Raw genomic sequence first — 72,089 nt, forward strand, 5'->3', positions numbered from 1 at the left:
AGAAGCCCTCATCATCTGGGTTCATGGACTTTCTGGAACCTCTTGTTAGTTACACTGTCTTGAATATTTTTTTTTTTTTTTGCAGACCTGCTTGCTGTAATTTTGGGTATAAAACAATGTGTTCCCGTTCATTTGGAAACAGAAAACCCTTAACATCAGCTTTAGAGATCTGGCCTTTGTCCCAGCATGAGTCTCCACTGGGCCCTCTGCAGTCAGGTGCCATGTGGAACCTTAGAATGGCATCCTTGTCCTTCAAGGAGAGGGTCAGGCTTCCCCAGCCCCCAAGCCAGCCTGTAAGACACAAAGTGAATATTTTGGACTGGACAGGAAAGAAAAAACAAGCTTTAATATATCAGAAATACCTTCTCACGCCTCAGCCAAATGGTAACTTCAAAACCTGCCTCTGTTTCTCCGAGAAGGGTGTCTGGATGTCAGAGAGGTGTCATGACACCCCTGGCCACAAGGAGGCCCCTAGGTGAGGGCAAGCAGGGCTTTGAGAATCTGGGGTTCTGGGCTGCAAAATGATTAGCAGGATGGTTAGCCGCCCCGAATCGGAAGGCTTTTATTTTAATGTATGTTGTAACGACAGCTTCAAACAGAGGAGCGTCAGCCGCACAAACAGCATGATCTTATAAAAATTTCATCTTTATCTATTTTGGGGAGAGATGGCCCTGTCGGCTAATTGAAGCATCTGTCATGCTGACACTAAATGAGCATCTTGGTCCTTTTGCGTGCCGTGGCATGTTTCCTTGCACTGCCACACTGAAGCTGTGCTGCTCGCTGGGAGACAAAGGGGGATAACAGAATGCTGCAGTGAGGGAAAGGGCTCTCGCTTGCATTTCCCCTGGGGCTCGCTGGCTCCTCACATCTTTCAGCCCCAGCAAGAGGAAGATTGTTTAGAGAGCATCAGCAAGGTGAACGCCCACAGCCAGCCCTCCCTGTGCCTGGGAAACACTAGTACCCACTGTTGAGACCCGGTTCCATCAGTACCCTGTTCTGGACGAATCTCTCCTCTCATCTTCTCTTATTAATCTGGGAGCATGTTTTACAATATCTCACCCAACTCGCTCTCTGTCTTAGACCTTGTCCCTGAAAACACGGTGTCCGCAAAACCTCATTTCACTGATGCTCGGGCCTGCCACAGCTGCCCTGCAAAGTCAGCCTCCTTCAAGAATTGGATAGTTTGGGTACAAGAGTTTCATCAAGACTCCCAGCCTTAGCATTCTGGCTCCTCTGTGTGCCCGTGGGCAAAGTACGCAGCCTCTCTGTGCTTCAGCTCCGTGTTATTTCCCAGGGTACCCAGCGCCTTTCAGTTCTGATGCTTACAGCTGACTACGTCTCTCCACAGCAACTTTGGAGCCAGGCAGTGCATGTGATGACCAGGATGAGGGTGGTGGTGATGACAGTGGTGGTGATGGTGGTAGTGATGATGTTGGTGGTGATGATGTTGGTGGTGATGTTGGTGGTGATGATGTTGGTGGTGATGATGGTAGTGGTGATGTTGGTGGTGGTGATATTGGTGGTGATGTTGGTGGTGGTGTTGATGATGTTGATGGTGATGATGCTGGTAGTGATGATGTTGGTGGTGATGATGTTGGTGGTGATAATGTTGGTGGTGGTGGTGGTGATGATATTGGTGGTGATGTTGGTGGTGATGATGTTGGTGGTGATGATGGTGGTAGTGTTGATGATGTTGATGGTGATGATGCTGGTAGTGATGATGTTGGTAGTGATGGTGGTGGTGGTGGTGATGTTGGTGGTGGTGATGATGGTAGTGGTGATGTTGTTGGTGATGAGGATGACAGCAATGAGGAGGTAAAGATGGTTATGGTAATAGTGACGGTGATAACGTTGATGGCATGATGGCAGTGACAGTAACGATGCTTGTGATGGTAATGATGACATGGTAATAACAGATATGACAGTAGTGATGGTGACGATGATGGTAGTGGGGACAGCACTGCTAATGTGATAACCAGGAACTTCACTAGGTGTCTGCACTTTTTAAAGTGCATCCTCTTATCCTCCCAAAAGTCTTGACACAGGAACACAGCATTAGTGAGGAAACTGAGGCTTACATTAATTGACATTGGTCCAAGTTCACACGCCTGGCAGGGGTGCAGTGGTGTGCTGTGCACATCGTCACCCTGTGATGCCTGGGCCCACGGCCCTTCCTACTACTGCCTACAGAGATCCTGTGTGCTAACCAGGAGCCTCCCAGCACCAAACGAGAGTAGCTTCAGATCCAAGGGCAGCCCAGGCACACACTTCTCCACCAGCTCAGCAAGTTACTGGGATGCACAAAGCCCACAGCCCTGAATAATACCCAGGTCTGTGCTCAGTGGCAAGGGGTCTGTTTCGAGAAGGGAGGGTGGTGTGGAGAGTGGTTTTGATATGTTGTTGGCACCAGGCCTGGGGTTGCTGGTGCCTCATCACATGAACTTAGAGACTCTTGAGGGAAGTCATTTGCATAGCCACTCACCAGGGAGCTTTAAGTAATGGGTTTCTGCTAGCCCATTTCACCACACCTTTCCTGATGGCTCTGGTTAACCCTTCACTGACCTGTGAGCCAGTCGTCAGTTGGAAACTGAGAATATTTCGTTTAAGTCCTTAAGTTACTATTTTAAATAATTAAGTTACACAAATGTTTCTCAGCTCTGTGCAGCCTGTTATGAAATACCCAAGGTTCTGTTTGCTAAAAGGAATTGAATGTAAATTTCCCTGAACCGTAAACTGTGAAAACAGCCTCCATGGATCTCGGATCCATTGGAGAGTGGAAGATGGATACGGCCTGTTCTCATGGTGACCTGTGGGCAGCAGGGTTTTCATAAGACAAGTTGTGCTCTCTAGAGTTCTGAGCCACCACGCTAGGCCTGTGACCCTAGAGCTCCTTTAGCATGGATAAGGACACCATGGAATGAAGTAGCAGAAACAGCTCGCACCCAGTGCCAGGAGGTCTCAGCACAGCACCAGAGCTGGACCCCAGAACTCTCTGTGTCACAGCTTTGAAAGCCAGGACCCAAGAAGAGGGATGGTCCTAGCCTTCCCCCAGAAGCATGAGATATTGTCATACATGTGCATTCATACATGCGTGTGGGAATCCTTATGTATGTGCATACACACATGTGTGTGCGTGTACACCTGTGTGTTCATGTACACATGTGTGTTTGTGTTTCATGCCAACACAATAAATGTACACATGCAGGTACACATGCTCACTCACAGAAACACACATATTTACACACGTAGCTCTACTACTGTAGTGAATCTCTGCATCACATTCACTACAAGAGCCTGGGACCAAGGACATGGCAGCCCCGCATGGGGCTGAAGGAGGTAGGAAAATGTATCAGGGGAGGGGAGGGATAATTTCATGAGGGACAGCCCATGCATCCTTCTGAATAGAAGCATTTCAGCCGTCAAAGAGAATAGAAAGACTGTGTGAGCAACAGCGTCACCACATTTGACCTTTCCTGACAGTCAGGAAGGAAATCACATGACTAATAGTGCAGCAGGGGGGGCCACTGTGCTCTGAGAGAGTACCTGGCAGTACCTGGCTTCTAGAACCTGCTTCCTCCCCCAAGACCTCTAAGCAAACGTCCTCAGAGTGGTGCACGCCTTCAGTCCCAGCACTCAGGAGAAGCAGGGGGTTTTTTGAAAGCCAGCCTGACCTACATACCAAGTTTCAGGCCAGCCAGGGCTACATAATGAGACCTTGTACCCCAGTTACCCACACGTAGCCCAGGTCCCGCACTACAGTGGAAGCATGTGACTTGCCTCCCTGACCCAGAAGCCAGAGCTGCAGCTCGGATTCAGGCAACTCCCTGGAGCTTCAGAGAGTGCACAGCGGGCCTGTGACGCAGCACCCAGTGTGCAAGCCCGCCTCCATCTTCAGAGTGACCCACCTTGCCCTCTTCTCTATGGTCCCTTTTCCTCCTGGACTCCAACTCCGGTGCCTCTTCCTAAGAGCTCTGTGATCAGACTGGCCACCCGGTCGTCCCCAAAATGATCCCCATCTCAAGACACTCATCAGATCACATCAGCCATGTAACTCACACGTTGGTGGGCCTCAAGGTTGGGCTACGGACACAGAAAGTCTGACATCGCCAGTTTCTGCACACTGGCTGCAACTGTCCCCAGGTGCCTGCTAACGACAGGGACAGGCCAGCAGATGGTTCGCTTCCCACACCACGAATGGCCCTTCCAGATGCACACAGGTTGTGTCTTGGTCCCGGTTTCCTCTAGTCAGAACCAGAGCAATACAGTGCTGTTTGCAAATTCACTACAGCTGGCAGAACGGACTACGGGGATGGCCCGGACGGTGAGCCCACAGGGCCAAGTCGGATGAGCGGAGCCTGGGGTGGAGAATAGGCTGGCGAGAAATGGAGGGCGGCCGCTGATGGCGCCTGCTTTCTCGGGGGATGATGAGAATGTTCTGAAATGGATGGTGGTGACAGACACACAACTCTGTAAATGTTCCGCAGCCAATGGGGTGTGCGTTTTGAATGTACAGACGGTATGAGAGGTGAATTATGTCTCAATAAGGCTGCTATAATGAAAAAGAGGGCACATATTGCTCCTGTCCTCCACCCTGCTTGTCTCTGTGAGGGGGTGACTTCTACTTTTCCTGTTTTCCAACATCATCCTCTCCTGAGGGGGTGGTGGGGTCCACCCGCACAGCCCCTCCTCCCTCTGTTCCCACCTCACACCTCCAAACCTGTCTCTCACAAACAGTGTCCTGGAGGGCTCCTTGGTTTCAATGAATGTTTGTCCTAAGCATGGAGACCAGCTGTGCGGCTGTGGGCCTGGAAAAGGAAAGCAGCTGAGGACCTGAGATGTCTCAGGCCCAAGTCACCAGCCAGCAGGTGGAAGAGCAGTGACAGTCACACTGCATCCCCCGGAAGAGTCTGAGGCCGTTGTAACACAACTGTAGCATGCAACCAGCAGAGCAGAAGCTCCTGAGCAACCTGTCCACGGTGCAGGCGAGGCCTCTGCTCTGCTGTGGGCCCCACCCTTCTCCGCTGCCCTTCAGGTGAGGCGTCTGGTGAAACTCGCCCCTCTCTCCACTCCCTTTAGAGCCTCTTAGTTCCCAATTCCTTTCCAAAGGAATGAAGGGGGCCACCGGGCTGTAGGATTTCTTACTGGGCGCACCAGTCGCCTTTGGGTGAGCACAACGCCTCACAAGAGGAGCAAATGGAAAGGGTCTCCCCCAACAGGTCTCCAAGGGTCTCCAAGATGGCCTAATAGCAGGACAGAGGAAGAGGTGACCTGAAACCTGGCCAGGGCCACCTTTCAAAGAACAAGTCAAACGTGGACTGAAAGCTATGGATGGGTGGGGCTCTGGGGAAAGGCCAGGGCGGAAGGAAACCCTGAGAGCCGTTGCCCCATCTCTGGTTTCTTCCTTCCCTCATTCGCTCATTGATTTTGGCTCCTGAGGAGGCTGCAGAAGGGTGGTGTAGTGAGGCCAGAGGTGGGGTTTCAACATTCCATGGGGGCAGCTACAGGGTCCAGGGCACCTGGCAGCCAGCTCCTCAACACACACACACACACACACACACACACACACACACACACACACACACCTGAGTTCTGAGACCACAGAAGCTTGGCTCCACACCAGCCTCAAACCAGATCTGACACAGCACCGGGGAGATTGAGGAGGGGCAGGAAGTGCAGGAAGCCAATAGAGGGAAAGGAGAGTGGCACGTGTCCCTCGTGCACACAGAGTCAGGGCCAGGGTGACGTCTCCCTGTGACAGTGCCAGTAAGAACATACTTGCTTTGCTTACATTCCATCCCAAACATGCCCACCAGGTTCTGTCAGGGTAATGACAGCATCAAGCTATGGCCCACACAGCTCCTGGAAATGGCCTCTATAGGGTTCTGAGTTGGGGTATTGGAAAAGGACACCCCTCCCACTCTTACTGTCCCTGAACATGGATTTAGTGAGCTGTGACGGGCAGAGAACTGTGTGCAGTGCACATGTGAGCAGCTATGTCTGAATTGTCACAATGAGCCCCAGCTGTCAGTCATGGCCACCTGGAAGCTCAGTGGGGAGAGGCGGGGCTGGATGGCAACAGGTCCCTCATCCCTATTGGTGAGTAACCAGGGAATACTGAGCTTGAGGACCAGAAATCCTGGGTACATGGACAGTGGCCTAAGTGGGGCTTAACTCACCACCATAGCAAGCAGCCCAGGAGGACACACCTTATCCACTGTCACCAACTAGTGGACAGCCCTACCCAGAATCAACAGCCCAGAGGACACCATGTGTGGAAGAATATCTTGTGTGGATGTAGCAGCTGTCAATAAAAACCTGATTGGCCAATTAGAAGGTTGGGATGCGGAAGGTGGGACTTCCTGGTTGGAAGAAAAGAACTATGGGAAGGGAAAGGGGGAAAAAAGACTTTTCCTGAGGAGACACAGAGAGAAACAGATGTGTTTGTGGACCTGGTTAGGTGAGGCAAGGTGGACAGGTTAACTTAAGTGAGATAGTTGAGAGTCTGCCCAGGTAAGGACTAAGTTTTGAAATTTTTTTAAAGGTCTTGGTGTCTTTATGTATATGGTTTAAAGGCCACCTGGGGCTTACATGTTTTTCTTCACCAGGACATATAAAGTCGACAATGGGCACTCAACAGGGATGACACATTTTCCATACCCTTAAATCCATGGATGGATATTAGAAGACTGGCTGACCCTACACAGGTTTCCAGGGGGACTGATCTGATCCATGCCTCCTGGTGGCCGCCAAGCCACTCCACTCCCCCCTGCAGGCAAGAGCGTACATCCTGAGCCAGATTCAACAGGTTTCACAAAAGGTAAAATTTCTGCTTTTTCTTTACTAAGAAGGTTAAAGAACTGAATATAAAACATTATAGTTAGATATAAGCACGTTAAAAGGCTAATGAGATGGGAGAGACGACACAGACTTGTTGGAGACTGTCTGACGCCATCCTCGGTTCTGAGATAGAAACAAAGGAAGATTAGAAATTACGACAGTGGTCACCTTCATTGTCCTCTTTAACTTTAAGAACTGGACTTGCCCACTGTGTCGTCTCAGGGACAAAGCATTAGAAAAGACACTGGAACAACACAAGGAACAAGAAAAAAATAAAAATCAGAAGCAAGGCATAAAACAAGAGATCCTAGAACTTACAGAACAAAATGAACAACACAGATAGGTATGAAATATGGGCACAGACCATAAGAGAAGAGCTTAGAATATCAAGTAAAAAAATGCGCAGGCAGAGACAAACGATAAAAACAAACCCATGTTGTTAAACAAACACCAGCTCATGTAACAGTCAGTACAAAACACACACAGAGACACCAGCTCACCTAACAGTCAGTGCACAACACAAACACAGACACCAGCTCACCTAACAGTCAGTGCACAACACACACACAGACACCAGCTCACCTAACAGTCAGTTCACAACAGAGACCAACAGATGCTTCTCACCCACAGATTATCAAGAAATTGGATGGTAACCTGTGGAAATGGTAGATTTGGAACATTTAAGGAAAGTGTCACCAATTTTGGAATGCATTCACCGCTTGCAAAACAAATGCTGACTTTGATCGATTAAAAGTAGAGGAATCCCAGAGGACCGCATATGGTGAAGGCAGTCTCAGCACCTGGGCCATCTTTACATTGACGTTCATGGTGGAAAGAAGAGACTAAAGAGATAAAATAAAAGACTCAGAGGCATCAGTGTTTCCAAGAATCAGCTGCCTTGTGATGGCCAATATGCTGACACAGAGATACAGACCTCAGCGTTATGTCACCTAGCAGCCTTAGATGCCTGAGACAACATTGAGGAAACAGGGAAACAAAACTTGAGCCATTCTCTCAGGTCAGGCAAGGTCCAAAAGAAATGTTCACTGACTTTTTGCACAGATTGGCCTCAGCTGTGGATAGAACTCTTATCAGGTCCACTAGCCAGAAAGCCACTGATAGAACCTTTAGCTTTTGAAAATGCTAACACTGAGGATGTAGAAAGGCCACTAAGAGCAAGATCAGCTTCGATAGATGAGTGGATCAGAAATATGGTTGACATCTGGCCTCACTCACCTGATGGGGCCTTCATAGGGGGAGCGACCACTACAGGCTGTTAGATAATTCAAACTCTCAAATGTCTTAACTGTGGTGAACAAGGTTGTTTCAAATGATAAGGAAAACCAAACTGATTTCAAAAGGGAGCCTGTGCCTCCTAGAATATGCAAAAAAAAATGTGACAAAGACCAATATTGGAGCAGTGAAAGTAAATCAGTAACAGACAAAGGGGGTGACCCTTTATCAAAAAAAAAATGCCCCTGGTGGGGGGGGGCTAATGTAAACCCTCATATAAAACAGGGAAAAACTCTTCCACAAGACAATTAAGCACCAATGCTCTGGGGGGAAAAAATATGTTAAAAAACCAGATATCAAGGTCAGAACAAGTTCTATAGATAGAGCAAAAAAAACCTAAGAGGACCCGAAAACCACATATTTTCGCAGACCTCTATAGATGATCAGAGGCCAAACTAACAGTAATTATAAATAATATTAAATTTGAAGGCACTATTATCTCTCCAGACCCCGACCTCCAGATTGGCCACTTCAAGACGCAGATATCTAGTTTTAAGAAGGTGGAACTTTATCTCAGATAAATGTACAGGGCTAGGAGATCAAACAGGAAAATTGAAGCCATGTGTGGCTGATATAATCATAAATTTGGGGGCAAAGAGATCTGTTATAACAATGGAAAACACAAATTAACATCCTTCCAATTTCAGAGACAAGTCAAAAAGCAGGTGATAACTACTGATACATTAAATTTAAAATGTTATCAATGATAGTTACAGGCTGTCCATAAACAAAGAGCTAACACTTCTACTACATGTTGGGGTGTAGGCTTTGATTTTTTAAAAACCTTTATTTGGGCTTCCTTAATGTCTGTACCCCCCTTCCAACACACTGACCCTAGGTAGGAGAGAGAGAAGGTTAGTAGGGACAGGGGATGTAGACCTTTATAGACTCGGTTCCTTGGGGCCAACTCCACTCTTCCTCATGAGGATTTCAGCAGTCCAGCTAAACAGCAGGAGGCAGCAGCAACAGCAGCAGTGGAGCAAACCAGCAGCAGCCTCTTCAAAGTGTTCGCCAGAGCATTTCTCTCTAGGAGCATCTTAAAATCCTCTCCCTCTCCCCCTCCCCCTCCCCCTCCCCTTTTCCCTCCCCTCCCCATCCCCTTCCCTCTCCCCTCCCCCTCTCCCTCCCCCTCTCTCCTGAATAAGGTTTTTTTTTTTTAGCTGGGAAAGACCACGCACCCAACAGGAAGCAGTTTCCAGCTGATAAAGATCATGCATGCGCCCTCTCACGAGGCTATTGTCAGCTGTGGATAAACTAAGGCAGTTTCACATCCCACACTTGGAATCAAAACAAAAAATATATTTGCAGCCGGGCGTGGTGGCGCACACCTTTAATCCCAGCACTCGGGAGGCAGAGGCAGGCAGATCGCTGTGAGTTCAAGGCCAGCCTGGTCTACAAAGCGAATCCAGGACAGCCAAGGCTACACAGAGAGACCCTGTCTCAAAAAACCAAAAAAAAAAAAAAAAAAAAAAAAATATATATATATATATATATATATATATATATATATATATATATATTTGCATAACATAACCAAACCTCCCCTACATTGGAGAGCCACTGCTGATAAAATACCTACAGCCTTATCACTAAGATGGTTGACTGACCAAACTATCTGTATTGAGCAATGGATTATGACCAAAGAAAAATTACGGGCACTAGAACATGCCAGGCCTTGGAATTTTCCTGTATTTGCCATCAAAAAGAAATCTGGCAAATGGAGGATGTTAACAGATCTCAGAGCATTTAATAAAATTATTCAGCCAATGGGATCTCTACAGTCTGTAATCCCATTGCCTTCCTTGATACCCAAGGAATGGCCTACTATAGTAATTGTATTAAAGGATTGATTTTTTTTTCACAATTCCTATACAGGAACATGATAAGGAAAAGTTTGTTTTCTCAATACCTGCCTTTAATAAAGGCTGCCCAATAAAAAAGATATCATTGGAAGGTTTTACCACAAGAAATGTTAAACAGTCCCACCTTGTGCCAATATTTTGTGCAACAGCCATTGGTGATAATTCATAAGCAATTTCCTCAATCCATAATTTGCCATTATATGAGTGGTATCTAATTGGATGATTCAGATACAGATATATTTTTCAAAATACTTGACAAATAAATAGAACTTTGCTTTGCTGAGGATTTCATATTGTGCCTGAAAAAAAATACAAAGAAGAAGTTCTACTAATTATCTAGGATACAAAATAAATCTACAGAAAATTAGACCACAAAAAGTACAAATTAGGGGAAACAAATTAAAGATAATGATTTTCAGAAATTGCTAGGAAATACTAACTGTCTAAGGCCTACAATTTGTTTAGCTACTGAAGATCCAAGTAATTTATTTCAAACCTTACAAGGTGATAAGGACTTAAATAGCCCAAGACAGTTACCAGCTGAGGCTGAAAATGAGTTGGCTCTGGTAGAAAAGAAAATACAAGATAGAAAACCTTGATGCAAAGACAGCCTGCGTTTTGGTTATCTTGCCTTCTACTAACTCTCCCACAGGAATTCTTATGCAGAAGGAGAGTATATCTTGGAATGGATATTTTTAGTACACAATAAAAGTAAGAAATTAAAAACCTATACAGAAAAGATTTCTGAATTGACCCTAATGGGGAAAAGTGAGGCTTCAGCAATTAGCTGGAACAGATCCAGGTGAGATTGTGGTTCCTTTCACTTAATGCTGAGATCGCCTTGTTATAGAGAGACAATGGACACTGGCAAAGGGGTTGCAGTGAGTTTTGGGGAGAAATTAACACAAATTCCCAAAAAGCAAGCAACTTCAGTTCATAAAAAGAACTAATTGGATTCTCCCTCATATAATGAAAGGACTCCAATTGCTGGAGCTGCTAAGTCAGAAAATATAAGTAAGGTGGTTGAAAGTCCTTATGATTCAGTTCAAAAAATCAGAATTATATGCAATTCTGATGTTGTAATCAGATTTTCAAGAATCTCTTAAGGTAGTAACTGACTCTCAATACACAGAAGGAATTGTTTTGGGTATAGAAGTTGCTGCTCTAGTTCAGGATTATTCTGGCTTAATTTCACTATTCAATGACAACAGATGATCAGAAATAGAAACCATCCATCATCTATGTAACCCCTATCCGATCTCATACAGGTCTACCGGGCCCTCCAGCATGAGGTTATGAGGAAACTGATCAACTATTGATAGGAGTTTGTATTAAAGGCTTCAGAATTTCATTTTTAAAAAGACCATGTTAGCAGCCAAGGTTTAAAGAAAGAATTTCCTAACATCACTTGGCAACAAGCCAAGGAAATTGTAAGGACATGTCTTTACTTGTTCCTTATATAACTAAACTCTGTTACCTGCAGGAAATAACCCTAAACATAGCTAAATAAATGAAATTAGGCTTAATGGATGTATTTCATTTCACAGTTTGGTAAACTGAAATATGCGCACCACACTATAGGCACATATTCAGGATTTCAGCGGGCAACTGCTTTAAGTTCTGAAAAGGCTGGTTCTGTTATTACATATTTTAAAAGAAGTTGTGGCGGTTATGCGCATTACCTACACAAATTAAGACTGACAAAACTCCATCATATGTCTCTAATAAAATGAAACTAATATTTACATATTACAAGATACTACAGATTTACCACACAATCCTACAGGACAAGGGGTTGCTGAAAGATCCAATCATGCTTTGAAAGAGATGCTTAGCAAACAGAGAGGGATATTAAAGACCCTCCAGAGGTAGATTACATAACGCTTTATTAACCTTAAATGTTTTGAATGTTAAAGGACAAAGACAACAGCAGCTGAGAGACATTGGATTATGGGGAAAAAACTGCTGAACTAAATCAGCCTGTTTATATTAAGGATGTCCCAACCTCAGAATGGAAAGTAGGAATTGTGTTACACTGGGGGAGTGGTTTGCATTTGTTTCCACAGGAAAAGAAAAAGTGTATATTCCATCCAAATTGATAAAAATCAGATTTGACATGGGAGGGGGAGACTCCCCTGAAGATCTTGGACACACATAAGAAAAAAGAAATCAAGAAGACCAAATAGGACGGGTAGCATAATTTGCTGATCTCTCAACATGAGAACAGCTCTGAGACTGCACTGGGGCATGAAAATGTCTCCAGCCAGAGCTTCAGCTACACACACGGCAAATAAATCTTGTGGCCAGAAAATCCTCAAGCCTTATCGTGATTTTAAATGGCATAGATTAAAATAAATTGGTGTACAATCCAGACTGGCTTAAGACAGACAGATGTCTTCACCTGTTTATGCAAAGAACAACAAAACAAAAACACAAACAACCTTAACTGATTCTGTGCGTCCTGCACATGCCATTTCTTTATAAATAGAAGTCTATACATTACTTGTGAAGGAGTATATGTTTTTAGAGAAAAAGAACTAGGTGCCCGTGACACTGGGGCAGACCTGACAGGACTGATCATGGAGGATGCTGAGACACTGACACAAGACATCCTAGCAGCCTACGTCGCCCTGTCTCAGGCTGGTTCGGTTGCTGTTCATCAGCACTTGCTTCCTGGACAGCTCCCAAGAAAGCTGCTGATTCCAAACTGGTCCAGCCTTTCAGGCTGTCCCAAACAGAGCTTCCGTTTAAGCCTAAAATTTCTCAACATTTATAGAGACTAGACCATTAATGTTATTATTGCTAGTTTAATTAACCATTTCCCCGATTGCCTTCAGGCCCCTCAAAAAAGGTATCCTATGCCCTAAATCATCAGGAAGCGATCTTAAGAATGACATTCCATTCCCTTAGGCTGGGGTGGGATAGGTTTTTTTGTTATTTTGTTGGCTATGGATGTTTGTCATCATAAGGGAGTTAGTTACAGATAATTAAATAGTCGTGATCAGGGGAAGAAAGCAAGGTTTAGGAACTTAAACTCAGGGATTTCTCTTTCCTTTTTTTCTCTATCCTTCTTTCCTTTTTAGGTAGGAGGATGGGGGTTGAGAAGAAGAACGGGGACTATAGACATAATACAGAAATAATACGATATAAGTGTAAATTATTGAATCTACTTTTCAGCTTAGAGCTATTGCCGTTCTCAAATAGGATTGATTTTACTTAGGTTAATATGGACTGTTGTATATTGATACAGATTTAAGATTATATTTGGTTATAACATGCTAATTTCATGTAATTCTTAAAGGTGTAATGTTAAGTAATTCTTAAAGCTGTAATGTTAATTTCTACTCATCATGAGAGCTGCTATGATGGATGTTTAGGGTAATCCGGAAATGCAGGTTAGTTTCCGTTTTGGTGATCTGTCCATTGGTGAGAATGGGGTATCGAAGACTCCCACTGTTAATGCATGGGGATCAATATGTGAGTTAAGCTCCAATAGTGTTTCTTTTACAAATGTGAGTACTCTTGTATTTGAGGCATAGGTGTTCAGGATTGAGATGTCCTCTTGATGGATTTTTCCTTTGATGAGAATGAGGTGTCCTTTCCTCTTCTGATTAATTTTGGTTGAAAGTCTACTTTATTAGATATTAGGATGGCTACTCAAGCTTGCTTCTTGGGTCTGTTTGCTTGGAAAACCTTTTTCCAGCCCTTTACTTAGAGGTGATGTCTATCTTTGTTGCTGAGGTGTGTCTTTCTTTTTTTTTAATCTTTATTTATTATGTATACAATGTTGTGTCTACATGTACAAGTGCACATCAGAAGAGGGCATCAGATCTCATTATAGATGAACCACCACGTGGTTGCTGGGAATTGAACTCGGGACCTCTGGAAGAGCAGTCAGTGCTCTTAACCGCCGAGCCATCTCTCCAGCCCAAAGTGTGTTTCTTGAATGCATCAGAATGTTGGATCCTGTTTACACATCTATTCTGTTAGCTGGTGTCTTTTTGTTTGGAGAGTGGAGTCCATCGATGTTGATAGATGTTAGTGACCAGTGATTGTTAGTTCCTTTTTATTTATTTTGTGTGTGTGTGTGTGTGTGTGTGTGTGTGTGTGTGTGTGTGTGTATGTGTGTGGTGTTGGTGGTGACAGTGTGTTTTTACGCTTGTCTTCCTCTGGTTTTGCTGTTGTGAAGTCATCTGTATCCAGTGTTCTCGTGTGTGTAGTTGACCTTGTTGGGTTGGAGTTTTCCTTCTAGTCTCTCCTGTAGGGTTGGGTTGGTGCATACATATTGTTTAAATTTGGTTTTGTTGTGGAACAGCTTGCTTTCTCCCTCTACAGCGTTTGAAAGTTTTGCTGGGTCTGACACTCTGGGTTTGCATCTCTTAGTGTCTGCATGATGTCTACCTAGGCCCTTCTAGCTGTCACAGTCTAAGCTGAGAAGCAGCTGAGACTCCTAGCAGCAGGTGCCATGGCATCTGAAGAGGGCAGCCTCTAACTAGACAAGACTCTTAGTGGAGGGAGGCGAACACACACCCATTCACACACACACACACACCCATTCACATACATACACACCCATTTATAAACACACACTCACACCCATTCACACACACACACACACACACACACCCATCACACACATACACACCCATTTATAAACACACTCACACCCATTCACACACACACACACACACACCCATTCACACACACACACACACCCATTCACACACACACACCCATTCACACACATACACACCCATTTATAAACACACTCACACCCATTCACACACACACACACACCCATTCACACACACACACCCATTCACACACATACACACCCATTTATAAACACACACTCACACCCATTCTCACACACACACACACACACACACACACACACACACACACACAAAACTTCAATCCAAAACTTACCCTGCCTATAAGATGTGCAGGGATAAAGATAGAGCAAATAGAGCAGAGATGGAGGGAATCTCCAACCAATGCCTGGCCCAACCCGAGACCCACCCCATGGAAGAGAGCCAACCCCTGACACTTACTTACTCCACTGTGCTTGCAGACACTAGCCTATCAGAATTGTTCTCTAAGAGGCTCCACCCAACAGCAGTTTGAAACAGATGCTGAGACTCAGAAACAAACACTGGGAGTCTAGTGGGAAAGTGGGGGCAAGGATAAAGGGACCTAGAGGTGACAGGAGCTCCACAATAAGACAGGGCCAGCCAACCAGGGCCCAGGGGGGGCGGCCTGTGGAGTCTGACGCACCAATCAGGGACCGTGCATGGACTGGACCTAGGTCCTCCACATAGATGTAGCCAATGGGCAGCTCAGGCCTCATGTGGTCTCACTAGTAAGGGGAGCAGGGGCTGGCTCTGACATGATCTCTGTTGTCTGCTTTTGGATCATTTCCCCCCTGATGGGACTAACTCACAAGGCCACAGGGGAAGAGGACAAACCCAGTCCTGATGTGACTTGATGAGCTGGGGTTGGTGGGTAGGGGTCTCCCCTTGACTGAGGAATAGGGGAGAGGGAGAGGAAAGGGGGGATAGGACTAGGAGAAGAGGAAGGAGGGGGCTATGACCAGGATGTAAAGTGAATAAATAAATGGATTAATAAAAAATTACTTTTTAAAAAAGAAATGCATATTAGCAGTCAGACAATCAAACTCGTGGTCATGTTAGATACTAGTTTTGTCAATTACAAAAAAAAAAATGTTTCCTAGATGGATACATTTAAAAAATAGCTAAAAACAAACAATTCAGATAAGATAGATAGATGACCTTCAAAAACCTTAGAGATCTACAGAATATGACATTTTAAGATATTTTATTAACTAAAGGCAGCACCCCTGTTCTACTTCAAAGAGCATCAAAGACTTTATATGTGACAAATAAGCCACTGGGTGAGAAAATGGTCTTGTGTCGATTACAGGCAGAATACTGTCCACACAGGACAAACTGGATGTGGGAAAGTCAACTGCTGAGCTTTGCAATGACAAGGTAGTCAAGCCCTTTATAATTCCTGCTTGACAGAAAAACCTGGTCCAATATTCTGAGCCAGAATGCTGAAGATGATGCTCCAAAGTTATGGAGAAATTGGGGGACTGTCCAGGCAGCCAAATATCTCTGTCATTTCTGTACTTTTGGAATCTGCTTGCCTGCACTTCCTACATAGTCGGGTAATATTTATTCCTCCTCAAGTCTCTGATGTGGTTGAAGACTAGACAGTTACAGTTTTGCAGTTAAGCTTAGTCGCTTAGGAGATAAGATGGTTTTGAGGTTGACGGGTACAAAACATAATAGGGATTGATTTAGGTTCACAACTTTAGACTCACCAAGATAGGAGAGATGATGTTTTTTCTTCAAGGTTGCCAAAAACAGTAAGCAAAACACTACAAATGTAACTTTTATACATGGGGTTTTTTAACTGTTTCATAATTATTCTTATTCATTAACTTATTCATAATTATTATATATGTTTATTATATATGTGTGCATATGGCGTCCTTAATGGAACTAAAAAGGAGAATTGTAGAGCAATATCTTGTGTGGATATAGCCGCAGCTGTCAATAAAAATCTGATTAGCTAATTAGCTGGGCAGAAGGACAGGAAGTGGAAGGTTGGACTTCCTGATAGGGAGAAAGGGAACTGTGGGATGGGAAAAGAAAAAACACTTTTCAAGAGGAGACGCCTGGGAGGAGATCTGGCCACGTGACTGGGTGAGGCAAGGTAGACAGGTTAATTTAGGTGAGGTAGTTGAGGGTCTGCCCAGCTAAGGACTAAGTTTTTAAAAAGTCTATATGGGTTAGGGTTAGGCCACCCTGAGACCTAGGTGTTTTCTTCACCGGGAGATATAAGCCTCCAACTTCAACATCCCTGTCCACTGTCACCGGCCCAGAGGACATCGCTATCTACAACCATCAGCCTGGGAGGCAGATTGCTGCAACTGAGACTCCTGGGAAGTCAAGACTGTTACCTCAGTAATAATCCAGGAAGCCAGACAAGACAGTCAGCAACAGCGGCCCACACACGATCTCAGTCTTGACTCCCTGCTGACAGCTCCCTTCCTCTGTCAAGACCATCCAGGAATCTAAATACACTCCCCAACTAATACCCGAGGGTGCCCTACTTCCACTGAGCCACCTTCTGCGCCCCAGCCTGACAGCCTGTCAGACACACCTGGAGCCTCACCGCCCAGCTGCCTGCTCTCCTGTCATGGGACTCTCCGCCAACCCCGGGACAGCGCAATGCCTGCAGCAGCTCTAAGTGTGAGACCTCTGCCATCCTCCCAGGGGACTTTTTCTTTTATCCACTCACTAAACACTGTGACTGCTCTAGGCAAAGCAGAGCTGCCTGCTCCTCCGTGCTCTGCTCACGAGGGACAACACAGCACAGTCTTGAGCAGTGGGTGAGCAGTGGGAGGCCCCAGCCTGGTCTCCCTTTCCCCTTCAGGTCACTACACCTCAGGCTCCTGGGAGCCATGTGAGTAGGTTATGGGTTAGAAAGTCAGGGAGAAAAGCCATCTTTTCCCAGGTCTTGCCAGGATGGGGGAACTGTCTCCCTGTACTAAGGGTATATGGGAAGAAAAAAACCTCAGTTGAAAAAAAGTCCTCTAGGCAAGGTTTTAAGCCATTTTCCTGACTAACGATTGATGTAGGAGGCCCCAGCCTACAGTGGGTGGTGCCAGTCCCTAGCAGGGAGTCCTAGGTTGGCTAAGAACACAGGCCAAGTGAGGGAAAGCAGCCTAGTATACAGCTTAGGCTTCAGTTCCGGGGGGGCCCCCCTGGCTCCACCCCGACTTCCTGTCCTGACTCCCTCAGTGACAGACTGTGACCTGGAAGTGTAAGTGAAATAGTCCCTGCCCCGCCCCCCTACAAAGCTGCTTTTGATCACGGTGTTCATCATAACAAGAACATCACCTAAGACAGTCCCTTGGGGCCCACAGTGTCTCCAAAAGAATGGGGAGGGTAGTTTTTAATCCCAAACCCTGGTGTGTGCAGTGTGCTTGGCAGCCTGCACACCCAGCCACAGCAACGCCCTCTCCAGAGCCCTGTTACAAAAACCACAGCTTCGTTCGTTTCTCTGCCATGTTCCTCCTACGCAGAGCTCACACCTCCACTGCTATCCCTCATCCCGAAACTTCTGAGAACCCCAATCTCAGAGGAAGGCTCTGAGTAAACGAACTGGTTGCTGGTGGCTTTGCCTCTCAGTTCTCAAGAGGAAAGGAAGGTTGAGGGGCAGCCAGGCTGTCAGGGAACCTGCAGGCACGCCAACTCTGTGGCCTGCTTTCAGTACAAATGTGGCCCAGGTTAGAAACAGAAAGACAGACAGGGGGGGTGTGGGGGTGTGGATCTATGGCCCAGCTGGAAGGGCAGCGGCCATGGCAGGCAAAAGGGTTTGAAAGGGGCTTTAGGTGTGGCACTGGAGTGGTGCATGGGTGAGGGTAGCCTAACATGTCACAGAAATGAAACTTGGCTAAAATGGATCTCTAGAAAAAGTAAGCAGGAGAGAGGGGCGGGGGAAAGAGGGAGGGAGAGAGAGAGAAGGAAGGAAGGAAGGAAGGGAGGGAGGAAGGAAGGAAACAGAGGGAGGAAGGAAGGGAGAGGGAAGGAAGGGGGAGGGAAGGAAGGGGGAGGGAAGGAAGGGGGAGGGATGGGAGGGAAGATGAGGAGGGGGTAACCAGCTAAGATCTTGGGGTAAGAAGCCTGGAGGCATGTCTCAGAGCTGGGGACTACTGACTCTTTTAGATTCCACCACTAACGCTCTGGGGTCTCCCCACCGCCCTCAGGGCGGCCTCCATCTGACTCAAGGCCACTGCTCACTCTGAGGCCGGCTCTTCTGAGGACACCAGCAGCCACAGTGTCTGCCCCCTTGCAACTCTGTCAGGGTCCAGATACGACGTGTCCCCTCCCACCAAAACACGTGACTTGGAAGGTTCGGATGGCCGAGCAGTGGTGCTCCCTGGTGAAGTCATAATTTGATGGTACCAATTTGATGGTGAGATGCTGATAGGACATTGTTGAAGGAAGTCAGTCGCATGCCCTGGAAAGATGAATCTTGGCCCCAGCCTCTTTCTATGGCTGTCTCTGCTCACTGGCCATCATGAGGTGAGCTCCTCTACCCCATCGTGTGTCCTCCACAGTGACACTCTCACTACCTACACCCATGGGTATCAAAGCTAGGGAGCACATGGTGGCCAAAGGCCAGTCGTAAGAATTCCTTAATTATCAATATATTATTATTATACTCCTTAATAATTATTATTATCACAATCTCCACCCACAGCGGTATTCGTGTAGCACTGAGGAGGCTGAACCTATGGCATATTTGTTTCTGGGAAGGAAGAGGACCCTGGGAACTCATTCTCCATTCTTCACCACTGGCCAGTCCATATTTGATGTATGGCCAATGCGAAGCTTTGGCCAAGTGGCCCTTGATGGTGTCCAGGAAGCGGCTGCCCTGCAACCTCACAACAGCACTTCTCTGGTCACAGGATGCGACCTCTCCCACGGACCCACTCCATTTCTGAAAGGGAGTTCAAGGAAGGAACTGACTGGCCAGGCCCAAGCACATGCCATCCATCATGGCTGCTGGCCTCAGGACCTGTTCTTCCCAAGAGTCAAGGATGACCCCCTGCTCCACATCCCAGGAGACCCCGGAGGGCAGGAGCCAGATCCGCTGTTCTCTGCAGTTGCTCGGGTCCCACAGTCTGATTGTGATGGGATAAAAATGGCCACAGAGCTCAGATCTTCAGAAGCAGGTCTCAGTCGCCCATCATGTTATTTGTGTTTAGAAGTTTTTATTCACATAGATTGATCATACCTACTGATGACCTCACTATAACATATTCGTACACACATATGTAATGTGTTTCAGTCACAGCCATCCCCGTCCTCACCCTCTTCCTCCTCCTCCCACCCTCACTCAGCCTTTCTCCTCCCAACTAATGGTGCTTCTGTTTTCAAGATTTCTTCTTCTTCTTCTTCTTCTTCTTCTTCTTCTTCTTCTTCTTCTTCTTCTTCTTCTTCTTCTTCCTCCTCCTCCTCCTCCTCCTCCTCCTCCTCCTCCTCCTCATCCTCCTCCTCTTCCTCCTTCTCCTCTTCCTCCTCCCCCTCCTCCTCCCTCTCCTCCTCCTCCCTGCCCCCCCTCCCTCCCTTGGCCCAATGGGTTTCACTAGGATTACTTACAGGAGCATGCATGATTATGCTCCTATATTATGTGCAGGACTGTGCACATAAGTCAGTGGTCTCTAATTCTTCCATTACTGGGCCTCTGCCATGCTACTTGTAGGAATAAACCCCACCTCAGAGCCAGAGTTCCAGCCTCGGCATCTGGTTTCAACGGATGCTCTTGCCGTCCCTCAGCAGGCATCACTTTCCCAAGGAGGAGACCGGCAAGCAAGCACTGGTGGACAGGATGGTGTGCTACCCAGGCAGAGCTGCAGACCCCGTGCTCGGGGGGCCAGCCAGCCAGGAGTCATCTTCGGGTGACTGCGAGTGGGTCCTTGGCAGAAGTATTTGGGAACGTGATGAGAGTGCTCCATCTTCAGGGCACCGAACGAAGAGTAAATGTTCCGAAAAGAGGAATGAAATCAGCTCCTCCACCCTGCTCGCGGCGAAGGCTGATGGATGCCGCCCTTCAGAACCAACAGAGAGTTTATTTAGAGACTTGGGGGAAAGGGAGGGGCCGGGGGCAGTGTGAACAAATATTCCCCCAGCTGGTTCCCCTTACACTGAGATCTGTAAATAATATTCTGTAATAATGAAAGTTATGAACCAACAGTTCTTATGGAGAAGAGAAAATATTGGCAAATAAAACCGCTTGGTGCCCAGACTATAAACTACCATTTCCTCCTGAGATGGGAGAATAGAAATACTCACCTCACCCAGCTAGGGGAGCAGGGGCAGAGGCCAGGCTGGGCAGGAGCAGGGCAGAGGCAGGGGGCCCACTCACTCAGGCCCCCTACCTGGGCGCCCATCCACTTGTCAGCTGAGCACCCCCACCCCCGACATGCACACTGGTGCTTAATTGCTCATAAAAGTGATTTGCTGAGCATTTAGGGTTTTTAATAAACTGGGGGTGGGGGTGCAGGAAAAGATGACATCTGGGAGAATGCTGGCTTTTACCTTTTGAGTTATTAAAAAAAAAGAAACCTCGGAAAATAATGAAAGTCAGACATGGAACGGGGGTGGGGGGTGGGGAGGTGACTCGGAGAAGGGGAACGCAGTGTGCGCCTGTGACGAGACGACAGCCCCTCTGCTGGGTGAGCAGGCTTTTGTCTCCGTGTTCCGGCCACACACACACTTCCATATGCATTCTCCGAGACCTCTGTCGACGAATGAGCTCTTGTGGGTGTCTGGATTACGTCCTCTCCATCTAGGGACAAAGAGGCTGATGACCCAAGCCTTTCAGTCTGCCTTTGAAATACGCGGGGACGGGAAGGTCCAATCCAGAGGCTGAGAGGTTCTGTAGGCAGAAAGCCGGCTGTCCTGCGTGTGACTTCCTCCCTGCATTAACAGCCTTGGTGTACAGGAGATGCTCTGGACGCTCAGCTTCACAGACCCCCATGAGGCAGCTGGTGCCCTCAGAGACAGGTCACATTTGTAACTTATAACGTGTAGCAATAGTTGAAGACAGAGGCCATGGGCTTTAGAGAGAGTGGGCAGGAATATATGGAAAGGCTTGGCAGGAAAAAGAGGGGGGGCGGGGAGGGGGAAGTATATTTTGATTTCAAAAAAACAGAGAAATGTATTTTTAAATTTTTCCAATATGCCGGGGCAGGGAACGGGGTGTGCTGTGCCCTAGGGGTAGAATTCTATGTACAGAGCCCTGAGTTGTATCCCCAGTACCTCCAAAAGAAATTTCCAATAAATTGCAGAATTCTGGGTCGAGAATGGACAGTCAGCCAGCACTGTGCTCAACTCCCAGTCTTGGGATCAAGTTGCATCTAATCTGCTCTGCTTCTGTGTACCAAACGCCCAGCCCTCCTCTGCCTCCCTGTCCATGCAGGCTCCCCGGAGGAGGGCGAAGCCAGCCCAAACATGTCACTGAAAACAAGCCCACCACCGCACAGCCCCCCAAGCGCAATCGCTTCTCCACCCTCACACAGGGCTGTGGAGCCCACGCTGAGCAGCCACTGGGCACAAGTGTCAGCTCCTAAATCAAAGACATACATCACCAGCCGCCAAATTAACACATTTTACGGAGCTGTAAATGATTTTATGATAAATAGGAACCCAGGGTTATGAATCACGTTATGCAATTGCTCCAGTCCCCCTCTGCCCCGATCCCCGTTGCTTTCAATTGAGCAGCGATACAGGGGGCGTGGAGTGACATTTAGTTACATTAGATTGCAAGCAGGCCTTCCTCCTCACTGTCTCCCCCACGTGAAATGAGGATTAATGCCCCTTCAGCAGCCAGAGGGCCTTGCTTGGCCATGGACAAGGACTCGGCACCCTGGGTCTCTGTGGGTTAATTCGGGAGGCTCTGGTCCATCCCGGAGAGCCGCTGTCTGGGCCACGTCCTGGCATCAGTGTGCTACTCAGGATGCTCGTTAGCCAATGTGCACACAGGCGGGAGGCAAACAAGGCCCAGGCAGTGCGGAGTGGGAGAGCAGCTGGCACGCGGATGCAGTGACTCTCTGGGCTGCGGTCACAAGGGCACCTTGCAGACGGAGTACAGCTCTTTTAGATGGGAACTCAGGGGCCACTCTGAAGCAAGTGTCTCCTCCTCAGGAGGAGGTTGTGGAGACATTAGGAGAGAGCTGGCAGGGGGATGCCAGTGGCCGGTGTAGGCCAGGAGACTTACAGTCGACTCCACTTCAAGTCTGAACTCTCAGCTTCCTGGTCAGGTGTAGGAGTCTGCTCTGTGAGCTCCCTCCACTACAGGCTGAGCCCAGCTGGCCACGTCTCCCGCTCTGTGGTGAGATGAAGGTCTTCTTCTCTTTAGTCATGTGTTTTCACAGTGAACAGGGTCCCCATCCAGCTGAGCCCTCCTCTACAGAGAACGCTGAGCTGGTTCTCCCTCTCAATGTATGTGCTTCCATTCCACCCAACGGATCTGCGCGGTCCCTGTAATAAACCGCCCAGCACTCCACCCAGCCATGGAGGCCATTGTCCCAGACACTGTGCCACAGGCTGTCTGTCTGAGCTGTCCCCAGCCAGACCCCGAGTCCCAGAACCTTGATGATGGAGTGCTTATGGGTAGCACGGCAGGGCCTGGCTTGACGGCCAGCAACAGTCATTTTTGTTTTTTTAAGCATCCACCCTGGGTTTGCACCACTTTGACGCTCTGTCAGACTAAACAGGAACTATGCATAACGCTCTCTAGACTCAAGGCTCAGGAGAGTGTTTGTCTGGGGAAATCCCCTTGTGGGAAGCACCATTTCTTTTTTTTTTTTATACTTGTAAGAAGAGCCAGGAGCCACGCTGGGGTTATGTGGACCTGGGCCACACTCTCCCAATGTGTATGAAGTGAAGCTATCACTTGAGTAAAAGAGACCTAAGACATTCATTTCCCTCCTAGAGTTTCATCTCCAAGCAACGTGAGGATGCAGGAAGCCCATGGCGGACCCCATGAACTCTATGACTGCCCAGAGGTGTCCTGAGGTAGAAGGCGGGTGACATCAGTGGGTGCGGAGGCTGAGTGAGGAAATGCGCTGGTGTTGGAAGAGGCCCCAAAGCACAGCAAAACATCACATCCAAATTGCCCAAGTACGCCTTTTTAAAATCGAGATCCAAAGAATGAGTTTTTACGTTGACAGAGGACCAGGGGGGAAATGTATCTGTATGGCTCCCGCTCCGCGCTGCAACTAACCTTTAAAATTCACCACTTGTTGATGTTCAGTTTAGCATCAAAGCAGGGAATTCTACAGTCATCCAAGACAGCCTTCACAATCCCCTGTTCCTCGGGTCTTCGTGGAACCACACTGTCTTCATAGATTTCAAACAAGACAGCACTTGTGACAGACTGACTATCAAAGCTGCTCTGAGAATCCAGCCATCCCCTCACAGGCGGAGCAGCGAGGGGGGCTGCTGGGAGGTAAGGCAGTATCAGGCTCCCGCTGTGCAATGGGGTCCAGAAAGCGACTTCCCAAAATACGTTACTGCTCCTCCCTAGCATCAAAGCAGACGGGGGGGGGGGGGGGAGGGGAGGGGGACCCTGGGGGAGGAAGGGCTTAGCAAGGAAAGGACCGGAGGATGCAGGAGAGAAAAGAGGAGTCGGGGAGCAAGACAGGAGGATGGGGAAGAGCTCTAGGGAGGCCTCATAACAAATGCCTGGCTCTCGCTCCTGTCCTGCATTGGGCAGGGGACAAATGCATCCATCCTGAGACTGTGGGACTCTCTGTGTGGTGTCAGGCATCCGGAGCCCCAGGGCATCATGGACCATGCTTACAGGGATATGTAGGCTACAGGAACACAGCATCATTCCCTGCAAGGAAAAGAGCATCTGCAGGCTTTGCCATCCACACTGGTCAGGAACAACCCCTCCCCCACCCCCCACCCTCCCATCCTCCCACCCCGCGCCGCCGAAGACACTTGAGGACCACTTGTTAATCCAAAAATGTGAGGAGAAAGCCCACTGACACAAACCATCGTGGCCAAATTAATTAAAGCCAGCAACTGAAGCAAGCTCTCTGGTTTGTGTACACAGGCAGGGATCAAGAGGTGAGCCCTGAACGTGGTAAAGATAAGGTTTTTATAGTTTGGGAACAGGGGGTTTCCAGATGAGGGATTGACAGGCAAACAGGCAGGGTTACAGCAGCGAGGTGGTCATAGTAACAGGTCGTCATAATAATCTTTTGAAGCGAAGGTAAAGGCTGTAAGACGGTCCTAACAGCCTCCGGAATCGAGGGCACAGTTGCAAAGAGGCCATAAAAGGCATGGCTGCCCCTCCCTGGAGCAGGCAGTGCAGAACCTTCTGGAGTTAGGGTTACAGGTGGCCTAGCCCAGTCCTGGAGAAACAGAATTAATCATAAACATACAAGTTTGCCTTTACTATAAGATGGCTTTCACACCCAAGATGGAGACAGGCTGTTTTATCACGTGCTGTCCTCTCCTACCGACTGTTGAGCAGATGGTAGAACCAAAGCCGACCAAGGCCCCTCCCTGATGTGAGACCACGACACCAGCTCTTGCCTTTGACCTTTTAAGTGTTGGTACCTGCCACACTGTCCTGTCACTCCCTCAGCCATCTTGGACAGGCGAGACCTAGAGAAGCAACCAATGAGGGTAGTCTGGCCAGGTGCTCTCAAAAGAGTGCCAAAGCGCGCATAAGCACGTCAGCAATGGTCTTGTCAATTGATATCGGAGAGTCCAGCCCACTGTGGGTGGCACATCCCTAGGCCTGAACAGCCCACTGTGGGTGGCACATCCCTAGGCCTGAACAGCCCACTGTGAGTGGCACATCCCTAGGCCTGAACTGTAAAGGGAGGCCAGCTGAGTACAAGTGGTCTGTGAGATAGCCAGTGAGCAGCTCCCTCCTCGGTGGGTCATGCTGGACTTCTTCGCTCTGACATGAGTCCGTTGGTCAGCGGCAACGCTGTGTGGAACAGCAGTCGGGCCTGCCCCGACTTCCCCCAACAACAGGCTGTGATCTGCAGTTGTAAACTGAAATAAACCAAGTTGCTTTTGTCCAGGGTTTTAATCATAGCTGTTAGCGTTCAGACCAGTCCACTAGGCCCCCTCTCCGGGACCCTAGCTTATGTCATCACCTGCCACCAACCGGGTACGCCAGGTGTGTGCGGTTGAATAGAAGGGCATGAGTGCCACCCCAGTCCTTTCTCTGTGGTGCCCCTCTTCTCTGCCCTCGTGGCTCTGCTCCTGTCTGACTGCCCCTGCCCCTTCTGCAGCTCCTCACACCTTTCCCTGCCCTCAATAAGCCTCCTTATACCAGATCTGTTACGTGGCGTACTTTCTCACCGCGGCGTGGGCCCACCATAAGCACCTCTCCCTCTCTCATTACATTTCATAGCAACAGCAACAGAACTGGAACACAGAGTCTCACTGTGTGGCCCGGGACAGCCTCAGATTTGCAGCTGTCCAGCTGGGATTAAGGCAGGAGCCACATGATCCTTAGCAAAGGTTTCAATTAGTGTGGCCGACCCTGGGTAGTTAGTTCCCCCATTTGGTATCTTCCTCTGCGTGGGAGTTTTCTATTCCAGGACCTTTCCCTTCCTTCTTCATCTATCTACCTCTCATTGGCTAGACAAAGCCAACATCGTCTCTGCAAGGCAGGCTGGGAAATGTAGTTCCTTTATGCACGTGCCTATAGGTCAGAGAAACACAAGGGTCCGTCTAACCTGACCCCAGGCAACTCAAAGCCTAGGACCTCCAGCAGGTTCAGAGTTCACCCCCAGCATGTCCCAATAGTGACCTATGATGTAATGCATGTTATCGAACACGTGCATATACGCAGTGTGCCATGGGCCCACAGGGTCAAGGTCAAATCCTGTTTGAAAAGCAGAGATCCAGAGATGAGCAGCACCACCCAGTGGCCAAGACATGAAGCCCTGAGCAGATGCCACACACCAGGCCACATTCCCTATGGTGCCCGACACACCTTCCAGGAGGGCAGGACACACCCAGAACACGCCTCTGTCTTCACCACCTCACGTGCTTTCAGCAGCCCTCCCATTTGCGTGCCTTTTGTCCTTGGCCTCCCTAGAAGGAACACCCTGCTCAGATTCCCTGGCTCCTCCAAGTACAGACACAGACTGCATGTCTGATTCCCAGAGGCGATGCCTGTGCCCCACATCTGTCTATTGCGACCACCGCTGCCTCCGAGTTCTTCCGAAGCATCCTGGCCTTCAGTTAACACGGCCTGAAACCGTACTGTCCTGCGTGACTTTGCTTCTGCAGAACGGGGACACGCACTCGTGCTCGGAACTCACCTGCTCCTGGGGTCCTCAGAGACTGCTGAGCGAATAAATAGGTAATAACCAGGAACTTGGCCAGGTCAGTATTTGAAATCTGTTAACCATCTTTACAGAGCGTTGTGAAGTCAGCGGGGAGGACGGGGGTATGCTACCGGCTCTCCACAGAGAACAGAGGTCTTCAGGAAGAAAGGGCACAGCTTGGCCACACTTCCATGACCTGGGTTTCCCAGGCGTGGCAAAGCAGCTCACTGTTTACCCCGCCCTGCGTGCCCCCTTCCCCCATGGGGACCGTGGAAGTATCTTTCACCTTTAGTGATAAACCCTAGGAACAGAGAGACCTAGCCCAGCCACCCTTGAGCTCACAGGCTGGGGGCGGAGCGGACCACTCAAGCCTGGCCTGTGGCTTCCTGGCTAGGCAGGAAGCAGAGTCCTTTCTGGCTGTGGCTCCCAAGGGACTGTATACACTGTTCTGCTCTCCCATTCTCCACACCTGAAAAGGGCACCACAGTGCCACACCTGCAGGTGTGTCCCTCTCTCACTACCCAGATGGCAGGGGTCTCTACTACAGCAGCAGCAGCTACCCAGCAGGCAGAAGCATCAGCCCTTTTATGACCAGCCAAGGTTTACAGTAAACACAGGCCTGAGGACGGCCAGGCAGCCGCTTGTCACCACTTAAGGAGAGAACCAAGGGTCTGGATCCAGGCTGCGCCATCTCTCCACCTTCAGTTCCACTGAGCTCAAGCAGGGCTCCCACAGAGAAGGGCATCCAAGTTGCCTCTGGATTTCCCTTTCCAAACATCCCCACTCCATTCCAGCCTGGAAAACTTCCCAGCCTGGGGGAGCTGGCAGACATCTTGACATGGCTGGCTTGACTGCAACCCAGACCCCTCCTCCCTCGGGCAGGAGGACCCCAGGAAATCAGGCTGTGAGTCTGTCCTGGTGGCGGCTGGAGGCTTGAGCAGGACCCGGTGTTGACTCCATAGCCGTTTACTGAGTGACAGCGCGGGCCTGTCCTCTCCTCACAATGTGCTCAAAGAAGCCGTGGATGCAGCCTTTGCGTCTCAGGTCTGGGCTTGGCCTTGTGTGATGACCTGCTGCCGAGGCGTGATGTCTCTACCGTCACACATGGGCCACTGGTCGCCAAAGCAAGAGGTCAAGCTTCATAGGAACTCACCAGCTGCAGGAGCCCTGCCGCCCCGGCACTCCGGCCATGGGGAAGGAGCGCAGTTGTGCCATGTACATCTTACAGACGGTGAAGCCGGGTGTTGCAGAGGGTAGGCAGTTTGCTGTGATCACCAGCCGATGAAGGAGAGCGCAGCCCGCAGCCCTGCTCCCCACTAACTCTTTTCCATTCGTGCTGGACTCTTGGGTCCCCGGTTCTGCCCTGAGCATTGATTTGATGTTCTCTGAGCCGTTCTCAATATGAGAGCACAAAGCTGCCTTCCAGAACATCCCAGGGAAGTGACCTGCTTTGGGGAAATAACAGTGTATAGCCTCAGAGTGGCAACGGTGTGTGAGGGCTGGATACATAACCCCCCAGGGTCACCAAGGATGCAGAACACGCTGACACTCTACCAAATCTGGGCCCGAGGACAGCTGCTTGGCACCGGCTCCCAGCCTGCTTGTTTCTTTTTCTTCAGTTTCTTCTACATCCCCCAGACACCAGCAGATGCTGTGTAACTGTGAAGTTCAGCCAAGGGCCTAAAGAGGTTTTTTTTCTCTGCTACCCAAGACTTGAGCCTGTGGAACAAACAGCAGCCCAGCTTTGTGCGTATTAGGCAAGTGCTCTACCGCTGGGCCGCACTCCAAGACTCTGTTTCTTTGAGATAGAGTCTCACTCTATTATAGCCCAGGCTGACTCTGAAGTTATGACCGCCTGCATTACTCAAGTGCTCAGCTTACATGGGTGTGCCCGCGTCCATGTCCCGATCTCTAAGATGCAACCTTTCAACTCAGAACCCCTCTGTGCTGTCCTTGGAGGTTTGCAGCCTGGGATGACCGGCAGTGACTGGGTGAGATCAGGCTAAACGGAAGCACAGGTGCCTACAGACCTGCTGGGCCTGGGCAGTTTCTCAACTAAGAGCTGAGGACAGCTTTTCTCCCTGTGTTGACTCTGCAGCTCTCAGGCTCTATCTGTCTGCCACCTACCTCTTCAAGGGCCCTCCGGCCGCCAATAACTTGTTAAGTGGCTGCAACGGTGAGCTACACTTGATGGGCCACGCAGTCAAAGGGCCTTCCAGGACCGTACACCTCTGCAACATATTGATCTGTGTTCCACAGTTCAGAAAACCGATCTGGGTCCTACGAGCCAGGCTGGAGCGCTACAGAGCCGGGGGTCAGCATTCAGCAAAGCCTGTGTCCACATGAGAATTAGTCATTGATCTCTTGAGATAGGTTCCCGAGAAGAGCCTTCAAGGAGACGGGTTAAATACACAGAGACAAGGTCTGGATTGGCCCAGGTCACAGCCAAGGAGCGAACAGAGAAGGATCTGACTCTGCTGCCCACCTTAGTTGGGTGAGGGCTGAGCCGCCTGCTTCGTCCATAGCTGAAGTTCCGGGGCTGGGCTCACCAGAGAACACCAGAAGCAAGATTCTGACTCCAGTGCCCAAGCCGACAGAGCAGGCTGCACCTCCCGGCCAATCCTCACTCAGTCACCAAGCTGGACAGCGACTCCTGCGCAAGTGCTTCTGTACCTGAAGCCCCAGAGCCCGACCTTGATTGGGCCCGAAGTCTTTGATAAGGGGGATACAAAGGTCAAAGGTTGCATGAAAAAGGAGGAAGATGACTGTGACCCAAGAAGCTGCAAGGACCTTGTGCAACCACTGTGAGCTGCAGTGTGACAAGGACAGATTTCCACACACACAACCCTCAGAAGGACCCAGCCCTACAGACATGCTGTGGTATAGGGTTCCCAGCGCCCCCCCCCTCCCTTACTCCCCGCACCGGGGTGTGAGTCTCCATCACAGCAACTGCAGGAATCAAACCTGTCACCCAACCGCCTGGGCCTGCCGTCAGTCTAGCTGAACACACAAGGTCCAGTGTAAGGACCCCTGCCTAGAAGACTAAAGTGAGGAGTGACAGGGGAAAGCACCAGGCGCTTCTGGAGTCCTTGCACATGACTACACACGTGTGCACAGCTGCACACAAATGAACACAGACTCGCTTCTGCTCATCCTCAGAGCATAGCAGAGAGAAAGGCAGCCCAGAAGGAGTAGTCCTTCACAAGGACTGAAGTCGCCCATCCCGGCGCAGTGGGAGGCACTCTCGTCCACCTCCTCTGCTCTGCTGCGTTCCAGTCACACACTCCCACCAGCCCTCAGAATAAGTCAGTCTTCCCTGTCCATGAGTGCCCGGGGCCAAATGTGTCTCCAGGAAGGAGGCAGCAGCCACTGGGTCAAAATTGGATGCAGCTGGAGACCTGCCTCCTTTGTAGGAGGGTCAAGGGCACCAGCTACGCGCAGGTTGTCCCCTCCCTGGCCACTCGGGCCTCCCAAGCACTCAGTGGGCCACTGGTCTCCCTGCTCCCCTCTACATGGACACGGTATCTTCTGGGCCATGAGGCTTCACCCTTTCCAGTCTTCCCTCCTCAGCCCCTAGCACCCTTGAGGCACCCTTGAGGCAGATGGCATCTGCTTTCCCAAAACCAAGGTGCTCCATGCCATTCTCTGCAATCTGTTTTCCAGGTGTCCCAGAGCAGAGCCGTGCTGCTCTAGGAAGGAAGCCACCACTCGCCACCCTCATCTGCTGCCTGCCCCCCTGCCCTCTCCACATGGGACACAGCCAACCAGATCAGCTCACCCTACGAAAGGGAACATGGACAGACAGTAGGGTGGGATGCGGAGGTGGACCCACCCAGCCCACTAACCCAAGACCAGAGCTCTGCATAAACTTGAGACAGACTCCACAGCAGGAGAGGCCCCCTTTGGGTCCTTAAAAGTCTCACCATCCACTCATCTCACAGGCTATAGTGTGAGGACTTTGGAGCCAGAAAAACCCAAGTTCGAGACCCAGTGTCTCCACTGACGTACTGTGCTCTCTCGGCTGCCCTACTATGAGGAGGCTCCCAGGATCTTGCTGACACTGAGCGAGGACCCTCCCTCCTGGCTTGTCAAATGGGAGCACAGCTCACAGTAAGAAGTGAGAGATATCCCTGGCTGAGTTTTTCTTAGGAAGCCAGGAGTGACATGAAGCCCCAGAGGTGACAGTCCCTCCCTGTCTGTCCACAGCACCCACGTAAGATACTTGGAATAATTCTCTACGCTGGAATCAAAGGCCCCAACTTCCTCTGCAAGCCTGAGACAAGGAGGCAGGAGCAAGGGAATAGATCCTTCCTCTGTAGACTCAAACCACCTGGATACTCCACACCACCCTCCATCCCCTCACCCACCCCCTGAAGGAAAGATAAACATGTTTTTTGTTTAGATCACAAGTAGGGGATGAGAAAAAGACTAGTGAGAGACCTGGTGATGTTTATCCCCTTAGAAGCTGAGCCACCGTGTGGGGGAGATTGGTTGTTAACCAGCTGAAAAACATCCTTGAACAAATTCTGAGAGGAGGTATAAATGTGAGCCAAAAAACAGGAGGCGGGGCCTTTGGAGACTTGGGATAGTTCTGGCTGTTCATCGCTCCACTTCGAGATGCTCCTAGAGAGAACTGCTCGAGGGAAGGCTTTGGGGACCCCGGCTCTGTCTGAGGTTCCCAGTTCTGGTTGCTCCAGGTTCCGGCAGAAGAAATCCTGCTGATTACGCTAGGAGAATTGTTCCTCAGAACCGATATCCTTACAGTTTCATTATTGTATTCTTTAATCTCCTTTTCCTATTGTTTAGGTTAGTCGGGTTATAAGTGAGGTACTCTCGGTTAATAAGTTCGTAATAAAATATAATTGCTAAGAAAATTGAGCCAACAACCACCCACCTACCCCACCCCAGCCCACCTGACACCCTGGAGCCAGAGAGACTGAACTGCACTCCAAGCTCCAAGGAGGCAGCAATGGACCCAGGAAACACAGGGTCTGCCCAGGGCTCCCAGTACCTACCAAGATCCAGGCCGGCATCTTGCTTGCTTCCCTGGAGGTTAGGCTGGGCTCCAGCTTTGCTGAGGCATCCTGCTAAACCCACAGCCCACGCCTCTTGCATCCCGCAGTAGAAACTTTGCCCGATCCGCAGGCTGAGTCCCACACGCCTAACTCCACGTGGATCACTAATCTAATCATAGGGAAGCTGATGCTGCGCGGCTCTTATTAGCAGTAATGGTATTTAAAATAATAGAGTACGCTCATGGTGTGTGATGCAGTTTTTAAGTACTTCTGTCATGTCGGCTTCCGGGAGCATCTGTCATTCCCTGCGGCCATCACTGATGCTGACAATTAATGTAACAGTCAACTGGAAGTGCAGGGACAAACAACCCTGCCACCTCAGGAGCCGTGCGAACAGGAAGCTTCCTCTTGGCGAACAGCAGAGCCGACACCTGGCTGATCCTCTGGAGGGCCCTATGAGCCCTGTTTTGCTTGTTTTTCTAGGGCCCTGGATGAAGTGGTTCTCCAAACCCGGGCCCATTGTTCCCTTGGTGGAGAATGGGAGCAGAAGAGGCGGGGCTAGACACACACGCACAGTGAAGGGTGTTCCTGCAGTGTGGGCTGTCATGGCTGTTCACACGTCCTGGCCAAAGGAAACCCACGGAAAAGCCTAGAGTGGAACGCAGTGAGGAAGGTCACTCTGCAAGAAAATTCCAGTGCTGTGGGTTCAACTATGCTGCCCCCTCCAAAAACAGACACTGTGGTCCAAGCCTCCCCAAGGACCAAGAGCTTACTTGATGAAGGGTCTGGCAGAGGTGACTGGTAAGGCTGAGGCAGGCCAGAGTGACTGAGTGAGAAGCAAAGACCAACAGCCAGATGCACATAGAGAGACACCACATGGAGACTAAGGGGGATGACAGAGTAATGTTCTAGAAGGAATGCTTGCAGCCTCCAGGAGCCCAGAGAGAGGCATGGTGAGGGACTATCCTCACGGGCCTTGAAATGAAGCAACCTCTCTCTCCTCAACCTTGAGTTTCCACAGCCTGAACTGTGAGAAATTGGAAGTCTGCCATTCAAACTGTCCAGGCTGTGGGCTTTTGGCAATGGAGTACCAGAAGACGAGGCAAGCAGGGCACGTGTCAGCTGCAGAGAGGAAAAGGACGAGCCCCATTGGCATGGCCAAAGTCTAAGGCAGGCTAGGTCTGCAAGATGTGCTGAGGGCCGCCTGTCAGTGGGTCTGCAGGGCATGTGGGCTTGCCTGTGGGAGAGGAACCCACACACGCTCTGCCTGTCCTTCACAAGTTTTTCTGAGCTTTTAAAAAAATGATTTATTTATTTATTATGTATACAGTGCTCTGCCTGCATGTACACCTACAGGCCAGAAGATGACACCAGATCACGTTATAGATGGTTGTGAGCCACCATGTGGTTGCTGGGAATCGAACTCAGGATCTCTGGATGAACAGTCAGTGCTCTTAGCCTCTGAGCCATCTCTCCAGGTCCAGTTTTTCTGAACTTTAGGTAAAAAATTCTGAGTCAAGAGATCAGGGTCACAGATCCAGCTGTAATTGGCTTATTGTTTTATCGTTTGGTCATTTATAATATTCTTTCCCCCTCTCTCCTCTTTCTTCTTCTTCTTCTTCTTCTTCTTCTCCTTCTTCTCCTTCTTCTCCTTCTTCTCCTTCTTCTTCTTCTTCTTCTGCTTCTTCTTCTTCTTCTTCTTCTTCTTCTTCTTCTTCTTCTTCCTCTTCCTTCTTCTCCTTCTCCTCTTCCTCCTTCTTCCTCCTTCTCCTCCCCATCCCCCCTCTCTCTCCACAGAGGTGAGGACCAAACCTAAGGCCTTGCACTTGCTAGGCAAATGCTTTATCATGAGCTAAACCCCCGACTTCCAGATACAATTCTAAATGTACGTTCAAAGCATAGGTCTTTAAGTACCTGCAGCCTGGGGATTCGACTGAGTACAAACTCTACTGAGTTCATAGATTCAGATTGGGAGAGTTTTGTCCTAGGGAGGGCCTGGCAGCAAGTCTAGAGTCATCGGGAGAGCTACATGGCTCAAGGGTTTCCATGTCCCCTTCCTGTCCTTGGTTCATACTTACCCTGCATTGCATGCCTTTCCTCACTATAATAGACTCTGTCCTTCCAGAACCCGTATTTTACCACGGGAACAGAGAAGTAGCTAATACAATTGGCTTTGGGGATGTGTGCTTGACACTCACCCCAGGGGGCTGCGGCTTCTAAAGACCCTTCTTCAAATGCACAGTGAACAGTCAGGACACCAACCTCATCTCGTGAACAGCACCCACCTCCTGGAGGGGGGGTCACTCAGAGGATAGGGGGCCACCTGGGGGTGGGATGGGGTCCCCAGGGGGTGGAAGCAACCCGGGAGTGGGGGTGGGGTCACCCGGGGGTGGGCGTCACCCAGGGGTGGGGTGGGGTCACTGCAGGGGTCACCCTGGGGGTACAGGGGCTCTACCTTGACTCCTCCACCAGCCATGGCCCCACGGAAATGAGAAACTCTGAGCTGGGTGGATATAGACACCTTTGTCTCTTTCCTCTCCTTTTCACTTCCCTGCACACACTAGCATCATCCATTTTGTCTTTTTCACTTTTTATTTATATTTTAGCATTTCCCCCTTTGCATCCGGGTTCCTGTTGCACAGGACACAAGCCAGGCGCAGCTGCGAATATCTAAAATGCCATTAACATAGATTGGGGCTAATTACTTGGGCCCCCTGAGCCATCCGGGGTGCCAAACTCCAACACAACACACCCTTTGGGGAAACTCCAGCAGAAGGCTTGCTGGGGAGTGGCCAGATTCCCTGTCCTTGTGTCCCACTGCTGTCTTGGGAACAAACTGTCTCTGTCCCTCCAGCAGCACATGGTAAAAGTGTGCAACTCAGAAGTCTGTCATCGGCAGGTGCTCTGCTGGGCTGGGTCCTCCTGTGTGGACGGCTGACGTTCTCAGAGCTGCCCTCTGCAAACACCGGTCAGCTGCCAGACTAAGGCCACATCTGAGTCTAGGGACAGTGTTCCACCAGTAGTGGCTGGCTGGGGAAGGATGCCCTGGCTCCCCAGGTCTTAAAGCTAGCTAGCTGGAGTTCTGAAGGCTGGGGAGGCTCTGTGGCGCAGGAACCCAGGACTGAGCTCCTGGAAACACGGAAGGCCTTCGAGAGGCAGCTGGGGGCTGGGATGCCTGCGGGACTCAGCCAAGCCTGGGACAGATGGGGAGGATGGAAGCTGACTGGCGGCCTGAGCTGTCCTGGGTAGGTTCCTGTGACTCTGGACTTAAGTAGAGAGGGAGGAGATGGGGTTTGATAGCTGCACACTGCCACATGACAGCTTATGTCATCGTGTGGGGATCCGAGCACTACACCTGACAGTGAGGCTGCACTTCAGACGCTCAGTCTCGAGAATGACTGTTCGGCATCTGGTATACATCAAGCACCAGATAAATGCTCTCTCTGCCCGTCGTGACTTCAGACCCCACCGAGGCCAGCACAAACGACTCAGTGGTGCTCTAAATTTATAGATGCTATAATGGGCATTGATCTTCATGCCAATCAGGAAATGGCAGATGCCAGTGTGTGTGTGTGTGTGTGTGTGTGTGTGTGTGTGTGTGTGTGTGTGTGTATGTGTGTGTATGTGTGTGGGAGGTGTCTGTCTGTCTGTCTGTGTCTGTGTGTCTGTGTGTCTGTGTATGTCTGTGTGTGTATGTGTCTGTGTGTATGTGTGTGTGTTTCTGTGGGGGGGGGTTCTGTGTGTGTATGTGTGTGTTTGTGTAGGGGGGGTCTGTGTGTGTATGTGTGTGTTTGTGGGGGGGTCTGTGTGTGTATGTGTGTGTCTACGTGTATGTCTGTGTACCTATGTGTCTGTGTTTATGTCTGTGTATGTCTACGTGAGTCTGTATGTGTCTATGTGTGTGTCTGTGTGTGTCTCTGTGTGTCCATGTGTGTGTGTGCCTTCATGAGCTCCAAAGCCAGACTTCCTGAACCCCGAACAACCCCACATCTGGGCTCTTCCTCCCCTGTCCTCCTACGGTGAGTGATGGAAAGTCAGGGAACCAGTCAAGACTGCTGAGGCAGAGGGATTATGGGCAGCTGTGTGCAGCTCCCGGGAGATGTCGCTAAGAGCTTCTCACGGAAGACCGCCCCAGAGCTCTGTGACACAGCCATGTGATCAGAGGTTGGGAACATGAATATCCCATGTCTAACCTGGGTCATGGCACTGGGGCCTTGGGATCCTTCATACTACATTATAATATTGTATGGTGTTCTAGAATATTCCTAATGTGCATCATCAATTTCCTATTCCAACTGCCAGAGAAAAACTTTTCGCGCCAGTTAAAAGTGAGGCCTGAGCCATGAGGGCCATGAGGGCCATGAGGCCGTTTCCCAGAGAAGAACCATCTTGGTTGGTTCCTGCATCTAAATCATGCTGGTGGCTGTGGCATCACCAGACTTGCTCCATACCAGGAAGTCTTCTTTCTAATGCTGCCTGGAGCACTAACCTCTCGGCTTCAACAGTGAAAGTAGAAGTTGCTTTCTTAGCCCTCTTCCCAGCAGGCTTGGCACCCTGCAAAGCCCAGCGTCCCAGCCCCCGCCCCCCCTCTCTGCATATGTGCTGTCCTCTCCCTGCTGCCAGCTCACAACTTTCATCCCAAAACACTAGTGCTGGCCACACGAATCTCAGCATCTGCCACAGCACCGCCATCTCCCTCTGCAGAAAGTGTCCACACTGGTGGCTTTCCCTAGCCACACAGCAAGAGGCTGTTGGAGTGTGCTAAGTGAGTGTACTAATTGTACTGGGAACAGCTCGCTGACTTGACCTAAGTTGTCCCTCTGCTCTTCTGAAAATATACTGAGAACCCTCAGGACCATGTGTCGACGCATCAAAGTCTGGAGAGAGGATGAGGAGAAGTCTTTCCCTAGCTTGCCAAGTCTCCTCTGGACATTATTTTAAATATTAGATAGATAGATAGATAGATAGATAGATAGATGCATACATACATGCATACATACATACATACATACATACATACTAGATAGACAGGCAGCCAGTCATAGTGCATGTATGTGGAGGTCGAGGACAGCTTTGTGGCATGGTTCTCTCCTTCTACCATGTGAGTCCTGAGGACTGAACTCCAGTCATCAGACCTGGCAGCGAGAGCCTTCACCTGCCGAGGCGTCTCACCAGCTCCCCAACACACTCTTAAGTTATTCTTCTGCCATCTATGCGAAATCTTCCACACAGCTGCTGTGTGTTGGAACCAGCTGGCACTGTCTACGGCGTTTGCTTATCTTAGCTGTGATGTTTGTGCTTCCATTTGTTCTGTTAATTGTGTCCTTTCCTAACAAGTCCATTGGTGAGCAGACAGCCCACCATCAGAAGTGAGAAGAGGCACACGTGTTTGCAAACATAGGCAGTTACATGACTGTGAATTTTAATTTTAAAAATGACGCCCTAAGAGCAGCAATGCTGCCCCTCCCCCGATATTTCCAGAGCTTGAGAGAGCAGCCCAGGCCTACTCCGCCAGGAAGAGCATCATGGCTGTTAAAGACATGGTGATGCTCCTGAACAGCCCACGTAAGTGGAACTGATTCTTCATGCATCTTCCATTATCAGGGGACTGAATGAGGACACGAGGGTCAGCAGACCACCCACGGAGAAGCCCCCAGCATCTCTGAGACGGTGGCAGTGTTCCAGCTTTGTTTTCAGAGGCAGAAAACAGGGGTGTCAAGGTGTCACTGCAGACAAGCTGCCTGGGACACCACAAGATATGAGTTCAAGACTATGGCTGTAAGGCAGCTTGGTGTTTGGGAGGATGCCAAGTACGGACAGCCTCTATTCCTAGGCACCGTGACCTTTTTTTTTTTTAAATAAATCTCCAACCCTAACAATACTCAGTGCCTGCCTGGGAAGGTCCAGGATTCCCAGAGAATACTGACTCCTCCCTCCTGAGAGTGGTCTTGTGGAGGCAGAAGATGGATCTGGGATTACGAGGGATTCCAACTTTTTCCCTTCCTGGGCCCTCCTAGAGACCTCAAAGTGAAGGTGATTTGACGTGTGCAGTAGACAAAGCCAGTGGTAGGCAGCTCCATTTTGGCTCGAAGCGTGTTTCTTTCCGGTTGAATATTTACTGTTCTATTTATTATTTAAGACGCACGGGGAGAGCTGATTTTGGCTTCCCAGATGAAGATCTGCTGCATGACTTTTCTTTCTGATGTGGAGACTGTCTTGGCTCAGACTCTGAGATTCAGAGGACAGAGAGACCACAGCCTCCCCACACCCTCCAGACAACTCCCTTTTTCTTCTCTATTCTCTGTGTAGCCGCCTCAAAGGTAGGTCAGGGCACAAGAGGGCCAGGGCTCTCTCTACAGTGTGCCCAGGCAGCCATGCTGGCTTAGTCTTCCCACTCCCTTCAACCCTCCAAGTCATAAGAGAAAAGAGGCGCACCCCTGCCCAAGGAGCCCAGGAGACCCTGGAGCACTGGAGTCTCCTCTCAAACTGATTAATTGACCTTTTAAGACATAACTGGGAAGTAAATTGCCTAATAAAATAAATGATCCTGCAGTCAATGGTGCCTGAGACTTACCAAACCCCAAAAAGAGCTAATGAAGCTACAAAGAAATGACTAAGGAAGGAAAGGGGTTTAAATGAGGGATCGGTCAGACACCCAGGCTCCTCACACTCCACTGGGGCTCCTCGGCACAGGGAGCATCCAGACAATCACAGACAGGAAGTCCCAGCAGGACCACCCACCAGGCTGCCTCCCCCACTGGCAAAGCACAATTGGCAGTGACAGCTTCTGGGTCCTGAGCTCCCCCTGGTCCTCAGCAGCCCCAGGACTGACTTAAAAGGCAGCTGGGTCCAGGGGAAGCCTGGCGTTCCTATCTGGAGCACCTCCAGCCCTGGACCACTGGGTGAAGGTTTGCAGGAGCCAAGGAGAGGCGTGGCTCTGCAGGAAGGACAGATGGACAGGTATAATGGTGTACCCCAGGGGGAGGGGCAGATCAAGGCCATGTCCACATGTGAAAAGAAGACCCGAGGAAGAGGCAGCCGTGCTCCAAGGAGCACCTGGAAGCCCTGGGACGTCGTACCTAACTCACACCTTCAGAGAGAGAGTGCGACAACATCGCATGTGAGGGTTCAGAGTTGCCGCTGACGTCAGGTGGAGGCATCTTTAGCTACCCTAAGCCTGCTCTACCACCGGGACCCAGAGGCGGACACTAACCCATGCACAGAGACAACAGAGCTCAGCGGGGTGTGGGGACACAGCGCCCTGCTGCACGTGCTTTTCACACATTGCTTCGTGGAGGAACTCTGTCCATTACTCTGAAGAAAGGAGACAGTGTGGGCCCCACATCTGGACTCTGCAGGACTCCACCCACCCACCTGCCCATCAGAGCCGGCCACCGCTGATGCTGTGGCAAATGATCTAAGTATCAGTGCACCATAGCTGTATGTCCTCCCAGAAAGCTCTCAAACCCAACACATGGCTCACCCAACATGACCCCTCCTATGTTGATGCTTTCATTAGAATAAAGGCTCTTAGGGATTTGCCAGTTTTTGTCAACTTGGCACAAGCCGGAGTCGTCTAGGATGAGGAAACCTCAGTCGGGGAAACGCCTCCCTCAGAGGGGTCCTGAGATTTATAAGATATAAGACTAAGCCACGGGGATCAAGCCGGTAAGCAGCATCCCTCCTCATCCCTCATCCCTCATCCCTCATCCCTCCTCATCCCTCATCCCTCCTCATCCCTCATCCCTCATCCCTCATCCCTCCTCATCCCTCATCCCTCATCCCTCCTCATCCCTCATCCCTCATCCCTCATCCCTCATCCCTCCTCATCCCTCATCCCTCATCCCTCATCCCTCCTCATCCCTCATCCCTCCTCATCCCTCATCCCTCATCCCTCATCCCTCATCCCTCATCCCTCCTCATCCCTCATCCCTCATCCCTCATCCCTCATCCCTCATCCCTCCTCATCCCTCATCCCTCCATGGTGTCCCTTCCCTGTTTGAGCCACTGCCTTGCCAACCTCAACTGTTAGGATGTATGAACCAAATTAACCCTTCCCTCCCCAGGTTGCTTTTGGCCGCACCATTTATCACAGCAGAAGAAAGGCCAACCTAGAGCAGGAGAGCACACTTCTTTCACCTTGTCAGTTCTTGCTGAGGCTTTAAAAATAATTTTTTTTAAATTTATGATTGTGTGACTGTTGTCTGTATCTGTACCACATGCTTGCGGAGCCCATGAAGACCATGAGAAAGTGTGGAACTCCACTGGTGGCAGGTCTGCTGCCCAACCTGGGTCCTCTTCATGAATAGCAAGTGCTCTTAAGCACTGAGCCATCCCCCACCCCACCCCGAACCCCTTGCTGTGCCTGGTATTCACCTGGTCACCCCTGTCCCCCAGGAGGAGATGCACAGCAACTCAGTGGGTACAACAGCAATGAATCTCTCAGCGGTGGGTAGGTGATGACGACGCCCACAGAGCCCTGAGGCCCCGAAGCCCCACTTGTCCCAGCCCGTTTTCACTGTCTCGTTTTATGGGCAGAGCTTGGATGGAGCGAGCAGAAAGTGTTTTACCTCGAGTCCCATCAAAGGCTGTAATGAGAAAGCCATACATCTTGTAAATAGGCCATAAGACAAGTCTTTAAAACAAATGAGGTAATAACTTAATCACACGTAAGGCGGACGCGTGAGGACAGGGCTGGCTGTGGCCGAGGCCGCTCCCCGGAACCCAGAAGCCACTGATGCGTGGTTCCAGAGACTTCTGCACCCCTCCCCCCAGGAGAAGAAGCATAACATCTGAGTCACAACCCAACACAGACTCAAACACCTGTCCTGCCCTGACCCTTCTGGAAAACTCCAGGACCAGCATGCTCTCTTCCTTAGGAGGAACCACAGCACTCTAGGATGTGAGGACATAGTCTGAGACCATGGCTACACCCTCTGCAGCCCCGCAGCTTCTGATACCGTCATCCAAAGTGGCTACTTCTCACACAGCCCCTCGCAAGCCCCTCGGCTCACCTCCGCTCTCCACCCCTGCCCACTCCGCATGCTCACAGCCCACAGCGTATCTGGAGAAACATTTACACTCCTCACCCACTCCCAAGCCACGGACAGAAGCATTGTTCTACTTTAGAGACGGACAGAGGCTGGACAGAGAAAGCGGCGTTGCCAGAACACGGCCCACTGTGCTTCTGTCACCTGTGCAGTCCGGGTCCGAGGCTACGGGGCACAGGTGCGGCCTCTGGCCCTGAGCTCTCGCAAGCTGCCTGGGGGGGGAGGTGGAATTTTCTTTTTAATTGTTTCGAAAGAAGGTTTAGCACAGATAATTGAATTGGGAGGAGAAGCAACGGATAAGGAGGACAGAATCAGGCTGGTTGAGTACAGGCTGTGAGAACTGAGTAGGACTCTCCAAGGCCAGGAGTAAACGTCTGGAGTAGGGGCTTTGAGTCCGTCCTCCCTCAAGGACAATGCCCTGAGCATCCACGAGGCACCACCCCTGTTCATCCATGGCATCTCCAGCCCGGAAAGGGTCTCAGGATCTCCGGGAACAGTATCAGCCCTGAGTCCGTAACTCACACTCAGTAGGCAGTTGATTTTTCTTCAGAGGCGTTGGGGTAACTGAAGGCTTAATGAATCAGGCCTTCAGAATTGCTGTTGTTCCTTTAATTTGTAGTTTACAAGGTTCTTGTAAATTAAAAATGGGAAAAGAAATCCCTTCCCGTCCCGCATGTACCTCCTCCGGGCAGGAACAATTTGGTTGTTTTGATTTTCTTTTCCCTAAAGCCCTTATCTCTTTGAAAAATTATTCCTTAATGTTTATGGAGTGGCTGGGAAGACTGGCGAATTGAGCGGTTGCTCCGTATCTTGTCCTCCTTCTCCTTCGAGTTCACTGTGGGCTGTTATTGTTCCCTGGGCGGAGAGTAAAGGTAGAAGTGCTCACCTCTAATTTACTGTTTGCAATAAGCAGGGCTTTATCCACAGCCCCCCGGATAAATTATTTTTATTGCCAGCCTCCCACCGCCACGAGCAACGGCCATGAAAGCATCCATGTCTGGAGAGTGTAATCACACGGGCTTCAGGGGATGAGGGAGCTGGGAACTGCCAGGTGCGCAGGGGAGGGGTTCTGGGTGACTGTGAGGGGCTTGATCTTCCGGGGCCTCAGGAAAGGGAGAGAGGCCCAAGAGGGCTTAGCAAGGAAGTGACCAGGAGGTAAGGCTCACACAAGGACAAGGCCGGGCAGCCAACTTTATCCCATCAGCTTTGGTGGGGATGAGGGTAAAGGAGAGATACGTGTCGGGATGCTGCAAGGCCTGGGGACCTCACTCGGGCAAGAGAGCTTAAGCACTCTGCAAGTTTGGGGGTCTACATAGTCTACATATTGCAACAGCCTCTCTCTCTCTCTCTCTCTCTGAGCCTCTCCATCTTTCTGTCCCTTTCTCACCTTCCCTTTGCCTTTCTCTCCCTCTCTATATTTCCCTCTCTTGTCTCTGTGTCTCTGTCTGTCTGTCTGTCTGTCTGTCTCTCTCTCTCTCTCTCTCTCTCTCTCTCTCTCCCTCCTTCTTTCCTGGTCCCTGCACCCACTTCCCTTTCTCTGTATTGTTTGTATCACTTCCTTTCTCTCTCCCTCACTCTGTCTCTCCCCCCTCTTTCCTCTCTCCCCTCTCTTCTCTTCTATCTTCTCTTCTCTTCTCTTCTCTTCTCTTCTCTCTCTCTCTCTCTCTCTCTCTCTCTCTCTCTCTCTCTCTCTCTCTCTCTCTCTGTCTTCCTGTCTCCTCAGAGAAGACATGTGAAGTCTCTGGTGTGTGACCTGGGACCAGCATTGAGAACACACCCTCTTGCTGAACCAAGGGAATCATGGAATCACTCCTTCAGGTGCATGACAGGAAACTGTTCAGTCCTGCTGGGGATGTTGGGGGATTTCATCACCTTTATTCGGAGCCATCACTGGCTGAGAACCTGTGGCTGGGTCCCGTCAGTATCACTCCCGGGAGCACACATTGCTGGATACTGAGGGACCCATCCTAGCATCTCAGATAGTTTTAATTAGCTTTTTCATCCTAGCAGACACATAGGTTGTTACTCTGACACCTCTCACAGCGCACGCTTGGGAACTGGTCCAGGAGTGCTCCACCACCATCACCCTCCCCTGGAGAAATAGGTTTTCAGTGAGCTGCTGGAGTACACAGGGCCGCTGACATGACAGACGCCCCTGCAGATGAGTGCCTGCCCCCAAAGAGCAGCTCCTGCATGCCGAGGAGGGCTCACCAGACAACATCACAGACACCCCTGCAGATAAGTGCCCACCCCCAGAGACGACTCCTCCACACCGAGGAGGACTCACCAGACATCACAGACACCCCTGCAGATAAGTGCCCACCCACAGAGAGCAGCTCCGGCACACCGAGGAGGGCTCACCAGAGCACCCATCCTTCTCCCTGCTCCCCAGGAAGCTCTACATCTGGGGCACCTCTGTGTGTTTTCTCCTAGCAACCTGCACCCTCCACTAACAAAATGCAGTGTGTCAGCCCCTGGAACTTAAGGGTGCATGCTCCTCAGAGCCCAGCACACGTTGCTCTCGCAGAGGACCTGAGTTTGCTTCCCAGCACCCATATCTGGCAGCTCACAACCACTTCTAAGTCCAGCTTCAGGGGATCTAGTGCCCTCTTCTGGCCTCTGAGGGCCCTGAATTCATGTGCGTATGCCCACACAGAGACACATAGTTAAAAAGATAAAATACGCTTTTTAAAAAAATCCATCCATGTCACCTTGAAGCATACAGCTAAACAACATGGTGTCAACAGGTCACAGAGGCACCTGCTGCTTGTCTTTGCTGCTGTAAGTGTTCCTAGGAGGCAGACATGCTAAGCCAATGTAGCTGCAGCCATCAACAGGAGAGTGAGAAAGAAAATGTGGAGGCAGGGGGATCAGAAATTCAAGGTCATCTTGAGCTGCGTAATAAATTTGAAGCCATCTGAGACTGTACGAGATCCTTTCTCAAAACAACAAAAAAGTGTGTGAATGTCACACACAAACACACACACGAATATCACTCAGCCACAGAAAGAATAACATCCCATCATCTGCAGCAAAATGGGTTGTTGGGGCTTTTAAAATTAAATCTCAAAGACCTGTCACAGTTCTGGGGGTTGGGGGAGCCAGAGAAATCTTAAAAGCGCATTCATGACGTATCACACGAGCAAAAGAAAGAGAATTGAACTCTTCAAAAAGAGTCTGCATGGAAAAACAAAATCTGTGTGTGTGTGTGTGTGTGTGTGTGTGTGTGTGTGTGTGTGTGTAATGGGCAAAGACAAAGATGTGCCCTGCCAATCTTAGCCGTGGGTTTGGAGCATCTGGAGCAGGGTTAGGGTGCTAGCACAGCTGACTACAGAAGAGCATTAAATGTCCTCCCCAGGTGCACATGAAGGGGAAGAAAGAGCCTTGCTCTGCTGCTTGTGACCACTTCCCAGCAGGCTCACTGCTCTCACTGCTACTTCCCAGCAGGCTCTCTGCTCTCAATGCTACTTCCCAGCAGGCTCACTGCTCTCACTGCTACTTCCCAGCAGGCTCTCTGCTCTCAATGCTACTTCCCAGCAGGCTCACTGCTCTCACTGCTACTTCCCAGCAGGCTCACTGCTCTCACTGCTACTTCCCAGCAGGCTCTCTGCTCTCACTGCTACTTCCCAGCAGGCTCTCTGCTCTCACTGCTACTTCCCAGCAGGCTCTCTGCTCTCACTGCTACTTCCCAGCAGGCTCACTGCTCTCACTGCTACTTCCCAGCAGGCTCTCTGCTCTCACTGCTACTTCCCAGCAGGCTCTCTGCTCTCACTGCTACTTCCCAGCAGGCTCTCTGCTCTCACTGCTACTTCCCAGCAGGCTCTCTGCTCTCACTGCTACTTCCCAGCAGGCTCACTGCTCTCACTGCTACTTCCCAGCAGGCTCTCTGCTCTCACTGCTACTTCCCAGCAGGCTCTCTGCTCTCACTGCTACTTCCCAGCAGGCTCTCTGCTCTCAATGCTACTTCCCAGCAGGCTCACTGCTCTCACTGCTACTTCCCAGCAGGCTCTCTGCTCTCACTGCTACTTCCCAGCAGGCTCTCTGCTCTCACTGCTACTTCCCAGCAGGCTCACTGCTCTCACTGCTACTTCCCAGCAGGCTCTCACTGCTCTGCAGGTGCTGTTGTGGGGTGGCTAGCACAGGGGCTTTGGGGTCAGCTGTCTCAGATCCAGGCTCTGATGCTGAAAGCTTTGGGAGACACAGAGTCCTACCCCTCTCTGCCTGGACTTCATCATTTGCATGTCACCTGATACAAAGGTTCCAAGGATTAAATAGCACTTACGGGGTAAAAAGCCTTGATGCCCAAATTTTGTAAATGGGTGATGTAATTAGCCTCAGTTTTTACCTTTGTAAACAGAAAAAAAAACAGGCCATCAGTTGGGTGCTTCCAGAGGCTACACTGCCAGGTGGGCCCTCAGACACTCAGAGACCCCATGCCAGCAGCTGCCCGTCAGGTACTGTCGATAAGTGGCTTGTCACAAAGCTGCCCCAAGGACTTCAACCTTGACTGTCCTCCACCTAGCCTTGCTTGCTCCTGTAGCTCCACAGGGTGCTCTGGAAATCTGAGCTAAAATCACCCCTGCAGATGGAGTGAACTACAGGGGCTTAGACCCTTGTGGGGGTAGGGAGCAGCAAATCCCACCTGGGTTCCTATGCCCCCCACAGGCAAACCACATGGTAAATAGCCGGTCACAAAATTAAGTGATCATCTGTGCCTGCCAAAATAATGCAAGACTAAGGTCTCATTAATTATCCTAACCAGGCTGGGCCCAGCCAGAGGAAGAGAGGCAGAGCTTTGGTGGCAATCTAAATGTGACGTGCTCCCGTAATTAGCTCATCCATAATTGAACACCCCGATCCCATCCAGTTGGCTCTCATTAGTCAAAATCACATCTGTCATAACTCCACAGGTTGCTTTCAACAAATTGGGCTTTTTTTTCTCAATGCCTTGTTTTTATTTTATTTTATTTTTAAATGTGTCCTGTTCAATATATCAAGAACAAGGACAATTTTTATAAGATAAATGGAGCTTGGTCATGATCTCTTGAGCGATATTGTAATGTTCCTGGTCCAGTGACAATTCAAAGGGGGCATTCTGTGCTGGGGGCTCACCACAGGCTGCGAAGGCCCTTGCAGTCTTGTCCCTGAGGCTCTGCTTCTGGTCCTCCAATGACGGTGTGCAGGGCCCACGACCCACCAAAGCCTTACTCCATGCGTGCGATCACTCAAATAAGGCCATGGGCTGTATATGCCCCCAACACAGAACCACAAACATGTCTAAACACTATTGGTGGAAAAAAAGTTACAATTTTTTTTTCTTGTAACTTGATTAGCTGGCAAGCAAGAGTTTTCTAGACAGTGACATCTGTCAGAGACCGAGGGGTTAGACACACTTGTGAGAGATGCAGAAAGGAGAAGGCAGAGTGGAACAGCCTTGCACCAAGGAGCCTTCTTGGGTGCTATCTCCATTTGCCTCACCATGTGCAAGGTTGTTGGCAAGCCTGGTTGGGTGGCCCAGTTGTGGTCTCTATGCTGGCTGTATGCTATGGTTCGGCCAGTAACATGCTCTTCTATCGCTGCTGGCTTGTGAGCATCTTTGAGAGAAATGTCCACTCCCTTCCCGAATCCCTGGGTTCTCACTCAGCAGCACGAGGAGCCCCGGGCCTGCCTCACCACCTACTACCACAGAACCCTAAGAGTGACCTTTCTCATTAAAGGCCGGCCATCCCCTCCCCGGGGTCCCAGCAGCCTCCGGTCACACCAGACCGGTGTCATTTGCAGAGGATCACCTTCACACACCACACCACAGCCAGAAGGAGTTACCGTGGCTACTCAGTGCTGGGACAAAGGCAACTCAAGGGAGAAAGGGTTTCTTTAGGCTTTCAGTCCGAGTGTACACTCCCTCATGGGAGGGAAAACGTGGGGCAGGAGCCTGAGGCAGCTGATCACATCGTATCCACAGTCAGGAGGCAGAAAGATGGATTGGGGGGTTGGGGATCCAGGGGATGCTCAGCTTTATTGTTCTTTTTTATTCGGCCCAGGCCTCAAGCCCGTGAGTTGGCAACACTCACATTTATGGAAGGTCTCCCATCTCAGTCAATGCCTCACAGCCCTGACCAGGGGTTTGTCTCCTACGTGATTCTGGGATGGTGGCAAGAGCCAAGCCACACAGGGGAGGTGCAGTGCTGGCTCTCCCAGATCCTGAGGTGACCTGTCACTTGCCCTGCTCGTAAACCCCGCAGCACAGGATGCTCACTGCCAGCAGCCCAGTGCCCTGAGGATCCAGCATCCTGCTCTAGGAACCTGTGAGTATTTCCTGTGTGTATGAGTGTGTGTGTGTGTGTGTGTGTGTGTGTGTGTGTGTGTGTGTGTGCATGAGTGTGTGTCTGTGTGTGTATGTGCATGAGTGTATATCCATAAGTGTGTGTGTCTGTGTCTGTGTGTGTGTGTTTGTGTGTGTATCTGTGTATGTGTGCATGAGTGTGTGTCTATGTGCATGTGTGTGCATGACTCTGTGTGTGTGTGTGTGAGTGTGTGTGTGTGTGTGTGTGTGTGTGTGTGTGTGTGTGTTGAGAAAGGGTCACTCATGGACCTGGAGCTCCCTGGCATTCGGCTGGATTGGCTCACTCTCCAGCCCCCAGCATTCTCCTGTCTCTGACCCGTCAGCGCTGGGGCTACAGATGCATACCAACATTCCACGCGGCTTTGACGCTAGGACTCAGGTCCTCATACTTGCAAGGTGGGGGCTCTGCTAACTGAACTATCTCCCCAGCTTGCCTCTGGGTTTTTCAGGCGCATTGTGGTCCTGGGATTCAAGGTCCATGCCCTGGTGTCTCCACAGCCTGTGGGTCTGGACACATGAACCATCCCCCCTTCTTACCTTGACAACTCCTCTGATGTTAGCACCAATTTTACCAAAAGGAACACAGTCACACAGCAGAGCTCAGGGCTGTGGAATCAGCTTGGACTGCTCAAAGTGCCCACTACAAAGGGCTTTCTCGGCATGAATGAACACCCACAACCCATGCCCTGGAGAACAACCTCAGGGGTCTGCGATGGGATCAGCTCTGACCCAGGAGGATAAGCCTAGCCTGGAGATGAGCATGTGACTCCCAGCAGGAAGCCAGGATGAGGAGAGAGAACAGCGATGGGACACAAAATGTCTCTTTCTAGCTCTAGATCATAAAGGGCGAACGAATTGCAATCACTTTATTAAGGAAATCGGTTTTCTCAACTCAATTTCCGAGCTAATTGCTGTGTGGACACCACAGTGGGGTGGCACTAGCAGCCGCCTCACACTTTTGACTTTACCCACAGCTCAACAGCTCACTCAGCAATGGAGGCATTGGGAGCGGAGCCTCTCACCGGTACCCCTGTGAAATGAGGGCCCAGGGCACCCTAACATTCCAGCATTTTTATCATGGCAAGGGTGGACAGGGGTGGGGGCTGCCCACTTAACACCACTCAGGCCTCTGAGACCCAGGCAGCCTCAGTTTCTTCATGTCCAAAGAGTGTCAGAAGCCTGTGGACTTAAGACAAGTCCTCTCACCATGGACGTCACAGTCTGGCATCTTACTGCCTCTGCTAATGACAGTAGAATCCCTCCCTACCTGGTCATCTCTGGCCTCCTGCACAAGGACTTCAGAAATGCAAATGAAGCATTGAGTGAGATCACTAGGCAGAGCCTTGCCTAATTTGCATATGCAAATAACCACCTTCCCTTTCTTGCTGCCTGATAACCAACTCCCTGAGGTGTTCTGACCAGCAATCCCTGCACTGATGAGGTAGGGTGCAGTGAGCCCTCTGCTTCCCCACAGACAAGTCTCTGACTGCACCACCCTGAGCTCTCAGACTAGTGTGTCCGGGAAGGGGAAAGGAGAACCAGCCCACGTGGGCAGAACTGACACAGTCATTGGGTCTACACAAGCAAATGCCCCACCCCTGTCTCTCTGTCTCAGTCCCCCAGGGTGGCTGTGACATGGCACCACAGCCCAGCGGCTGATGCACAGCAGCACCTCACGCCCATAGCTCTGGAGGTCAGAAGTTCAAAGTCAGAGTGAGGTAGATCTAAATCTGGAGAAGGCTCACTGCTTCTCAGTCCGCAGTCACCTTCATGCATCTCCTAGGGTAAAGGGACCAGGTCCAGATTCTGGGGTGTCTGTTGTGGGGCTGCGTACTCCACCCTCACAACTTCACCACCCCCAGGCTCCTATCTCAAGTGCCACCCCGTTGGTGTCTAATGTCAACATTCCTGGGAGACACAATCAGACGCAACGCCCACCTTTGGTGATATTTGTGCAAAACAGAGACAAATGATGAGATGAGGTGGGCTGATGTGCTGCTCCCACTGTGTGTGAAACCTGTGACCTTTCCTCTGTAGTCACCAAGGGAGTCACCTAGTACAGCTGCCGGCACATCAACCTGCCAGAGGCACTACAGTTGCCCAATGCTGTCTACAGCCACCCCGAGCCCCGCTGCCACCCTGCTAACCCTAACCCTGCTCCTGCCCCGAACCACACCTTTGGCTCAGAGGCAAAAAGGAACACTTAGCAAAATTTAAGAAACACACAGAAGGGCCAGGCTCCCACCAGGATCAGGTCACGCGTGCATGGAGCTAGAGCATGCTCTCACTCACCAACAGACCCATGCAGAAGGATGGCTCCAGAGACACACGTGGGAGAAGCCGCTGAACAGCCACAAAGACCATCGTGTCTGCAGTCCAGGTTCACTACTGGGAGGAGTGGTTGGAGACAGGGGAGCGAGGATACGCCATCACCCTTAAGGCAGTGGTGAGGAACAGTGAACGTTTTCACGGGGGGACCTTCTGACCCAGTCTGGCACTTCCAGAATCTGTAACTCCAACAAGTTGTCGTCACTCGTTTGGGTTAAATAGGACCCCGCGGTTGTTAAGGAAAGGAGGCTGCTAGGATGAGGGCCTGGAACTCATACACTAAGCAGGCACCCTATCCCTGAGCCTCACCAGCCCGTGATCACCATGAGGTAAAGATGCTGCTCTTCCTCCTGGTGCCCAACCCTCTGAGGCTCTCCCTCTATCCTCTAGGGAACCCAGGCATGCATGTGCCAGTGGAGACTGTCTGTCCCCCTACAAGGACACTCACTGTCTCTGCCTGTCACCTCTGTTCTCTGACATCCCTGTGCCATCTCCACACACAAGAGACTGTAGCCTGGCACCTGCCTGGGTCCCTTAGGGAAGAAGGTTATCTGGCTGCCACTGGTTGGGACCAAGTTCCACGATATACTGACAGGATCAGCAATAGGGCTGCTGAGGCCCAGGGTGGTAAGGCTATAAAGTGATGTGAGCAGCTCCCTTCAGTAGCCCCTGAATCCAGGACGATGGAATTTCCCACAGGTGTATCAAGACTAGGCATTTCCAGGATCTTTGGACTTTGGACTTTTTTCAGTGTTGATGCCATCAAGACCATGGGAACTCCTGAAGTTGGACTAAACACATTTTGCATCATGATGTATCTATGAGCCCACGGGAGGGACCTCATGGATGGAGCTCTGTGGTTTAAATGAGAAATGTGCTCCTAGGGCGCACGCATTTGAACACTTGTTTGGGCCCTTTATGGGGTGCAGCATTGCTTCAGGGAGTGCCTCCCGGGCTGTGGAAGTTTGTAACCTCAACACAACTCTGGTTCTCTCTCTCCCACTCCTGTGTGGAGATGGAAAGGTGACAAAGCTCAGCCAGTTTTCTGCTCCACCTGCTGCCTTGCCTCCTCCACCAAGATGGACTCTCCCTCTGGAGCCATCATAAACCAAAATCAACACTCCCGTGGATAAGCTGCACTATTCACAATATTTGTCTTAACTCGTTTTCTGTTACTGTGATAAAATGCCACGACGAAAAGCAGCATGTAAGGAAAGGCTTTATTTCAACTTACAACTCTCAGGTCACACTTTATCACTGAGTAATGTTAGAGCAGGAACAGAGGACAGGACCTGGAGGCAGAAACCTGGAGGCAGGAACAGAAGGCAGGAAGCCAGAGACAGGAACCTGGAGGCAGGAAGCCAGAGGCAGGAACCTGGAGGCAGGAACCCAGAGGCAGGAACCCAGAGGCAGGAATCTGGAGGCAGGAACCCAGAGGCAGGAACCCAGAGGCAGGAACCTGGAGGCAAGAACAGAAACCTGGAGGCGAGAACCTGAAGGCAGGAACGTGGAGGCAGGAACCCAGAGGCAGGAACCTGAAGGCAGGAACCTGGAGGCAGGAACCTGAAGGCAGGAACGTGGAGGCAGGAACCCAGAGGCAGGAACCCAGAGGCAGGAACCCGGAGGCAGGAACCTGGAGGCAGGAACCCAGAGGCAGGAACCCGGAGGCAGGAACCCAGAGGCAGGAACCTGAAGGCAGGAACCTGGAGGCAGGAACCTGAAGGCAGGAACGTGGAGGCAGGAACCCAGAGGCAGGAACCCAGAGGCAGGAACCCGGAGGCAGGAACCTGGAGGCAGGAACCCAGAGGCAGGAACCCAGAGGCAGGAACCTGGAGGCAGGAACCCGGAAGCAGGAGCCCAGAGGCAGGAACCCAGAGGCAGGAACCTGGAGGCAGGAACAGAAACCTAGAGGTGAGAACCTGGAGGCAGGAACCCAGAGGCAGGAGCTGCAGCAGAGGCCATGGAAGAGACAATCCCTAAAGAGAGCCCGGGAGAAGCTGTCGGTGAAGGTGCAGCCCAGTGGCAGTGGAAAGCCCCACACTGTGGAGACGTCACTTCCATGCTATGCCTACAAGGACAGCAGCCACTGTGGGGCACAGCTATGAGACAAACGGTGTTCATTCTGGTTGTCAGATGTGGAGAAATGAACCTAAGACTTCTCAACCTGTGGTTAGGCACTTCTCAACCTGTGGGTCACCGCAACTCCTTTCCAGGTCAAATGACTCTCTCAGAGGAGTCACATGTCCGATGTCCTGCTTATCAGATATTTACATTACAATCCAGAATAGCAGAAAATCGCCGTTATGAAGTAGCAACACAAATAATTTTACAATTACCACGACCTGAGGAACTGGACTGAGGTCTGTGAGTCCCAGAGGATCCTGAGTTCCAGATGTCAGGGTCAGCTGTTTACACTGTGGAGTCCGGTTTTAGTTTTACTTAAAGCGAAATCGTGTCCTAGTTCTTCCATCTTGAAGTAGGGAATGTTTCACTTTTATCTTATTCTTTTATTATAAGGAACTCAACAGTCAAAAAAGACTTTGAGTATTTTTAAAGAGACGTGGAGCTTTTAGAGAAATTTGTATTTTAAAGAGATCTTGTGCTTTTAAGTGATGAAAAATTTAAAGAAGTCATACCATGTTATACAATGATATTAATATGAGAATTTGGGGTGAACAAGAAGGAAGAGTTACAGTTGAATAGTGGTGTGTGGGTGTCAAGTTGACAAGAGGTCAATTGGGATGGATTTTTGTTGTTGTTGTTGTTGTTGTTCAAGTTGACGTAAGCTGGGGTCATTTATGAAGAGGGAACTTCAATTTTTTTTAAAAATGTTGTCATAAGATTAGCCTGTCCACAAGTCCATGGAGGCATTCTTTTAACCAATTCTTGATGTGGGACCCCTGGGCTGGTTGGCCCTGGGCTGGATACGAAAGCGGGCTGAGCCAGCCCTGAGGAGCAAGGCGGGAAGCAGCTCTCCCCTCCACGGCCTCTGCCTCAGCCCCACCCCCAGGTCCCGCCTTGAGTTCTGCCCTGGTTTTCATCCGTGATGGAGTCTGGCCTGGTGGTGTAAAATAAAACAAACGCTTTCCTCTAGAAGTTGACTTAGTCGTGGTATTTATCACGGCAATAGAAACTTAGCTAAGATGGTGTTTTATCACAGCAACAAAACAGTAACTAACACAGCAATCTGTGCCAAGAACTGATGCTCACATCAATCGCAAAGCAGCAAAGCCAAGTCCAGATGCACGTCAAGGGGCCAGCGGGCTCCGTCCCTGCGCTGCAGTGCTGGAGGGGCCCTGGCCACTCCCTGGGCTTCCTTCTGTGGGCCTGGAGGAGAAGTTGGTTGCTGAGCCGCCTAATATGAGTGATCCTCTATTTTAATTGACAGGCTTGAGTTATGCAGGCCTTTCTTCTCCTTGAGGGTCTTTTCCTCATCTGATTTTAACCATATGCATTTTCAATTGTGCATAAACACAAGAGAGTGAATAGGGGGTTTCCCTCTGAAAACTCATTTTAAGGGCACAGCTCACCTTACTGAACGTGCGTGCCCAACCAGTGCATGCTGAGCCAGCCTGCTCACCGCCCTCGTTCCCAAATACGCTCTGAGACAAGTCATAATGGGAGTCACTCAGGGTCTCTAGGACACGATAGCTTTGGTGGAAAGGTGTGTGTGTGCACAGCTCGGTATAGAAGTACTTTGTGTGAGTGGCTCTCAGGCTGAGTGCTCCCTGTGCTGAGGGTACAATTCTGGGGAGAGATTATTAGGTCTTGCTCTTGCTCAGCTCAGCTCCCAGGTCAGGACCAGGCCTGGCTAGCCAGCCAAACCTCAGACTGCATGCCCAAGTGCCAAGGTGCTGAAAGGACCTGCACTGCTGGTCACAGGAAAGTCAGGAGGCAGAAGCATCCATTTCAGTCTTCTCACTGAACACAAAGAAAGCACCAAGAGGCACAATGAGACCCCGGCAGAAAGACAGCTGCTCCCAACATCGGGGGACCTGAGTTTTTATAACTGTTCATGTGGTCATATTTGGCTTCCAGTTCCTCAAGACCAGGGATGCTGCTCAAAGCCCCACAGATCCTTGCAGGTGTCCTGGGTAGATGTGAGCAGGGTGGTCCCCCCTTCCCAGGAGAGGGATTAGAGGCATCACAGTGATGACCACAGACCTTCCTGCTGTATGAACTGGTGCAAACAAGCACATATGCTGGACCCTCCTGCCCAAAATCGCACTGGCTCACCTCCAGGGAAAGGTGGCCCTGAGACTGCCCTGTGAGCCTGGCTTCTCTGAGCAATAGGAGCCTCTCCAGGTGCTGTGAACAAGCAATTCTTCCCTCTGCCTACCAACAAGAGCAGCCCTGAAGCTCCTGTGTCCCATACCCGCCTCTGCTTCTCTCCTGGACTGGTTGCTACTAATGGGAGGACGCTCAGCAGCCATCCCTAGGTGCAGAAAAGCACCATTAGCCAAAGAAAGATTTCAGAGAGGGGTCAGGGAGGGAGAGAGCCAGAGAGAGGGAGGGAGGGAGGGGGAGAGAGAGAGAGAGAGAGAGAGAGAGAGAGAGAGAGAGAGAGAGAGGGAACACCAGGGGCAGGCGTTCATTTGCCATTTCCTGATTTGGATGTTTGAACCCCAGAAGAGAGCACCTGCCCCGCCCTTTCAGGGATATGAATAGCGGTGCTGAACTAAATGGACAGAGCTAGTGGTCCACCCAGAGAGACAGAGGACAGCCTCCATGGGCCCAGCCACCAGAGGCAGAGACCTGCTAGCCCCAGGTCAGGTGGCCCAGAAGTTCAGTGACTCCTTCGGTGCTCTCAGCCACCGAGCTGGCTTCTTGCTGTCATTTCGAGCTCAGAACCACCTGGGGCTGCTGGTAAGGACCAGCTAAGCTCAAGTCAGCTTAATTAATCATAACGAGGAGGCAGGCCCACTGCAAACATACAGCACGAGACCCATCCTCAATCCAGACAAAATTGACTTAGCTCGTCCCACCAAGAACCCGGGCTCCCGGCTGAGGAGGAGAAGTTAGTTTCTGAGCAGAGATGAGGTGAGGCCCTGGGTGTGCAGCTCCCAGGTCCCAAGGAGGAAGTCTTGGCGAGGCAAAACCTCCCTCACCAGGAAGCACAGGGCTGTGTGAGAGCGGGACCCACGGCCTGCGAGGGCTGTGGATGGCCTGTTTGCTATGACATCCTCCAGCAGATGAGCTGAGGGCAGTCCCTGACAGGGGTCAGGAGTTAGCACAGCAGGACGAGGAAGGGAGATGATGACCTCAGCCCTTCGCAGAGTAGAGTTGGTGCCATCTGCCAAGCCCGTGCGCTGGTGTCTGACAGGGGCTGCGATTACAGCCTGCAGCCAGCGTCTTTGTGGGTAACCTCCTTGAACCCTCGTTATTAAATGGGGTGGGGTGCTATGCCTTCCTGGAAGTCATGCTTCTCCAGGCCTGTCTGGTTACAGATGTTCCGTGACTCCTGCTGCACCCAGATTTTACACTCTCAGGCCCTTCAGTGGTCACAGGCCAGATGGAAGGGTAGAGGCTACATGGTCGAGCCTCTCACGCCTTGGATCCCAGCATCAGCCTTTGTCCTTATCCTGGAGGAGGTGGCTTGCTTCTTGGTGGCTTGACACTGAAGACTTTCAGTCCAGGCAGCAAGGGCACTATGGGAAAGTTTCTGGGACAGGAAAGGACCAGGGAAGAAGGTAACGCACAGACAGACACAGCAGCCCTTGGCTGCTCTCTGCCACACAGACCCCGTCCTCAGGTGGGCATACAGCAGAGAACCCTGCGGAGAGAGCGTGACCTTGGTCCAGCCACCCTCATCTCCAGAGACACCAATGTACTCGGGTTAAATTTGCCGCCATCTTGGGGAATCTTGAGACCAGCCATGGAATGATGGCCTGAGACGGGGTGCACCACCCCAAGCCCTTCAAGAGGACCCTGGGAACTCGGCAGGGAGAGGCAGAACAAGCAGACCACAAACAAGCCCTGAGCAGAGTTCCCACCACCTAGCACCCTCCAGCACGGTCTCCTCCACCCTTATCTAACTGAGCAGGGTGGAGAAGCCAGGGGGGGACCAACAGGGCCCGTGGAACCCGAGCTCCAGGACAGGCTCCTTTGATTTCTTCCCTTTCTTTCTCATTCTCTGCTGCCTTCCCCATCCTGCCTCACAGAGGCCACAGGATAAAACACGGTAAGCGGCTCCAGCCTCTCACAGAAAAGTGATTTTCCCAACAAGAGCTGAGGGCGATTTCAGGTCACCAAGCCCCTGAATCCGTTTGTGGGCGTCGAGAGGATTTTCTGGAGACTCAGCTAAAGTAGGTCTACTCTCCCTCCCTGCTCCCCAATCAGGGTTCCGTGAGAGTCAAGCTGTGAGAGATCCGCAGGGACCACAGCTTTCCAGCTCCCTGGGGACCCTGCTGCTGTGCAGCTGCCTGCAGCTCCCACAACAGGGACCAACATGTTTGCCTTGAGAGCCAGCACCACAGCAGGCTTGTCCTTTGCCAGACCCCCCACGCCCCTGCCACTGAGGACAGAGCATCTCCTTTCAGGGGCAGAGCTCTGGAGATTTTAAATTTATTTCATGAAGAAAATGTTCCACCTAGAAAGGTAAGGCTTGACGTCACAGAAAAGTGATACATGCCAGGAGGAAACAGGCTCCAGGCTCCCCTGCCCAGCCTCGGCTCGGTGTCCTAATTCAGAGGTGTCCTCTCCAGCCTTGCCCAGGTTAGACATTGTCAACATAACACAAGCCAGAGGGGCAGGAGAGGAGTCAGCTGAGCCTGGAGTGTCACCAAACAGGCACCAGAAGCTCGAAGAGGCAATAATTCTCTCGAGGATCCTCTGAAGGGAGCCTTATCCAAGGTCACCTGCCTCCACTGCTCAGGGCCTCGAAGATCAGGAAAGCAACATATTTCCAGTTTTTGAAGGACCCAGTGTGAGGTGACGTCTGCTGGTGGCTGCACAGACAGGCAACACTCTGACGGAGGTCCACAGAGGGCCAGACACGGCTCAGCCTCACCCCACCTGCCCTGGGAGACACGAGTGACTACGGCCAAAGGGAAAAAAAAGCACCACAAAGGGGGATGGGTAATTTTGTAAGGAAACCTTGTTTAGGAGAGGTTGTCATTCCTTTGGGGAGAAAAATTAAGGAAAGAGATTTCCTGTCTGGGGCAGAAAACATGTGCTGCCCGCACGAGGGCCGGGCTTCATTTTTCTCTGTCTCATGTGATTCCATCACTCTAGCCTATTAAAATTTTTAATCAAAGGTTTGGTTATTAAACTGCCTGAGGTTGCCAAAGGTTTGCCGTTATCTTGCACTAAAACTCTACCGTAATCCGAATAAAATGAAATTAATTTGAGCTTCCAGAAGAAACTCGGGTCCACGCAATGTCACCATTTCCAGCTGCAGAGCAGCTGCAGGGTCAAGAAGGGTTCCACAGGGGCAGTCTGGGCCACGAGAGCCAGTGAGACAGCCCACCCAGGACGGGGAAGGCCAGCGCAGGCAGGATGAGGCTCCCGGAGCTCTGGTGTCAATGCCCAGGCAGCACAGGCCCCAGCTCTCTCTCTCTCACGCGGTTCTGGTGTTCACGTGTCCGTGAATGCACTTCCCAAGGTGCCCTTCTCCTTCTCAGCCTCAGTGATGAGGCCTGAGGGCGGTTTCCATCTCCTCCTTCATCCCTCGGAAGCCTAAGGGCCCCGGCTCTCCCCTGCTGCCTCCTCCTGCCCACTCCTCCAGGGCTCCGCCCAGATCCCTGCGTACTTGTCACCTTGACTCCAGTCCCTGAGTCCACCCTCTGAGGAATCCAAACAGGCAGACGGGGACACATTCCTACACAACCGCTGACTTTCAGCCCGAAGCTGGCTGTTCTCCTGGGCAGAACAAACTAGTTCTGCCCGCCCCATCCTGGAGACATCACTCACACCAAATGTGCACTGGAAATGAGATCTCAGAGCAGCCTTGAGCAAGCAGGCCGGCCTCTGCCTCAGCTGCGCAGATTCGGGCTGAACACGGCCCCTTGGTCCTCTGTTTAGCAGCTCCCCTGACCCTGACTTTAAGACGTAAAAGGAAGAAATGTCACGATACTCCAATCCAAAAAGGAAAACCAAGGCCCATGGAGGCCAGGCCTGCGGGGCCCCGGGAACCCAAGAAAGATGGGATTTGATCCCCAGTGCTTAGAGGTGGTGACATCCCTGCAATCTCAGCAACTGGAAAAAGGGTCCAGAGCTGGAGGGTATCTTTTTTCCCCCTTTTGATTAGAAAAGTAGTTACAGGTTTATTTTTATGTTTTATTAACTTATCTCTTTATTCACTTTACATCCTGGTTGTAGCCCCCTCCCTCCTCTCCTTCCCTCCCTCCCCCACCCCCACTTCCCCTATTCCTCAGAAAAGTGGGTACCCACACGCCCACCCCAGCTCATCAAGTCACATGGGGACTGGGTCCGTCCTCTTCCCCCGGGGCCTGGTAAAGCAGTCCCGACAGGAAAAGTAATTGAAAAGCTGGCAAGAGAGTCCATGTCAGAGCCAGCCCCTGGTCCCTTTACTAGAGGACCCACATGAAGCCTGAGCTGCCCATCAGCTACATCTATGTAGAGGAGCTAGGTCCAGTCCATGCGTGGTCCTTGGTTGGTGCTTCAGCCTCAGCAGGCCCCTCCGGGCCCTGGTTAGTTGGCTCTGTTGGTCTTGTGGAGCTCTTGTCACCTCCAGGTCCTTTTCTCCTTGCCCCCACTTTCCCACTAGACTCCCTGTGCTTGGCCCAGTTTCTGGCTGTGAGTCATTTGAGGATATCCTTATCTGCATAGCAAGTTTGAGATGAAGCTGAGCTACCCAAAGCACTAGATACAGACAGGGAGCCCCGGGATTCCCGTGTTCCTGGTCTGAAGCTATGCTTGTGCTCGGCTTGGTTCCTGGTGTCATAGAGCACACACAGTTACACTTTGGTCAGGATGTCACTGTCACAGCATGACCGTGCTCTGAGGAAAGCAGGTGTCCCTCCACAGTGTGGTTGGCAGCATTCCATCTGTTGGAAGGTTTAAGAGAGTGAAGGGAAGAGTTCCACCCAAGGAGGCCTTCAGACTCCAGCTGCCACAGACAGCCTCTCTGTGCTTCTGCCCTCTCTGTTTGCTCCACAGAGAGAAGCAGAGGTGCCTCCCAGGACCACAAAGGCCAGGAGGGTGGCCTGGGTCAGCCTCACCCCCTCCCCCACCGCAGGCAAGGCAGCCAGCAAAAGGTGGTCATCTGGACCACAGTCACTGTGGCCGTGTGCAGAGCGCATAGAGAGGAAGTCATGTGGGACACTGCCAGGAGCGGTGCCGAAAGGAAACTGACCCTTGGAGTTGGCCTGTCTGTCTGGAGCAGGCATCAAGACCAGGACCCTGGCTGCAGAGTCTGGGCAAGGAACTGACAGGCAGGGGTCCTGGAGGACCAATCTGAAGACGGCCGGGTTCCAAAGGCTGTGGAGAGAGGATATGATGTGGAGTGAGGGTTTGTTCTCCAGAGCCTCAGGGACGTGACAGAGCTGTGCAAAGGGAGGGTGGGTTGAGCAGACTACAGAGTCAGAGGCAAGTTGGGTGCTGTGTTGGCCACCAGGCAGCGCTGTCATGGAAAATTCTCCACTATGTGGTCTGCATAGAGTGAGAGGTCAGGCCTGGGACTTACGCTGGGCGGATAACAGTATCCACAAACTCATAAGAGGGAGTATGTGATGGTTCAGACAGTCATAACTGGAGGATCAAGAAAGGGAACAGGAAGTGTGGGGGCCGGAGGCAGGAGTGATGCTGACTGGGAAGTGGATATTCGAGTCTAAAGACTTGAGGTGGAGCCCAGGAACACCAGAAGTGGGTGGAGAGGGCGGTGGTAGCCCATAGCACCTACAGCTCAGGCCAGTTTGTGAGAGGAGAACACTGTTACGGGTCAGTTGGTCATGAGCTCATTGAGGGAGGACAGATGGGGGCATGGCTCCCACCATCATACAAGCACTGGGGCCATGCCATGTCTGCCTTTGCCTTCACCTTTCCTCAGCTCATGGAGGCATCAGGGATGATGTTATGAGCCCTCCCCTAGACCACACAGGCATCGTGTTCCGGGTCTGCTAACCCACATACAGAACAGGCATCACCTCAGCCAGAGCTGGGTTACAGCAAAGAGGGCATTGACAGCAGGCAGCCCCAAGCATGCCCCACCCTCCGCACACTTTCTCTCAATTGCCACACTCACCACGCTGCAGGCAAACACAAAACCCGTCTCTTGAAAACATGGCATTTTCATAAGTAGAGCACATCAAAGGGTGACCGAGTGCCCGCTGTCTAAAACCTTGGCAAGTGATGGGTCTGAGAGGCACATCTGCAGGTGCTGCGGAGAAGGCATCCTTTGGGAACAGAGTAACGAGCCGTCCAATGAAATGTGTGGTTTCTGGCAGAGCCCTGGGCTGGAAGCACTTGCGCCCTGAATGAGAAAGCGAGCCTCTGTGTCCATAATTTATCTTCTGGAGTGTGGCGTGCTTGATCAAAGAGACTAAATAATGAACGAATTTGTCTATATTATCTTACCTCAGCCCAAAAGTAGAGTGGGATCGCTGAGTTCCACACCCTTCTCCCAAGCTGGGAGGTGGACATGCTCTGTGTTGTTTGCCTGTGTCTGTGCACTTGCAGACGGGTGCTCTGTGCATGCTCTTTTATGTACGTGTGTCTTTGCCTGCACACCTGTGCGTACACTGACGTGGGAGGCATGTTTGCATGAGGGAGTGTGTTTGTGTGTTTGCAGGTCTGTGCGCTTACATAGATGTGTGCTTATGTGTGTTCACCATTGTGAGTGTTAATAATGTTTATTTAATTATGTGTGTGGGTGCGTCCATGTGTGTGTGTTTGTGTGTGTGTGTGCACATGAGTGCAGTGTTCATGGAGTCCAAAAGGAGGCATCAGATCTCCTGAAGCTGGAGTCAAAGGCACTTAATGTGGATGATAAAAAGCAGAGTGTGGTTGCCCACAAGAGCAACAAGCACTCTTAAACACCGAGCCATCCTCCCAGCCCCAGGAATGGTTTCCAGTCAGGGTTCTTATGAAGACTACACAGTTCAGTGCTTGGTTGTCCAGGAAAGTCTTCAAGAACTCATGAGCCAGTGTCTGCCCTTGAAGTTCAGCCTGCCTTGCTATAATCAATGGTTAGCTGTCACTGTCACCAGGTTGAGTCCCAACACATGCTGTGGAGAATGTGGAGAAACGCTTACTATGGCTGTACTTTCCTGAACTGTGGGGTGAAGGCAGCCATCAGTATGGGTCTCATGGGCTCTTTTTGGGGATTCAATCATTGCTGGCCATATTAACGAAAGGGTCAAGGATGTGGGTGTCACTGGGCTGGCCTCTTCACAATCCGGGTGTCACTGGGCTGGCCTCTTCACAATCCACGTGTCACTGGGCTGGCCTCCTCACAATCCGGGTGTCACTAGGCTGGCCTCCTCACATCCGGGTGTCACTGCGCTGGCCTCCTCACAATCTGGGTGTCACTGGGCTGGCCTCCTCACAACCCAAGAAGCCATTTAATGCAGAGCTCCATCTGGAGTCCCAAGGGACTCAGAGCCTCTAGACCTAGGGTGACTGTGTCAGAGCAATCCTGTGGGAACATGGGACTGAAAACAGTGGCAGGGCAGGGACAGAGAATGCCACTTGCCCATGGCTTCATGTGCACAAAGGTTGGCAGAATTAAGGCTTTTCCATCATCTACAAGCACATAGCATCACTGAGACAGTGTTGTGTCTAATGAGGACTCTAGCCCCATCCCCACCCCCCTGCACACTTTGCTGTATTACTGCAATAACTGCGAGGGCCTGTGACTGCCTTGTAAGTGATTAAATAAATACAAAGTGCGAAGTGTGATAATTTTATAAATTATTTCTTTGTCAAAACAACATGTTTGCTCAATGTAAATAAACCAACAGCCATCTTAACAACCTATTTCAGACCCTCTGTTCTTTCTTTTTTAAGTTTTATCATATTATTTTTCTTATTTAATTGATTTATTAAGATTACATCTCAATTGTTATTCCCTCACTTGTATTCTCCCATTTCTCCTCCCTCTTCCGCTTTATTCCTCTCCCCTAGGTCTGTGACAGAAGGGACCTCCTTCCCCACCATATGGTCACAGCCTATCAGGTCTCATCCTGGAAGTTCGCTTATCCTTTCTCTGAGTGCCACCAGGCCTCCCCACCAAGGGGAAGTGGTCAAATATGGGGCACCAGAGTTCATGTCAGAGTCAGTCTCTGCTCTCCACACAACTGTGGAGAATGTCCTGTCCATTGGCTAGATCTGAGTAGGGGTTCAATGTTTACTGCATGTATTGTCCTTGGTTAGTGCAGTAGTTTGAGCAGACCCCCCCTGGGTCTAGAGCCGCCCATCCTGATGTTCTTTGGGTAGGTTTCTAGGACACTCTGGATCCTTCTATTTCCTCATTCTCCCATACTTCTCTCACCTAGAGTCCCAATAGGAGGTCCCCATATCTATCCCAATCTCCTGGTAAGTGAAGACTTTAATGGTACATTCCTTTTGGGCTAATGTCCAATTATAAGTGAGTATATGCCATGTGAGTCTTCCTGGGTCTGGGTTAACTCACTCAGTATGATAATTTCTAGTTCCATCCATTTGTCCACAAATTTCAGGATTTCCTTGTTTTTAATAGCTGAGTAGTATTCCATAGTGTAAATGTACCACAGTTTCTTTATCCATTCTTTGACTGAGGGACATTTAGGTTGTCTCCAGATTGTGGTTATTGTGAATAAGGCTGCTATGAACATGGTTGAGCATATGTCCTTGTTGTGTGCTGGAGCATCTTCTGGGTATATTCCAAGGAGTTGAATAGCTGGGTCTTGAGGTATCCCTATTCCTAATTTTCTGAGAAAACGCCAGATTGATTTCCAAAGTGGTTGTACTAGTTTGCATTCCCACCAGCAATAAAGGAGTGTTCCTCTTTCTCCACATCCTCTCCAGCATGTGGTGTCACTTGAGTTTTTGATCTTAGCCATTCTGATGGGTGTAAGATGGAATCTCAGAGTTGTTTTGATTTGCATTTCCCTGATGACTAAAGACATTGAGCATTTCTTTAAGTGTTTCTCAGCCATTCGATATTCCTCTGTTGAGAATTCTCTGTTTAATTCTGAGCCCCATTTCTTAATTGGGTCATTTGGTTTGGTGGTGTTTAATTTCTTGAGCTCTTTATATATTTTGGATAGTAGAACTTTGTCAGATGTAGGGTTGGGAAAGATCTTTTCCCAGTCTGTAGGCTGTTGCTTTGTTCTTTTGACAGTGTCTCCTACCTTACAGAGAATTCTCAGCCTCATGAGGTCCCATTTATTACTTGTTGACCTTAAGGCCTGGGCTGTTAGTGTTCTGTTCAGAAAGTTGTCTCCTGTGCCAATGAGTTCCAGGATCTTCCCCACTTTTTCTTCTGCCAGATTTAGTGTCTCTGGTTTTATGTTGAGGTCTTTAATCCACTTGGACTTGAGTTTTGTACATGGTGACAAATATGGGTCTACTTGCATTTTTCTACATGTAAACATCCAGTTAGACCAGCACAATTTGTTGAAGATGCTATCGTTTTTCCATTGAATAGATTTGGCTTGTTTGTCAAAAATCAGGTGTCCATATATGTGTATATTTATTTCTGGGTCTTCAATTTGACTCCATTGATGAACCAGCTTATTGCTATACCAGTACCATGCTGTTTTAATTACTATTGCTCTATCGTGCAACTTGAGATCAGATGAGGAGATTCCTTTGGAGGATCTTTTATTGTACAGGATTGTTTAGCTATTCTGGGTTTTTTGTTTTTCCATATGAAGTTGAGAATTGATCGTTCAATGTCTTTAAAAAATTTAGATAGGAATTTTATTGAATCTATACATTGCTTTTGGTAAGACGACCATTTGTACTCTGTTAAATATCCTGATCCATGAACAAGGGAGATCTTTCCATCTTCTGATGTCACCTTCAATCTCCTTCTTCAGAGATTTGAGGTTTTTTCAAACAAGTCCTTCACTTTCCCATTCTCTTAAAGCTACTTTGAGTTACTCCTAGATATTTTATATTGCTTATGGCTATCGTGAAGGGTGTAATTCCCCTATTTTTTTTTCCTCTGCACAATTGTCATTTGTATATAGGAAGGCTACTGACTTTTTTCTTTTAGTTAATTTTGTATCCAGCCATTTTGCCAATGGTGTTTTATCAGCTGTAGGAGTTCTCTGGTGGAATTTTGAGGGTCACTTACATACACTATCGTATCATCTGTGAATAGGGATAATTTGACTTCCTCCTTTCCCATTTGGATCCCCTTGATCTCCTTTTGTCGTCTTATTGCTCCAGCTAGAACTTCCAGAACTATATTGAAGAGATATGGAGGAAGTGGGCAGCCTTGCCTGGTCCCCGATTTTAGAGGGATTTCCTTGAGTATGTCTCCATTTAATTTGATGTTGACTATTGGCTTGCTGTATATAGCCTTTATTATGTTTAGATATGTGCCTTGTATCCCTGATCTCTCCAAAATTTTAAACATGAATGGGTATTAGATTTTTATCAAATGCTTTTTCTGCATCTAAGAGATGATCATGTGGGGTTTTTTTTCCTTTCAATTTGTTTATATGGTGAATTACATTGACGTATTTCCAATTATTAAACCATCCCTGTGCACCTGGAATGAAGCCTATCCAAAGAATGGTTAAAGAAACTGTGGTACATTTACACTACGGAATACTACAATGATAAATGATATCATTGATGTGCCCTTGTATTCCGTTTGCGAGTATTTTCTTGAGTATTTTTGCATCAATGGTCATAAGAGAAATTGGTCTAGAATTATCTTTCTTTGTTGGGTCGTTGTGAGGTTTAGGTATCAAAGTGACTGTGGCCTCACAGAATGAGTTTGATAACGTTCCATCCATTTCTATCTTTCAAAGTAGCTTTAAGAGAATGGGCATTAGCTCTTCTTTGAAGGACTAGTAGAATTCTGCACTGAAACCATCTGGCCCTGGGTTTTTTTGGGGGGGGAGACTTTTAATGACTGCCTCTATTTCTGTAGGAGAAATAGAACTATTTCATTTCTTTATCTGATCTTGATTCAATTTTGGCAAGTGGAATCGATCAAGAAAATTGTCCATTTCCCTGGGACTTTCAAATGTTGTGGCATATATGCCTTTGAAATAGGATCTTAAGATTCTTTGTATTTCTTTAGTGTCTGTTGTTATGTCTCCCTTTTCATTTCTGATTTTGTTAATTCAAATAGTGTCTCTCTGCCTTTTAGTTAATTTGGCTAATGGACCGTCTATCTTGTTGATTTTCTCAAAGAACCAGATCCTGGCTTTGTTGATTCTTTGAATTGTTCTTTTTGTCTCTGATTTATTGATTTCAGCCCTGAGTTTGACTATTTCCAGACATCTACTCCTCTTGGGTGTTTTTGCTTCTTTTTTTTCCTAGAGATTCCAGATGTGTCGTTAAGTTGCTTATATGGGATGTTTCCAGATTCTTTATAAAGGTACTTAGTGCTATGAATTTTCCTCTTAGCACTGCTTTCAATGAGTCTCACAAATTAGGCTATGTTGTTCCTTAATTTTCATTGAATTTCAGGAAGTTCTTAATTTCTTTCTTTATTTCTTCCCTGACCCAGGTGTCATTAAGTAGAGAATTGTTTAGTTTCCCTGTGTGTGTAGGCTTTTTGTTATTTCTGTTGCTGTTGAGGTCCAGCTTTAGATCTTGACGATCTGATAGGATACAAGGTATTATTTCAATCTTCTTGTATCTGTTGAGGCTTGATTTTTGACCTACTTTATAATCAATTTTTGAGGTTCCATGAGGTGCTGAGAAGAAGCTATAATCCTTTGTTTTTGGGTTAAAAGTCCTGTACGTCTCTATTAGATCCATTTGATTCATGACAGTGGTGAGTGTTATTATTTCTCAGTTAAATTTCTGTTGTAATGACCTATCCTTTGGCGAAAGTAGGGTGTTGAAGTCTCTCACTATTAATGTACAGGGATCAATGTGTGGTTTAAGCTTTGTTAATAGTTCTTTTACAAATGTGGGTGTCCTTGTGTTGGTAGCCTGTATCTTCAGAACTGTGATGTCATCTTGGTTGACTTTACCTTTGATGAGTATGAAATGTCCTTCCTCATTTCTTTTGATTAATTTTGGTTGAAAGTCTATTCTATTAGATATTAAAATGGCTACACCAGCTTGCTTCTTGTGTCCGTTTGCATGGAATACCTTTTTCTAGCCTTTTACTCTGAGGTAATTCTACCCCTGTGGCTGAGATGTGTTTCCTGAGAGCAGAAGAATGTTGGGTCTTGTTTATGCATCCATTCAGTTAGTCTGTGTCTTCTTATTGGAGAATTGAGACCGTTGATGTTGAGAGACATTAATGACCAGTGACTGTTAAGTCCCTTGATTTTGATGTTGGTTGCAGTAGAGTGTTTCTGTGGTTATGTTTTTGTGATGGTGTAGTCATCTATTTCCCATGTAATTTTGGTTGCAGCTTGTCACTGGCTTGAAGTTTTCCTTATAGTGAGTTCTGCAAGGCCGGATTTGTGGATAGGTACTGTTTGAATTTGTTTTTGTCATGGAGTATTTTGTTTTCTCCCTCAATGGTTAGTGATAGTTTCACTGGGTATAGGAGTCTGGCCAGGCATCTGTGGTCTCTTGGGGTTTGCAAGATGTCTGTCCAGGCCCTTCTAGCTTTTATGGCCTTTGCTGAGAAATAGGGTGTAATTCTGATAGTTTGCCATTATATGTTACTTGGCCCTTTTCCCTTGTCACTTTTAACATTTTTTTATTTTGTTCTGTACATTTTGGGTTTTAATTATTACGTGGTGGGAAGATTTTCTTTTTTGGTCTATTCTATTTGGTGTTCTGTAGGCCTCTTGTATGCTTATATGCATCTCCTTCTTTAAATTGGGTAAAGTTTCTTCTAAAATTTTGTTGAAAATATTTTCTGGGCCTTGGAGTCAGGCATCTTTTCTTTCTTCAATGCCTATTATCCTCAAGTTTTGTCTTTTCATGGTATCCTTGAATTCATGGATGTTTTGTACCAGGATTTTTTCAGATTTAGCATTTTTGTTGATGGTTGCTTCAAGTTCTATGATTGTACCATGTAGTCCCAAGATTCGTTCTTCCATCTCTTGAATTCTGTTAAAGAAGCTTAACTCTGTATTGCTTGCTTGCTTTCTTAAGTTCTCTCATTCCCATTTTTTTCTTCTGTCTGTGCCTTTATCATTGTTTCCATTTTCATCTTCAGATCTTGAACTGTTCTATTTATTTCCTTCATCTGATTGTTTGTATTTTCCTGAATTTCTTCCAGTGCCTCTCTATAGGCCTCCTTTATGTCTTCAACCTGTTTGGCTGCATCTTCCTATAGTCGTTTACAGATTTTATTCATTTCCTTCATTATCATCTTTATTGCTAAGTATTTGAGGTCAATTTCTTGTATTTCAATTGTGTTTGAGTTCTCAGGGTTGTTTTCTTTGGGATAGCTGGGATCTGGAGATGCCATGTTGTTTTGGTTTTTGTTGTTTGTGTTTTTACACTGGACTTTAGTCATCTTGCTGTCTCTGATGTTGGGAGGTAGCTTCAGGTGTCCTTTACTGGTCATTGGGAGTGGATTGTTGGAGAGTGATTATAGGTCAAGGGCCCTTGCCTGTGGGGATCAGAAAACGCTTTTCTGGAACAGGCAGGTGACCTGGTTTCAACTCCAGAAGACTTTGATCCAACCCTGGGCTCCCCACTGGGTCAGCAGAGGTAGGTGCTGCTGCTGTGCAACCCTAGGATCAGTTCAAGGTAGTGTAGGTAGAGCCATAGTCGTGTCTTTGGCTGGGCTTTGAATACCCTGCCCTCAGGCCTTGGGGCTTTGGGTCTTAGGCTCAGATCACCCTAGAGTGCCTGAACCCCTGCTGGCTTCTTGCAATTGTTTGGGTTTCTGCCTGATCCCTCCAGGCAGTGGAGCCTAGGTTCTGCCCACCAGGGAGAGAGCAGCTACTGCCTTCTGATTGTTGTTGGTTGGTTAGATTTCTGCCCTATCCCCTTAGGCCTGCCTGGCCTTTCCTGAGAGCATAGGAGGCCCTACTGAGCTGTGGAGCCTGGCTAGGCCAGGTCAGTTCTGCCCAATTGTGCAGGAAGAGTCCGCTGGGGCTGGTAGCTCAGTTTCTGTCCAGGCCAGTTCAGACTGTGCACGCAGCTGTGGTGGCTAAGGCCCGTCTGATCATGCAGGAACTCCCATATGGTTAGGATGGCTGGTTAGTTTTCTGCCCTATCGCCTCAGGCCTGCTCAGCCTCTCCTGTGAGTGTGGGTGGCCCTGCTGGGCTGTGGAGCCTGACTAGGTTGGGTCAGTTCTGCCCAATTGTGCAGGACCAGTCTGCTAGGGCAGATCACTAGGCTTCTGCCTGGTCCCATTTAGACCACACAGCTGTGGCTGGATAATGTTTCCACAGCTGCCTGGGCTCCCAGTGTGGCACCTGGGACTTTCTGTAGACTGGCATGGGATGGCAGGAGGTGGGGAGGGGGCTCTGATGACAGATCTACCCATTTTTCTGAGATTTCCCCAGGCCAGGATCTCTGGTAATTCACTGCCCAGAGTTCAACCCCATATACTGAGTACATGCTATAGAGCATGGCTTCAGTTCACAGGCAGGTTCTGGTCCAGAATTTGAGGGCTGGGCCCCGATCCGTGGGCCGTTGGATGATCTGCCTGTGGTCTTCACTGTGTGAACCCCTCTCACCTGGTGTTCTCCAGGTCTTGCAGTCTGTGGATCCCAGTCGGGTCCCTAGTCACCTTCCTGTAGATCAGATACAGTGCGTGTTCAGTACCGCCATCTTGGAATCTCCCCCTGTTTTATCATATTTTTAATTGTGTATATGTGTGTATGTTTGTGGACATGAGAACAAATACCTTCAGAGGCCAAAGGGGGTGTCAGAGTCTAGGTGACTGTGAGCCACCTGACATGGTGCTGGGACCCAAACCTAGGTCCTTTGAAAATGCTGTGTGTCCTTTTTACCAAGGAGCCATCTCTCCAGCCCTCCAGTTTTGTTGTCTTTCTTCTAGTGGGATCCTCTGCTTTCAGATTCCAGGTCATTGCATCTTCACCATCTCTCATGGGCTTATGAGGTCTCACAGTCACCATGTCTTTATCCCAACTCTGCTGATGCTGCCAGCTCACTTTGCCAAATGCTCACTCCCCACTTTTGTTCCTATGACCCACTCTCATCCCAGGCCCTGGGGACATGCTCCTGTCCAATGGCTATGCAGCTTCTTCCCAAACTCAACCTCTCAGCAGTGAACATGTGGCTTCTGTGCCAGAACTGTGTCATGTAGCTTGTTCTACACAAACTTCCTCCAACATTGGCTTCTGAGCTCCCATCCACGCTGGGTGGCTGTATACGGAGACCTAGCCTGGGTTCCCTGCACATCGCGGCAGCCATATTTTCCCCGCGCTCATCCCCATTAATGGCATGCCTCAGGAATGCTGCCTACACGGCAGCCTCACCCCTACGGTCTCCTGTCCCATGTCATTAGCACAACTGTGCCATCCTCGTATATATGAAAACATGCCAGGGGCCCTGAAGGACATCTGCAACACTGATACCCTCACTGCTGTGAGCTCTCCTGTGGCCCCAGATAGGGCATGGCTCACACAACTTTGTAACTGTCTGCAGCCTGGCTTGTGTCCATCCGGTTGGCAATGACTTTGAGCTTCTCCTCATGGGGTGATCAGCCTTCCACTTCTCTCCATCTCATCCTCAGTTTCCACTGAGGTTTCTCTCCTCACTTTCACTAATTGCACACAGTGTCTATTACTCCCCCGTCAGTGTTTAACCACAGGCATCTTTTCTCGTGTGCCCGGCTATGTTCCTGCTGTCCTTTTTGTCTTTTGAATAGAAGGCTGAGTCTGAAATGCATCTGTTCCTTCCTTGTGGAAAATGCTTTTGAATTTTTTTTTGAAGTTGTAAGAGTCCCTCCTCCATTTTCATTAACTTTATTTTTCCTGGAGGAGCTAAAACCCACCTGGGATCCAGCTGTGTGTCTGGTGTCATGTGGGGTTGAGAGTGGATGTACTCTAGGGAATTGAGGAGCTATGTAGATTTTCATAAGTGTGTACTGCTGATGCCTGTCCTCTGCAGAACTCAGCAGAAGTGTAGTAGTTGCTGTGATTATGTATAATCATTAGCTTTAATCGTCAACTTCACAGAAACTAAAATCACCTGGGAAGAGTTTTGGTGAGGGATAGCCTAGGTCAGGGTGGCCTCCTGCATGACTATACAGTATTGCCTAGGTCAGGGTGGCTTCTTGCATGACTACACAGCATTGCCTAGGTGACAGTGGCCTCCTGCATGACTACACAGCATTGCTTAGGTCATGGTGGCCTCCTGCATGACTAAACAGCATAGCCTATGTCAGGGTGGCCTCCTACATGGCATTACAGCATTGCCTAGGTCAGGGTGGCCTCCTGCATGACCATACAGCATTTCCTAGGTCATGGTGGCCTCCAGCATGACTACACAGATTCACCTAGGTGACGGTGGCCTCCAGCATGACTATACAGCATTGCTTAGGTCAGGGTGGCCTCCTGCAGGAATACACAGCATTGCCAAGGTCAGGGTGTCCTCCTGCATGACTACACAGCATTGCCTAGGTCACGGTGGCCTCCTGCATGACTACACAGCATTGTCTAGGTCACGGTGGCCTCCAGCATGACTACACAGATTTACCTAGGTGATGGTTGCCTCCAGCATGACTACACAGCATTGCCTAGGTCAGGGTGGCCTCCTGCATGACTACACAGCATTGTCTAGGTCACGGTGGCCTCCTGTATGACTACACAGCATTGCCTAGGTCACGGTGGCCTCCTGCATGACTACACAGCATTGCCTAGGTCACAGTGGCCTCCTGCATGGCTACACAGCATTGCCTAGGTCACAGTGGCCTCCTGCATGACTACACAGCATTGCCTAGGTCACGGTGGCCTCCTGCATGACTACACAGCATTGCCTAGGTCACAGTGGCCTCCTGCATGACTACACAGCATTGCCTAGGTCACAGTGGCCTCCTGCATGACTATACAGCATTGCCTAGGTCAGGGTGGCTTCTTGCATGACTACACAGCATTGCCTAGGTGACAGTGGCCTCCTGCATGACTACACAGCATTGCTTAGGTCAGGGTGGCCTCCTGCAGGAATACACAGCATTGCTTAGGTCAGGGTGGCCTCCTGCAGGAATACACAGCATTGCCAAGGTCAGGGTGTCCTCCTGCATGACTATACAGCATTGCCTAGGTCACGGTGGCCTCCTGCATGACTACACAGATTTACCTAGGTGACGGTGGCCTCCAGCATGACTACACAGCATTGCCTAGGTCAGGGTGGCCTCCTGCATGACTACACAGCATTGTCTAGATCACGGTGGCCTCCTGCATGACTACACAGCATTGTCTAGGTCACGGTGGCCTCCTGCATGACTACACAGCATTGTCTAGGTCACGGTGGCCTCCTGCATGACTACACAGCATTGTCTAGGTCACAGTGGCCTCCTGCATGACTACACAGCATTGTCTAGGTCACGGTGGCCTCCTGCATGACTACACAGCATTGTCTAGGTCACAGTGGCCTCCTGCATGACTACACAGCATTGTCTAGGTCATGGTGGCCTCCTGCATGACTACACAGCATTGCCTAGGTCACGGTGGCCTCCTGCATGACTACACAGCATTGTCTAGGTCACAGTGGCCTCCTGCATGACTACACAGCATTGCCTAGGTCACGGTGGCCTCCTGCATGACTACACAGCATTGCCTAGGTCACGGCGGCCTCCTGCATGACCATATAGCATTGCCTAGGTCACAGTGGCCTCCTGCATGACTACACAGCATTGTCTAAGTCAGGGTGGCCTCCTGCATGACTACACAGCATTGCCCTGGTCAGGGTGGCCTCCTGCATGACTACACAGCATTGCCTAGGTCAGGGTGGCATCCTGCATGACTATACAGCATGGCCTAGGTCACGGTGGCCTCCTGCATGACTAAACAACATGGCCTAGGTCACGGTGGCCTTCTGCAGGAATACACAACATTGCCTAGGACAGGGTGGCCTCCTGCATGACTACACAGCATTGTCTAGGTCAGGGTGGCCTCCTGCATGACTACACAGCATTGCCTAGGTCACAGTGGCCTCCTGCATGACTACACAGCATTGCCTAGGTCACAGTGGCCTCCTGCATGGCTATGCAGCATTTTCTTGACTGCTAATTGATGTAGGAAGTCTTGCCCACAGTGGGTGGCACTGTTCCCTACGCAGAAGATCCTGAATCATGTTAGAGTGGTAAAATGGACCTTAACAGAAGGAAATGCACGTGCGTGCATTCATTCTGTGCTCTGGTGTGTGTGATGTAACCAGAAGTCTCAAGCCCCTATATTCATGATTTCCCCACAGTGACAGAGTGTGACTAG

General features: G+C 49.9%; 1 long non-coding RNA gene across 1 annotated transcript; it reads left to right on the plus strand.

Annotated features, from left to right (window-relative positions):
* The first annotated feature begins 6,395 nt into the window (after window positions 1-6,395).
* LOC311599461 lies at window positions 6,396-20,024 on the plus strand. The gene is made up of 3 exons (XR_014779902.1): window positions 6,396-6,457; window positions 6,606-6,817; window positions 19,290-20,024. It is a non-coding gene; the product is annotated as an uncharacterized lncRNA (long non-coding RNA).
* Window positions 20,025-72,089: the final 52,065 nt, after the last annotated feature.

This window comes from Acomys minous, assembly GCF_964271855.1.
Source record: "Acomys minous genome assembly, chromosome: 6".
Lineage (NCBI taxonomy): Eukaryota > Metazoa > Chordata > Mammalia > Rodentia > Muridae > Acomys > Acomys minous.